At 36.8% G+C, this 72089-nt stretch overlaps 1 protein-coding gene, 5 non-coding genes and 1 pseudogene across 7 annotated transcripts; all 7 read left to right on the top strand.

Annotated features, from left to right (window-relative positions):
• The first annotated feature begins 40948 nt into the window (after nt 1-40948).
• LOC111884717 (U1 spliceosomal RNA) lies at nt 40949-41109 on the top strand. Its single transcript, XR_002847874.1, has one exon. It is a non-coding gene; the product is annotated as a U1 spliceosomal RNA (small nuclear RNA).
• Nucleotides 41110-42735: 1626 nt separating this feature from the next.
• On the top strand, nt 42736-42896 carry LOC111884718 (U1 spliceosomal RNA). Its single transcript, XR_002847875.1, has one exon. It is a non-coding gene; the product is annotated as a U1 spliceosomal RNA (small nuclear RNA).
• Nucleotides 42897-45686: 2790 nt separating this feature from the next.
• Nucleotides 45687-48953, top strand: LOC111884706 (mitochondrial fission protein ELM1). Of its 2 annotated transcripts, none has more exons than XM_023881028.3 (11): nt 45687-45907; nt 46180-46327; nt 46482-46539; nt 46647-46743; nt 47005-47148; nt 47256-47382; nt 47448-47560; nt 47659-47722; nt 47820-47913; nt 48498-48606; nt 48709-48953. In XM_023881028.3, exons 1-11 carry the CDS (start codon nt 45794-45796, stop codon nt 48808-48810), a joined length of 1170 nt encoding a protein of 389 aa, XP_023736796.1. In that variant the 5' UTR covers nt 45687-45793; the 3' UTR covers nt 48811-48953. The 2 variants fall into 2 exon arrangements, with proteins under 2 accessions (XP_023736796.1, XP_023736794.1); XM_023881026.3 differs by having other exon boundaries at nt 45689-45907; nt 46473-46539.
• Nucleotides 48954-51976: 3023 nt separating this feature from the next.
• LOC111884708 (U1 spliceosomal RNA) lies at nt 51977-52137 on the top strand. Its single transcript, XR_002847867.1, has one exon. It is a non-coding gene; the product is annotated as a U1 spliceosomal RNA (small nuclear RNA).
• Nucleotides 52138-55284: 3147 nt separating this feature from the next.
• On the top strand, nt 55285-61477 carry LOC111884694 (mitochondrial fission protein ELM1-like; annotated as a pseudogene).
• An 830-nt stretch (nt 61478-62307) lies between these two features.
• Nucleotides 62308-62468, top strand: LOC111884712 (U1 spliceosomal RNA). Its single transcript, XR_002847871.1, has one exon. It is a non-coding gene; the product is annotated as a U1 spliceosomal RNA (small nuclear RNA).
• A 4126-nt stretch (nt 62469-66594) lies between these two features.
• On the top strand, nt 66595-66755 carry LOC111884719 (U1 spliceosomal RNA). Its single transcript, XR_002847876.1, has one exon. It is a non-coding gene; the product is annotated as a U1 spliceosomal RNA (small nuclear RNA).
• The last annotated feature ends 5334 nt before the right edge of the window (nt 66756-72089 follow it).

Genomic DNA, 72089 nt, shown 5'->3' with positions numbered 1-72089 from the left:
ATTTGTTCGGATCTATGGTATGTTGCCGACCGGATCTAGAAACCTTATGTGTGTAGGATTCTAAGCGTACGTCTACGACATTAGAACTAGCATGTAAACGTTTCGGAGTGATAAGGATGATTTGAATATCTATCGTGATTGAGGATCTAATTTCACCTTATTCGGTGTGTAGATCAAAATGGTGAGAACAAGAAGTGGAGTTGGAAATGCTGACGAAAACAGGAATCAACCACCAGTGATTGAACAAATACCTGTCGTAGCAGCAGCACCTGAGCCAATAACCATGGCTGGTGTGCAAATGATGATTCAGACGATGTTGGATCGTCATATGGATGAAACTAGACGGTTGCTTCAACAGAATCGTGAAGAACTGTCAATTCGTGTGGAAGAGCCTGAATTAAATGAAGGGCACTCGGAAGGAGGAAACTTCAGTGGGTCTGTTGGTCAAGCCAACCCACCGATAGTTAGGCAAGACAACCGTGATGGAAGGAATGATGGAATGGGATGCAAGTACAAGGACTTTTTAACTTGCAAACCATCGACCTTCAATGGAAAGGAGGATCCGATTGGGGTTATAGATCGGATCTCCGAAATGGAGTTAGCCTTCATGACTTGTGGCTGCAGAGGTAAGTTGCAGACTATCTATGTCGTGCGTCAGTTTCGAGGTGGAGCCGTTCGTTGGTGGAACACTCTAGGGAAGACTTTAAGCCCTAATGAGCCACTGCAATTGTCATGGGCAGAGTTCTTGGTGCAATTCAAGCGCAAGTTCTGCTCGGCTCAAAATCTGTTGGAACTAGAGAACAAGTTTTTGACATTGACCAAGGGCAGCATGTCAGTTGATGAATACACCAATAACTTCACCGATAAGATGGAGTTTGCCTTGCGTATCGTTCCAGATGAGCTGAAAAAGGTGGACCGGTATGCGAAGGGAATCCCATGGGAGTACGAGGTGCCAGTACGTCAGTCACATACTCTAGAGGCAGCTATTTGGGCTGTCAAGTCTGTTGAGAACATGATTAAGGGAAGAACCACCGACAAGGTTGACGTTGGTGAGAAAAGAAAGTTTGAGGGAACATCTGGTTCTGGTAAGAAAGGCAAATTTCGAAATCTGATTCGAAAAAGTTTGGAGGAAAAGGAGGCGAAGCAAAGTGGTGTGATAAGTGTAAGAAAAAGCACTTTGGAAAATGTAGCGAGGATGTAACCTGCTACAAGTGTGGAAAGGTTGGACATTTTGCCAATGAATGTCCGAACAACAAAAGGATGTGTTTTGGTTGCAATGAAGAGGGGCACATTTTGAAAGACTGTCCGAAGAAGAAGGAGGCAGCTAGGCCCAACATTCCACCAAAGCCGAAGGCGAGAGCCTTCCAGATGACACTTGAGGCTGCGAAAGATGAAGCTGATGTCGCTTCATGTACCTTTCTCGTTTAACGAATTACCTGCTCAAATTTTGTTTGATTTTGGAGCCAACTACTCCTTTATTTCGCATGAGTTTGGTAGAAAGCTAGCTTTGCCTGTTGATAGACTAGATAATGCTTTATTAGTCGAAGTTGCTAGTGGCAAGTTTGTACCTGTTAGCCATCGTATGAAAAACATCTTAATCGACCTTAATGGGAATAAGTTTCACGAGGAATTATTGCCCATCAATCTTAATGGTTTCGACATCGTTTTGGGAATGGATTGGCTTAGCGCCAATGATGCCGAAATATTATGCAAGAAGAAGATAGTTAAAGTAAACCCACCTGGAAAAGATTCGTTTATGGTGTATGAGGACAAACGCAGAGTGAATTCTGGAATCATTTCCCTAATGAAAGCTAGAAAGTGTTTGACCAAGGGATGTACATCATATTTAGCATTCGTGATTGATGCTAAGAAGGAAAAGAAGGTGATGCAGAGTATTTTAGTGGTGTGTGATTATCCGGAAGTATTTCCCGAAGATCTTCCTGGATTACCACCTGATAGAAAAGTGGAGTTTAGAATTGACTTGTTACTAGGAACCATGCCCGTAGCAAAAGCACCTTATCGATTAGCACCGACGGAGATGAAGGAGCTGATGATGCAACTTCAGGAGTTATTGGACAAATGTTTCATTAGACCTAGTTCATCGCCCTGGGGAGCTCCGGTGTTATTTGTGAAGAAGAAAGATGGAAGTATGAGAATGTGCATCGATTATAGAGAGCTGAACAAGGCAACAATAAAGAATAGATATCCGTTGCCGAGGATTGATGACCTATTTGATCAATTGCAAGGTTCGAGCTATTTCTCGAAGATCGATCTAAGGTCAGGATATCATCAGCTAAAAGTAAGAGAGCAAGATATTGAGAAGACTGCATTCAGAACTAGATATGGACACTATGAGTTCTTGGTTATGTCGTTTGGACTAACCAATGCTCCGGCAACATTCATGGATTTAATGAATAGGGTTTGTAATCCTTTCCTTGATAAATCCTTGATAGTGTTCATAGACGACATTCTGATTTACTCGAAAAGCCAGAAGGAGCATGGCAGACACTTGCGAGAAGTGTTATAAGTTTTGAAGAAGGAGAAGCTGTATGCGAAGTTCTCCAAATGTGATTTTTGGATTCGTGAAGTCCAAATCTTGGGTCACGTGGTCAACCAAGAATGGATAATGGTTGATCCAGCTAAGATTGAAGTTGTAATGAAGTGGGAACAACCAAAAAGTCTCACGGAGATTCGAAGCTTTTTAGGATTAGCCGGATATTACCGAAGGTTTATCCAAGGCTTTTCTTCGATTGCTACTCCATTGACAGCTTTGACCCACAAAGGAGCTACTTATGCTTGGAGTGATAAGCATAAAGAAGCATTCGAGAAGCTAAAGGAGAAGCTATGCGAGGCACCGATACTTTCTCTACCCGATGGAGTTGAAGACTTCGTTGTTTATAGCGATGCGTCTGGTGTTGGATTGGGTTGTGTTTTGACCCAAAGAGAAAAGGTGATAGCATATGCATCTCGACAGCTGAAGGAGCATGAAAAGAATTACCCGACTCATGATTTGAGTTGGCAGCGGTAGTTTTCGCTCTGAAAATATGGAGGCATTACCTCTATGGCACGAAGTGCAAACTTTTTACTGATCATAAGAGTCTCCAATATATCTTTAATCAGAAGGAATTGAATATGAGGCAACGACGCTGGCTAGAATTACTTAAAGACTACGACTGCGAGATACTTTACCACCCCGATAAAGCTAATGTTGTTGCTGATGCTCTTAGTCGGAAAGTCAATCTTGAAAGGAAAAGGCCAAGAGCGTTGAGAATTGAAGTTGTCTCGACCATTATGGAAAGTATAAAGAAAGCTCAAGAGGAAGCTTCTGAGAAAAATGACTGAAAGGAGGAACGTTTGGGTAAAACGTTGGTGTTTGGTACAAACGGTCATGGACTGAAGGTATTCCAAGATCGTATTTGGGTACCTAAATCAGGAGGAATTAGGGATCTTCTGATGGAAGAAGCTCACAAGACCATGTACTCAATTCATCCTGGTAGCACTAAAATGTATAGGGACCTGAAACCCTACTACTGGTGGCCGACGATGAAGTTTGATGTTGCAAAGTATGTGGCTGAGTGTGTGACTTGTGCGAGAGTCAAGACACAACATCAGAAACCTTATGGGAGTTTAGAACCATTGCCTGTGCCTATGGGTAAGTGGGAAGACATTGCTATAGATTTTGTCACTAAACTGCCCAGAACAAAGAATGGTCACGACATGCTTTGGGTGGTCGTTGATCGATTCACTAAGAGTGCGCATTTCATAGCAGCCAAGGAGAAATGATCTATGGAGAAGCTTGTGAATTCTTACGTGAAGGAAATTGTGAGGCTTCACGGTGTTCCGTTAACGATTGTATCGGATCGTGATGGACGTTTCACCTCAAGGTTTTGGAAATGTCTACAAGAGGAAATGGGTACCAAGTTATGTTTAAACACAGCTTACCATCCGCAGACTAATGGTCAGAGTGAAAGAACAATACAAACACTTGAAGATATGCTGAGAGCATGTACCTTGAAATTCCTAGGTAATTGGGATGAACATTTACCATTGGTAGAATTTTCCTATAATAATAGTTTTCACTCGAGCATTAAGATGGCACCTTATCAAGCTTTGTATGGACAGAAGTGTCGTACGCCGTCTTGTTGGCTTGAGGCTGGGGAAAAGCAGTTTATGGGACCGGAGATGGTTCATCAAACTGCTGAAAAGTTGAAAATAATTAGGGAAAGAATGTTAGCAGCTCAAGATCGTCAAAAGAGCTATGCTGACAAGAAGCGAAGACCGATGGTTTTTGAGGTTGGAGATTCGGTTTTGCTTAAAGTCTCGCCGTGGAAGGGACTTATAAGATTTGGTAAAAGGGGAAAGTTGAGTCCAAGGTTTATTGGACCGTTTAAAGTTCTTCAGAGGATTGGGAACCAAGCTTACAAGCTCGAATTACCCGAAGAACTGAATGGAATTCACAACACTTTTCATGTGTGTTATTTGAGGAAGTTCACGGGAGAAGTTCCTGACATAATTCCAATTTCTGAATTGAGAATTGATGAGAACAAAAGGTTGATTGAAGAACCAGAGGCAATTGTTGACCGAAAGACTAAGAAGTTACAACGCAAAATGGTTGGGTTAGTGCTTGTCCGATGGAAACACACGAATGGGCCGAATCTCACCTGGGAGACGGAGAGTGACATGTTGAGTCGCTATCCCCATTTGTTTGTTGATGTGTGATTCCGGGGACGGAATCATTCTAAGGTGGAGAGAATTGTAACGCCTGTGTTTCCGGGCTTGCCAGTTTTAGCAATGTAATAGTCTAGGTTAACCTTTGTAACCCGTTTTGAAATAATAAGATTGTATTATTTAAGTATTGTGTGTTTTGTGCTTAATTGCTTAATTATGTGGTTTGATTAACTAAGAATAGAAATAAGCATCAAAATTTAAGTGTAAAATAAACTTAATATCTTTGAATAATGTTGTAGTAGTTGAAACGAGGTTTCCGAATATATATAGAACGCCCAAATCTGACTTTGTATGAGGAAGTTATGATTTATCGAAGTTTCGGCTTAGCGGTATGCAGCCTGAAATACTCGATTTGAGATCGAGCGGTTTTTAGCCGAAACAATCTAAATGAGAATCGAAGATCTCATTGTTGGTATCGAAGCGATAAAAAGTTAGGCGAGAACAGACGTCAAACGAAGAAGTTATCAATTTATAACGAAAGTTTCTATCCCGGCCTATTAAAAATAAATAATAAAAATAAAGTCAAAATTAGCCAACGAAGTCTAAACGAAAGTTGTAGAGCGTAGTCTCACCTTCGCGTGGATATAAAGAACGCTGAAAACGGAGTTCGTATGAAGAAGATATGAATTTCCGAAGTTTATTAAATATTTTGTATTTAAATTTAATTGAAAAAATCCGGTATTATCCGAGGACGAGTCATCGGACTCATCCGAAGTACGCCCCGCGTACTCCGAAGGTGTCGACACTCGTAGCAAGTGGCTTCGGATGACGCATGCAGTGACGAATTCGGACGCATACGCCCCGCGTACTCCGAGGCTCCAGCCTCCTATAAATAGGATGCGAGGGGTCCGGGCATAATTGCTCATTTCTCCTCGTTTTTGTGCCGAAGCTCTGCGCGTAAACCCCGAAGCCATCCCGAAGCCCCGGTAATATTCCCGAGCCCCGAAGCAAGTCCCGAGGTCCCGAAGATCCCGAGAAGTGCGGTTCCCGAGCCGAAGCTCTGCTCGCGAGAAGTTCGATTTTTGTAGAGATCTTCCAGATCTGCTGTGGATTACTACTTTTGCAAGCCGTAGTGCTGTCCGATCATCTTCTGATCAATTGAGTGTATACAAGTATGGTTTGAGTGTATTAAGTATATTGTTGTTTATATGTGTGAGTGTATTAAGTATATTGTTGCTTATATGTGTGAGTGTGTAGTTACTTTCTTCTAACGCATAATTTTGAAGTATTTTATACGGAATACGTATTATGTGTATAATTTTGTGGTTATGTGTGTGAATGTGTATTCACTTTCTTCTAACTCATAGATATGATTTATTCTCTATGAGATAAGTGTTATGTGTGTGTGCCTCATCTGTTATGTGAAATATGTGTTGATTAAAGAATGCTATACAGGTTTTTAAACTATGTATACAAATGTATATTTTTATCTACTATTATGTTGGGTAGAACATGGGTAGATAGTTGGTGTGTAATAAACAGATGAGAGGCCTCGTTGTTGTTTGATTTAGTCATCTAGCGGAGTTTAGATGACGACCACGGGCTAATCTAGACAGTCTTGTGGAACATTATCAGGTTCGCCACCTGTAGGTGTTAATGAACTTGGGTGTTCATTCGCTGTACTCCATCCCCCTCATGCTTACCTTATTTGACTTATATTGCTGAGGTACCCCCGAAGCATGTGTTGTCGCCTCGATTAAATATTCTTAAACTATGTCCCTTATGTTAGTTGTCTTAGGGACATTAAAGTGAGAATAACGGGAATGGGTAATTAGGTTATTGTTGGTTGGTGAAAATTAAATATGATTATTTATTGTGGGTCGAAAACCCTATATGCTCACCAGGCTCCCAAGCCTGACCCACTCAGTTTATTTGTATTACAGGAAGTGGCGCAAGGGCATGAGATGGATGAACCATCGATTGTTTTGTTTACAAGTCTGTATATGTTTATATTTGTTGAAAGACTTGTAATGTTATCGTTTATGCTTATTGGTCTGTATCGGAACATGACACCCCGAGTTTTGATTACAATGAAAATACATTTCTTTTATGAAATGCTTTGGTAAACATTGTTTTATCATGTTTTGTTTTTGGGAACAAATTCCGCAACTCTTTCAAATTAAAAGGATTTACTCTGAAAATATTTTAAAAGCATAAATAAAAATCGGTCTTTTCTGGCCGAGATTTTGGGGATGTCACACCTTTTCATTTCCTTTCTTTTATAAAAATAACAATTTAAGTCCTTTAAATAAAAGAATTTCATTTTTAGTCCTTAAAACAATTTCTTCACACTTTTGCATCATAAATTTGTTGTGATGGTAGTTTTTAACCCAAAATTTATTTTGTTAACAAATTCAGCCCTTTTAAAATGGTATTCCTCGGTAAAGACCCTATTTTTCGCAACTTTTACAGTTTTGGCCCAAAATCCAAAAAGTTTACATTTTTTATCCTTTTTGGAATTGAAAAGCATTTTTGACCTTTGAAATAGTTTTATTACACTTCTTATCCCCTGTTTTGCAGAAAGTTTCATTTCAACCCCTTTAAACTTCATTTTTCTCAATTTTGGGCTTATTGGGCCAAAAAGCCCAAATTTAGCCCATTAAGCTAAAAATTTGCATTTCAAGTCCTTTGAAAATTCTAATATTCATAAAAATGATTATAGAAACTATTTTGACCCTTTTTACCCTCAAGAAACCGTGGCTTGACATTTTTAACCCAAGTTTTTGTATTTTTGACAATTTAAGCCCTAAAATGGGTTTTATGTTAGAATATGTTCCTCATAACCTTATAAGCTATTTTTCTTGACTTGTTTAGTGTAAAATAACTTAGATTATGTTTGTTTCCTTTTGCATGTCATATATCTCGAGTTAACACCCCTTTTGGTTACATATTTATCACAAAAACACATAAAATCACACACATACATGCATAGGATCACACATAGCATACACATACACATAAATCTACACATTTTCTTGTATTTGATGGGTTTTGAGCATTATAACACTTCCTAAGTGTACATGCAACCCTAATAAAACCTTGGATCTATGTTTGTCTTACAGTAATAGTTGATTGCTTGGAGTTTTAGAGCCTAGCACCAATAGTGTGGATGCCTCAAATGGAAATCACAAATCACCACAAACTTGGAAATTTGAGAGAATAGTCACTACTATCTTGAAATCGTCCCTCACCTCAACAAGTGTCAACTAGTGTGATTTCAAGAACCAAAGTCTCCTTTATATAGTGTGGTGGATTAGGGTTACATCCATGTAAACCCTAATACCCATGTCTCTTCATTTCCATGAGATCCATGGGTTAAAGCTCCATGGAGTATCCATGGACTTTTCCATGCAAGCCTATCCCATTCCGAATAAGCATTAGCCCACACTATATAAATATAGAAGCCCATATTTAATTAGTAATATCTTTAATCTCTAAATTAATCCTAGATTAATTATAGATCAATACTAATTAAATAATATGATCTTATATTAATATATTAGAACTTATAATATATTAATAAATCATAACTTGTACTATTCTCAAATATTATCCATAAATTGTTCGGGTGAAGTGCAACCCAAATTGACCATGTCGGGTCGGGTCAAGTACATACCAAATATAGTTATGAACTTAGACACTATATCCAACAGTATTCTCCCCCATAAAACATATGAAAACCGAAAAGAGAGGGGTATGAAGCTCACCTTGAGTTGTGGTTTCGGTTTTGAAGAGAGGAATGGAGAAAATTTCGATCCTAGTAAGCTCTCTTGGATGATCTCGAATTTAGAGGCTTCTAAGATGCAAGATCACAATATTTAATGGATTTCGAAGAGATTTTTGATGAAATGAAGTAGCTAGATCATGGATTAGTCATCAACTTACCTTAGATGATGAATTACTTGATGAAAATCCTTAGACTTCAAGCCAAATTTTCAAGATTTTGGAGGAAGAATAGTGGATGATTCTTGAGTGATTTAGAGAGAGTTTTGTGAGGTGTGTGTGTTTATTCTATTGCTCTCGGCCGAAGGAAAAAGAGAGAGGGGAGGGTGCATGGAAACATGAGTGAGGGCTTGGATGTATGATGAATAAATGGCCTAGTTATCCATAAAATAAAAATGAGGTGGCTAGCAAAAGTCAACCCTTCTTCTTGGGTTTGTAGTTTGGGCCGAGAGAGAGGAGAAAAGAGAAAGAAATTTTGGGCTTTTTGCCCTTAAGCCCACATTATAGATAATTTAGATGATGCTTGGCCCAAATAAATCAAGGTATAATTTTTATGACCTATTAGGGTTAAATTAAGTTGGTTGTGACCCATTAAGGCCAAAATTATTATGTTTCATGTATATGGGTCCAATTAGGGCCCATTAGAGAGTTCTAGGTTCAAGATGGATAAATTGGAAACTTATTAGTCCATTAGGCCCAATAAGGAAATCCTAGTCCAAAATGGACTTAAACCGGGATTTCAAAGGTTTCCAATTCTTTGTTGACCATTTGTAGTGCTAGAATGAAGTATTTGATGAAGTTTTGTTGTTATAGAATAAGCATCATGCATGTTTTCATGTTATTGATTCATAGTTGTTATAGGTATTGTAGTTACAAGGCACCAAAATTCCTAGTTGTGACATCATCCCCCCGTTAGAGGGAATTTCGTCCCGAAATTCTTTTGAAAGCTAGATTTGAGAATGCGAGAATAGATGAGGGTACTTCAACTTCATTTGATCTTCGCGTTCCCATGTGAATTCTGGTCCGCGTCTCGCGTTCCATCGAAGTTTCAAAATTGGAATGCGGCTCTGCTTGGTACGCTTCACCTCTTGGTCCATGATTTCAACTGGCTCCTCGATGAACAGAAGGTTCTCATTGATTTCGATTTCCTCTAATGGAATGACGAGAGTCTCGTCGGATAAGCACTTTTTCAAGTTGGAAACATGGAACACAGGGTGTACACTACTAAGCTCAGCGGGTAGTTGCAGTTTATAAGCTACTGGACCGATTCGGGCAAGAATCTCGAAGGGTCCAATGTATCGAGGGTTCAGTTTTCCCCACTTCCCAAAACGAATCACTCCTTTCCAAGGAGAGACTTTTAGTAACACCCTATCTCCGACTTCGAAGTCCAAGGGCTTTCGTCGTTTATCGGTGTAGCTCTTTTGTCTGTCTCGTGACGATTGCAGTCATGCTCTGATCTGAATTATCTTCTCGGTCATCTCGCGTATGATTTCCGGTCCCGTTAAGGCGTTGTTCGGTGTTTGCTCTCTCGCTAGTTGGGTGTCTCCTACCTCAGCCCAGCACAATGGCGATCTACATTTACGCCCGTATAATGCTTCGTAAGGAGCAACTTTGATACTCGAGTGATAATTGTTGTTATATGAGAACTCGATCAAAGGCAAGTGGGTATCCCATGATTTTCCAAAGTCTATTACACACGCTCGGAACATATCTTCTAGTGTTTGAATGGTTCGCTCACTTTGACCATCCGTTTGTGGGTGGTAGGCAGTGCTCATGTCAAGTTGTGTTCCCATAGCTTTCTGAAGCGATTGCCAAAAGCGTGAAGTAAATCTACTATCTCTATCTGAGATGATAGATACCGGTACTCCGTGGAGTCTCCAGATTTCTTTGATGTAGATTCTTGTCAGGCGCTCCATCTTGTACAATTCTTTTATTGGTAGGAAATGGGCGGATTTCGTTAATCTATCAACTATTACCCAGATCGTGTCCAAATCGTCCGTCGACTTGGGTAGTTTGGTCACAAAATCCATGGTAATCCTTTCCCATTTCCACTCGGGAATTACTGGCTGCTGTAGTAATCCAGAGGGCTTCTGATATTCCACCTTTACTTTAGCACAAGTGAGGCACTTGCTCACGTAAGTAGCAATCTCTGCCTTCATAATTGGCCACCAATAATGTTGCTTAACATTCAAGTACATTTTGTTTGAACCCGGATGGATGAAGTATCGCGTCTTGTGGGCTTCGTTCATGACTACCTCTCTGAATCCCCCAAGTTTAGGGACCCATATGTGGTTCATGAAGTAATATGTTCCATCTTCCTTCACCTCCAAGTTCTCCATTCCACGCAACACTTCACTTGTTTTGTTTTCCGCCTTCATTGCACCTGATTGGGTTGTCCTGATTTGCGAGGTCAGGTGAGATTGGATGGTTATTGGGAGAGTTTTCACACGACGATTTGAGTATTCTTTTCGACTCAAGGCATCGGCTACCACGTTAGCCTTGCCTGGATGGTACTTGATTTCACATTCGTAGTCGTTTAGCAGTTCATCCCATCTTCGTTGCCTCATGTTTAGCTCCTTTTGATTCGAGATGTGTTGGAGACTCTTATGGTCAGTGAAGATAGTGCACTTGGTACCGTAAAGGTAGTGTCTCCAAATCTTCAAGGTGAAGACCACTGCTCCCAGCTCCAGATCGTGGGTCGTGTAATTCACTTCGTGAGTCTTTAGTTGTCGGGACGCGTAAGCTATCACCTTTCCACGCTGCATGAGTACACAGCCTAAACCCTGATTTGACGCATCGCAGTAAACTATAAAATCTTCCGTTCCTTCGGGTAGCAATAGCACTGGCGCACTGTAGAGTCCTGTCTTCAGAGATCGAAACGTGGCTTCGTGCTTGTCCGTCCATATGAAGGGTACGCCCTTTTGTGTAAGCATGGTAAGCGGTTTGGCTGTTTTAGAGAAGTTCTAGATGAATCTCCTGTAATAGCCTGCGAGACCCAAAAATTGGCGAATTTATGTGGATGTTGTTGGAATTGCCCATCCTTCGATGGCTTGGATTTTAGAAGGATCCACATGAATTCCTTCCTGACTAACAACATGGCCCAAAAAGTTCACACTTTCGGAGCCAAAACTCGCACTTAAAGAGTTTTGCGTATAACTTTTCGGTTCGCAGGGTTTCCAGGATTTGTCGAAGATGTTGGCCGTGTTCTTCTTCGTTTTGGGAATATACAAGGATATCATCAATGAAAACGATAACGAAGTTATCAAGAACAGGTCAGCAGATTCGATTCATTAGATCCATGAATGCGACAGGAGCATTCGTTAGACTGAAGGGCATTACAACAAATTCGTAATGACTATAACGAGTTCAGAAGGTGGATTTTGGAATATCCTCCTCCCGGACCTTGAGTTGGTGGTATCCAGATCGCAGATCTATTTTTGAGAAGTGACTAGCTCCTTGGAGCTGGTCAAATAGGTCGTCGATTCATGGAAGTGGATATCGGTTTTTGACAGTGAGCTTGTTAAGTTCTCTATAGTCGATACACATCCTGAAGGTACCGTCTTTCTTCTTAACGAAGAGAACCGGAGCTCCCCAAGGTGAGAAGTTGGGTCGGATGAATCCTTTGTCCAAAAGCTAGTTGAGTTGACTGGACAACTCTTGCATCTCCACAGGAGCCAATCTGTAGGGCGATTTGGCGATGGGGATAGCTCCTGGTACAAGGTCAATTCGAAACTCGACTTGTCTTTCTGGGGGTATCCCTGGAAGTTCATCAGGAAAGAAATCAGGGAACTTACAAGCTACTGGAATGTCTTGAATGTTGACCTCTTTCTTGGATTTGTCTACTATGTGATCCAGGAACGTCAAGTCCCTCTTTCGTATGTACTTTTGCGGTTTAATGCACGAGATAAGACGAAGGTTCGTGCTGGTTTTGTCCCATAAATAACTAGGGTTTCATGATTTGGGAGATGAAGGCGAACGACCTTCTCGTGACACATAATTTCAGCATGGTGGGGGCTTAACCAATTCATGCCGATAATCACATCAAAGCTCCTAATGGAAACAGACATTAAGTTTATTTGAAAGACGTGGTGATTTAAGGCTAGGGTACATTCGATATAGATTTCCCCAGTAAATTATGTCTTCCTATTAGCCATTTCCACTGTGAAGGTTTTATTAAGCTTCTGGGGTTGTTGATTTAACAAGTGTTTGAATTTATTGCTCACAAAACTTCGTTCTGCTCCGGTATCAAATAGGATGCATGCATAAGTGTGGTTTAGGAGCAACATACCAGTAATAACAGCGGGATCCTGAACCGCTTCTCCCTGACCCATAGCTAGCACCCTTCCTGTTCCTGCGTTCTTAGGGTTGTTGGTGTTGGGGTAGTCCCGACGGATATGCCCTATCCTTCCACATCCGTAGCAAGTGGGGCTTGATCCTGTGTTATTGTTGTTGTTGGTGTTGTTGTTGTTGCGGTTGTTGTTGCTGTTGTTGTTTCCTTGTGGTTGATTCTAGGGAGGATAGGTCCTGCAATACTTTGACGTGTGACCTTTCCGATTGCAACTGGTGCAATGCATTTCTCTGCATTCTTCATTACGGTGGAGACCGCATTTGTTGCACTTTGGAAGAGTTCCCGAATACTGCCTAGGAGCACTTGGATTAGCTGAGGCTGGAGCATGTGGAGTGAAGGGTACTTGAGTGGTCGCAGCATTGACCGTCACTGTTTGTTGCTTCTTTGTTGATTCCGAGCCTTGTCGCCCTTTTCTCTTATTATTCTTTCCTTTCTTGTTGTCATTCTCTTTCTTGCCTTCAATTTCCGCTGGCTTCTCGCCCTTTTTGTTGTTGTGGTCGTACAGTTTCTTGGCCAATCTCTTGGCACTGTCGAACGTTTCAGGTTTTGCAGCAATCACATTTCCTTGAATTGGGGAGGTCAGTCCCCAGATGAATTGTTCGATTTTCTTCCCTTCAGACGTAATCATGCCAGGGCACAATAATGATAGCTCACTAAACTTTGATATGTATGCATCTATATCAGAGTTTCGGACGGTGAGATCCCACAACTCTTGCTCCATCTTCTGGATTTCGCCACGAGGGCAGTACTTAGCCATCATCATTTCCTTCAGCTCCGTCCATGGCATAGAGTTGGCTACATGGAGATTCATGGCCTCTATATGTCCATTCCACCAGGTGAGAGCCTGGTCGACAAAGGTGCACGCGGCAAACTTCACTTTCACTTCCTCGGTGCATTCACATATTTCGAACACTGATTCCACCTTCTCAATCCACCTTTTTAGGGCTATCACACCACCTGTGCCATTAAAGGTTCGCGGCTTGGCATTGGTGAAATCTTTGTAGGAGCATGTTTTGGTCGGTCCTTGATTGATCCCGTTATTCGAACTTCCTGCCCCTTGTCCGTTGACTCCTCCATTGTTCACTTGGTGAATCTGTGCCATTGCGGCGGTGTTGGTCAACTTCGGGAGGGGTTTGTCTAGTGTTACCGCGAGTTGGTCGTCGAGGCATCTTTCTGTCATGGAACGGAAAGATGTTGAGTGCCTATGGTTTTGTGAGACTGTGATCTTATAAACTAGGTGTGTGGCACGAACTTAAGCGATTTCATAACTTAGCATACAATCATGGATATATAACACATGGCAGATTACAACATCACATTAGAACACATAAAACCTTTCATTAATATTATCCGCATTTTTGATACATGAAAATTTTGCTCAAAAGAGCATACATAAGTGGTGCAAATTCGGCAGCATAACGACTCTATGAGTAGTGTAATCACTTAAACATAGAGTCGGGGTACAAAGCATAGATTCTAGTACTAGTAGGGTAAGTCTACTCCTAATACTCGATGGAGCGTCCTACGACTACAGCGAGGTCATATGTCGAAGTGTTGTGCCAACAACTGGGCCATCTCAGTTATATCCCCAATGACTTCGTCCCTCTCATGCTCAGCTTGCACTGCTCGTGCTTCCATAGCAAATAACTGTTGCCGCAGGGCGGCAATCTCAGCTTCTGGGGAGCGGTTCTCCCTTGCGGGATTTACTGGTGGGGCGGGATGGTTCGGCTACGCCTCGCTGACAGGTGTCGTGGCAGTGTCCTCGGCGGTGTCTTGTTCTTCCTCCATGTCGTCCTCAGCCTCATCGAACTTGTAGTCAGTGTCTGTATACTCATCAGGTCCCACGGCGTGTGCTTCCCCCTGATCTCCTTCCGGCTCATCTTCAATCATCCCGTGGGCTACTAGGACCTGGTGAAACTGAAGGCCCTGGTGTTCTCCTTCCATGTCGACTGAGAAGAGGCATGCGAATAGCTATCATTACTCCTATGACGCTTCTATTATTGTATAGACTAAGTTGCGGTTCTCTTTTCGGTATTAAAGGGGTATGTTTTTAGGTTTTCCTACCATCGCGATTTCCTCGGGACACGTGATAGTTGTACCTTGGGGTAAATGTAGTTGAACAGGCTACATCCTCTCCTTGATACAACCATGTACAGTCCCGGCTTACCCGAGATGATAGCATTATCTTGTTTGGTTTGGTATTATATTATGTTTCCTAATTCACACAGGCAAAGGTGTTTTATAGTTGTGTTTTTATTTGTTTTGTTTTGTTTAGAGTTGGGTTAGTCTCTCTTTGGTTTATAGTTGCATATCAATGTGTGGTTAGATATGCTAGTTCACAATAAACAATGCTCTGATACCAACCTGTCACACCCCCGAACCAGACGACGGAAACGTCCGAGGGCTCGCGTGACTTTAATTGAATATCATCACAATGAATATACATGAATCATAACATAAACGTCACCATGCATCAATATATTACAACTGGAATTTTTCACATCAAGTACGTTGTTTTAACATTACACATTCATAACATAAATTGTTTGAGTGCTTTTAACAACTTAACATCCTAACATTACTTCATATTACTCTTCCGCTTACCTGTTACCTAAGAATACAAGTTATTTTGGAAAAACGTCAACATATGAAATGTTGGTGAGTTCATAAGCAATGTTGTGATAAAATGATTTGTGAGGTTTGTAAAACCCAAAAAATCCGATATTTTCTGAAAAGACTTGTGTTTATCAAAGTGTGAAGATCCATAAGTTGATGCATGAATGATTTCAAAAACATATATGTGAAGGGTATTTTGTATTATAGTTATAAAATTTCGAGCGAGTACTATTGAATTCCCCGGAAAACCCGATGTTTTCCGAATGTTGAAATGTATTCGTGATTACTGATTTTTGTATTGTCTTAACAAATGAATATTGACTTCTCCATATTGTATATCGTCCTAATTTCGTCTACTTTGATTTCTCGTAAGCCTTAGCGAACAAAGAGAAAAGGAGCATTATGTCTCACTACTATCGTAAGTACCTTAGGCTGTCGTGGATGCGAAAGACACGATAGTCCAACTCGCATTTGATTACTGTGACCTTACTAACTTTTCTAACGGGACACTTTGGCCCACTAGCACATAAAAGCTATTGAAAGTCCTTTTATAAAATATTGGGTCATTGAAGGCCCAATAACATATAAGTGTTATCCCTTTGGGCCCAAAGATCATGTCGATGGGTTTGCAAGGCCCAACAAGCATGATTTGAAACTCATAAGCCCAAAGTTTGTAAGTTTACACATCGAAGGTATCGCATATCGTTTGGAAAGTTTGATTTTAACGTTAGTTATATTGTATCGATTCGAGACCGAATCGATTCGTGTATCACGATATTTGGAGTCAAACATGTATTCTTCTTTTGATTTGTCGGTAGTCGTAGTTTTGCATTTTGACTTAATGAAATAGTTTGTCTAAATATAAGTTTGACCTTTTCATTTCCTTTCTTTTATAAAAATAACAATTTAAGTCCTTTAAATAAAAGAATTTCATTTTTAGTCCTTAAAACAATTTCTTGACACTTTTGCATCATAAATTTGTTGCGATGGTAGTTTTTAACCCAAAATTTATTTTGTTAACAGATTCAGCCCTTTTAAAATGGTATTTCTCGGTAAAGACCCTATTTTTCGCAACTTTTACAGTTTTGGCCCAAAATCCAAAAAGTTTACATTTTTTATCCTTTTTGGAATTGAAAAGCATTTTTGACCTTTGAAATAGTTTTATTACACTTCTTATCCCCTGTTTTGCAGAAAGTTTCATTTCAACCCCTTTAAACTTCATTTTTCTCAATTTTGGGCTTATTGGGCCAAAAAGCCCAAATTTAGCCCATTAAGCTAAAAATTTGCATTTCAAGTCCTTTGAAAATTCTAATATTCAGAAAAATGATTATAGAAACTGTTTTGACCCTTTTTACCCTCAAGAAACCGTGACTTGACATTTTTAACCGAAGTTTTTGTATTTTTGACAATTTAAGCCCTAAAACGGGTTTTATGTTAGAATATGTTCCTCATAACCTTATAAGCTATTTTTCTTGACTTTTTTAGTGTAAAATAACTTAGATTATGTTTGTTTCCTTTCGCATGTCATATATCTCGAGTTAACACCCCTTTTGGTTACATATTTATCACAAAAACACATAAAATCACACACATACATGCATAAAATCACACATAGCATACACATACACATAGATCTACACATTTTCTTGTATTCTCCCCCATAAAACATATGAAAACCGAAAAGAGAGGGGTATGAAGCTCGCCTTGAGTTGTGGTTTCGGTTTTGAAGAGAGGAGTGGAGAAAATTTCGATCCTAGTAAGCTCTCTTGGATGATCTCGAATTTAGAGGCTTCTAAGATGCAAGATCACAAGATTTAATGGATTTAGAAGAGATTTTTGATGAAATGAAGTAGTTAGATCATGGATTAGTCATCAACTTACCTTAGATGATGAATTACTTGATGAAAATCCTTAGACTTCAAGCCTAATTTTTGAGATTTTGGATGAAGAATAGTGGATGATTCTTGAGTGATTTAGAGAGAGTTTTGTGAGGTGTGTGTGTTTATTCTATTGCTCTTGGCCGAAGGAAAAAGAGAGAGGGGAGGGTGCATGGAAACATGAGTGAGGGCTTGGATGTATGATGAATAAATGGCCTAGTTATCCATAAAATAAAAATGAGGTGGCTAGCAAAAGTCAACCCTTCTTCTTGGGTTTGTAGTTTGGGCCGAGAGAGAGGAGAAAAGAGAAAAAAAATTTGGGCTTTTTGCTCTTAAGCCCACATTATAGATAATTTAGATGATGCTTGGCCCAAATAAATCAAGGTATAATTTTTATGACCTATTAGGGTTAAATTAAGTTGGTTGTGACCCATTAAGGCCAAAATTATTATGTTTCATGTATATGGGTCCAATTAGGGCCCATTAGAGAGTTCTAGGTTCAAGATGGATAAATTGGAAACTTATTAGTCCATTAGGCCCAATAAGGAAATCCTAGTCCAAAATGGACTTAAACCAGGATTTCAAAGGTTTTCAATTCTTTGTTGACCATTTGTAGTGCTAGAATGAAGTATTTGATGAAGTTTTGTTGTTATAGAATAAGCATCATGCATGTTTTCATGTTATTGATTCATAGTTGTTATAGGTGTTGTAGTTACAAGGCACCAAAATTCCTAGTTGTGACACCAAACCAACATGTCAACATATGAAACAAACAAACATGAACACGAAACCAACATATACAAATAATCATACAAATCTAACGGGTCATAACATAAGAACATCAGAACATCATATAGTAACCAAAATATCAATCCAATGGGTCGGCCTTGGTGGCTTCGACCTGTAAGTACAGTAAGGAAAATTCACCTCACAGTTTGACAAATATCTGATCAACATTATGCTCCTAAATATTGGCTCAACCCAAATCCTAAATGTCAAAACATTTCCATTCTAAATTAAAAACATTTCCCCACAAATACCCCTAGTCAAAACTAGTCAACCGAGTCAACTCAGCCGAGTTGACTCGGGCTTCGTACGAGGGGCGTACAAGCACGCACAAGGTATCAGGTCCAGATATGTGTAGGCGCAACGTACCTTGCGGTATGCCAACCGTACGCAACAACCCTCCTCTTAGCTTATTAAGCACGTATTTCTTTGACTTAATATTTCCAATTGCATATCCAAGGCTAAAATACCATCACGAGTCATAAAGTTTCCTACTTTATGACTTTGCATGTTCAATAAGTGCTTAAAACATAAAATATCAACATCTTAATGCATTAAGACCTTCTATAGCATGCATGGAGTAAAACCAACCGTAAAGAATACATTTTTATGACTTAAGACCCCCCATAAGGTCTGAAAGGGTGACCTTTTTGATCAAGAACATGCCATGTTCAAGAATCACCATATTTGGGACCAAAAAGTGGCATAAAGGAAGAAATGGCTAGATCTACATGATGAAGCGATCAAGTTGTGAACTTTTTACCTTCAAGAGGTTGCTAACAAGAGGATAATCTAAGATCCAAAGTGCTTCCAAGCTCCAAGATCTTCTTGTTGGATAAGGTGTCTAAGTCCATAACTATTTCGGGCTTGTACTTGACCCGACCCGGCATGGTCCATTTGGGTTGCATGGTACCATGCAATTGGTTAGACTAAATGAGAGGAATAACACTTGGATATTATTAATATATTATAAGTTCTAATATATTAATAATATTATTTGATTAGTTTGATCAAGAATTAATTTGGAATTAATTAAGTGATCAAAGGATAACTAATTAAATATATGGGTTGATTATGTAAATCATCCATATCTTGTATAGTGGGCTAAGAGGCTCCATGGATTATCAAGTTGGGTTCTACCCATAGGATGCTCCATGGATGCTCCATGGGAGTTACAAACCCATGGGTCATGGAAATGAAGAGTCATGACACATTAGGGTTTACATGGTGTAACCCTAGATGTGTCAACACTATATAAGAAGCATATTCTCCACCAAAATCGGCTACACTTATAGACACTAAGGAAACTAGAGGGCTTGGCCGATTTTGAGAAGTGTGTATTATCTCAAGAGTCTTTCCAAGAGCATTTGGTGTTGTGTGAAGCATTTGAGGCATCACACTTGGGGTGCTAGGCTCACAAGGTTTCAAGGAACACAAGCAACAACAAGGTAAGTTATTCTATCTATTATTCAAGTTAAAAATTGTTCCCCATGTATGCTAGATAGGAATATAACCTTGGAATTCAACTTTGCATGATAATTAAACAAACATAGATCCAAGGTTATTAGGGTTGCATGTACACTTAGGAAGTGTTAGAATGCTCAAAACCCATCAGTGGTATCAGAGCCTAGGCTTGTTTGTTTGTTATTTGTGCTTAAAAGTTGAAGAAAGTCGAAAATCTTGCTGTCTGACTGATGGACTCGGCGAGTCCATGGGGAGGACTCGTCGAGTTCATGTGTATCTTCAACCTACTCGGCGAGTAGGTTTATGCACTCGGCGAGTAGGGTCGACAGAGTGCACAATTTCGACTTCAGTTGCTGGAAATGGATTAGAAACATTACCCTAAACTGTTTTGGTACTTGAAAACTTGTTTTAGAAGGTGTAATGTCTTTTCTAACTCATTTACAACAACTAGTTATCAAAATTACAAAGATTAAATGTGATTTTGATTCTTGAATGTGTTCATATTCATATTCTTGTTCTTATGATGTTTAGATGATCATAGGAATTATTTGTAACCTATGTGGTAGATTAATTCATGATCATAATGTGTTTTAATGGAGTCCATAACTTGTCCTCAAGTTATGGAAAACCAAAAGTCTCTTGGATTAAAAAAAACCATTAAAAGAACACAAGAGTTAGAAAAATGAAAAGTCCTCATTTTATTACTCTATTAAACTCATAAGTTACAAGATATGAAAAGTTTTGAAAGTTTACAAAACTTGCCCTCAAGTTTTGGAACAAGTAAAGTTAAGTTAAAACTTTAGTTCCAACCCTTAGAATTTTAAAAGTTAAAATTCAACCCTTATACTTATATTATTATGATTTAATAATTATATATATATATGTATAAGAACAAAGTCGTCTTACCGCTAGTACGCCTCATTCACGAAGCCGGTCTATAAGGTGGGTATAAGGTTGTTGCCTATAAAATGGTGACTTAATGGGTGTCCACTCTCACCCACCGCTTGCTTGATCGGTGGAGGGTCGTTAGCCGAACGGGTAAGACAAGGACTTATTAATTCTCATTCAAAGTATGATGAATATTATAAAGTAACTAAATGTTTTATTAAATTCCCAATCTTAGTTACTTTAGGAAAAATGTGAATAAGGTGCTATTCCATGAAATACACTTTACACTTTGATTAAGTCGTTGGTGGAGCGTGTGTGGTTAACCGGCACACTAACTTGGACTTAACAAGGTAGGTAAAGGGTGACTTAGGGTTTATTATAGTATCGATGGAGCGTGTGTGGTTTACCGGCACATCGATTGAGTGATAAACTTTAAGGGTACCAAGTGATTTGCATGGTTACTTCACACCTCGTTTTGTGATCCTCGGTATCCCAGTCACAAAACTTGGAGGGCACACTCGAGATTGAAACATGCCTTTGAAAAGTTCATTGAATCTCAAAGAATCTAGGAATTTCTAAGAACCATTCAAAAACCTAATACTAAAATATTGCGGTTTTCGTGGTGGAAATTGGTGAATCGTCATTCACCTACCTTTCAAATATGATATAGCTTAGATTACGGCATACCTCTTCTAAGTTATATTATATTGTGATTGGATCCTAGCCTTAATATTACATTTGGGTGTTTTATTAAGGACTCTCTTATATCTAAACTAGTCTTGTTCTCTTTTCTTCAGATGTCTTTCAACAATGCTTCTGGCTCTAATCCTAATGGCTCCTTTACCCTTATGAACTTGTGTGGGAAAGTCACCTTTGATGGATCCAACTTCAATGAGTGGATCAGAAACATCAGGATGATTACCCGCTACGAGGACAAAGAATATGTCCTTGACAAGGAGCTTAAGGAGATTGATGAGACCACTGCAACTCCTCAGGAGATCGCTGAATTTCGGGCACATGAAAGGGATGCTACGAAAGTGGCTTGCATCATGATGGCCACGATGACAGCGGAACTCCAAAAGTCTTATGAGGATTTCTACCCTTATGAAATGCACCAAGATTTGATGGAAAGATACCATCAAAGTGCAAGACAAGAGAGGTATGAAATCATCTGCTCCATGATAACAACCATGATGAAGGACGGGGAATCCGTCACGAGCCACATGCAGAAAATGCAAAGGTATGTGGATCGTTTGCTGAAGCTTAATGTGAACTTCCCGGAGGATCTTGCAATAGATATTATTTTGCATTCCTTACCATCGTGCTATGATCAATTCCGCATGACATATCACATGAACAAGGAAGAAGTCACCCTCAGCAAACTTCAGGGACTTCTCAAGACCGCAAAATCAGGTCTTAAGGGGAAGTCGGTTGCTATCACTCCTACTCCAAAATCAACTCCGGTTTTGGCAATCGGGAAAAGTCGAGGGAGGAAGAGAAGGAGATCTTCGAAGGGTACCAAGGCTCGGACCCTTGATGGCTCTTCTTCAAGTGGAACCAAGAAAGGTTTCATTACTCCTTCTTCTGACCCAAAAGAGGCTGAATGCTTCTATTGCCATGAAAAATCTCATTGGAAGCGGAACTGCCCAAAATACCAGCAAGATGTGAAGGATGGGAAAGTCAAACCCAACCATGCAGGTATTTACACTATCATTTCTAATAACTCACCCCATTCTAATTCTTGGGTCCTTGATACCGGTTGTGGTATTCACATTTGTTGTGACTTGCAGAGACTAAGAAGAAGTGAGGATGTGGAGCAAGGAAGGATAAACTTGATCATGGGGAATAGGAAAGCTATACCTGTTACCAAGATTGGAGTTTATACTTTATCGCTAAGTAGTGGGTTTAATTTAGATTTGAATAAGTGTTGTTATTCACCAGGAATGGCAAGAAATATTATTTCCTTTCATGCTTTGTACAAACAAGGGTTTACCTTTTCATTTAATAATGAAGTTGGTTCTATAGATGTTTTCTATAATAATGTCTTTTATTTTAAAGCATTACCTTGTGATGGTGTGTATGAAGCTGTATCTGTTGTAGATAACTTGGGAAATAATGTTTTATGTATTGATTCTACTACTAATAATAACTTGGATAAAGCATCTTTATGGCATTGTCGTCTTGGACATATAAGCAAGAAGCGCATAGGCCAACTCCAAAAGGATGGAGTCTTGGAGTCGTTTGACCTAAAGTCAAATGATAGTTGCGAATCATGCTTACTTGGAAAAATGACAAAGTCACCCTTCACAGGTTCGTGTGAGAGGGGTGAAGGTTTGTTGGACCTTATACACACGGATGTGTGTGGACCATTCAAACATGCCACAAGGGATGCTAATCGTTATTATTTGACTTTTACTGATGATTACAGTAGATATGGATATGTCTACTTGATCAAGCATAAGTCAGAGACTTTCGAAAGGTTTAAGGAATTTAAACAGGAAGTCGAGAATCAATTGGGCAGGAACATTAAGATGCTTCGATCCGATCGAGGAGGTGAGTATCTTAGTTCAGAGTTCCTCGACTATCTTAGGGAATGTGGGATTGTCTCACAATTGACACCTCCCAGGACACCACAGTTGAATGGTGTGGCTGAGAGGCGTAATCGAACCTTGTTAGATATGGTTCGTTCCATGATGAGTCGAGCTACGCTACCAATCTCATTATGGGGGTATGCCTTAGAGACTGCCGCCCATATTCTTAATCTAGTCCCTACAAAGAAAGTTGCCAAAACTCCTCACGAGATGTGGACTGGTAAAGTACCTAAACTAGACCACATCAAGATTTGGGGTTGCGAGGCTTTCGTGAGACGCGAGACTCATGATAAGCTCGAACCTCGAAGCGAGAGGTGTATTTTCATCGGTTACCCACAGCATTCCTTTGGTTACCTCTTCTACAGACCTAGTGACAATGTGGTTTTTGTAGCAAGAAGAGGAGTCTTTCGAGAAAGAGAGTTTATAAGCCAAGGAGACAGTGGGAGGCAAATTGATCTTGAAGAAATTCAAGAATCAAGCGGTGAAGGAACTTCAAACTCTAGCCCTCAACTTGAGGAGGATACTCCTGTTGAGCCAATTGACAAATCTGTACCTCTAAGGCATTCCACGAGAGTTAGGAGTGCACCTGAGCATTACTATGGATTCCATATTACTGCAGAAGGTGAGACACTTATTAGTGATGAGACACTAGTAAGTCAAGATGACCCTAACAGCTACGAGGAAGCCATGGCAGGCCCCGAGTCTGCTAAATGGAAAGAGGCTATGGATAGCGAGATACAATCCATGTATGACAATCAAGTTTGGAACTTGGTTGAAAATGTACCAGGTCGTAAGACAGTAGGGTGCAAATGGGTCTTCAAGAAGAAGACCGACATGGATGGTAAAGTACACACTTATAAGGCTAGACTGGTTGCAAAGGGCTTCTCTCAAATTCCTGGAGTGGACTATGATGAGACCTTTTCTCCGATAGCCAAGATTAAGTCTATTCGGGTTCTGTTAGCCATAGCTGCATTTCATGACTATGAAATATGGCAGATGGATGTCAAAACCGCTTTCCTTAATGGAAAGTTGGCTGAAGATGTTTACATGAGTCAGCCAGAGGGTTTTGTCAGCAACGAGTACCCTAATAGAGTGTGTAAGCTTGAGAAATCCATCTATGGATTAAAGCAAGCACCTTGCAGATGGAATCTTTGCTTTGATGAGAAGGTCAAGGAATTTGGCTTTACTAGGAGTGAAGATGAATCTTGTGTGTATGTCAAGGCTAGTGGGAGTATAGTTAGCTTTTTGGTATTGTATGTGGATGACATACTACTCATATGAAACGACATTCCAACCCTGCAGGAAGTTAAGTCCTGGCTTGGGAAGTGTTTCGCTATGAAGGACCTTGGTGAAGCTGCCTATATTCTAGGGATAAGAATCTTGAGAGATCGGAGTAAAAGACTAATTGGACTTAGTCAGAGTACCTACTTGGATAAGGTGCTGAAGAGATTCAGCATGCAGGATTCCAAGAAAGGAGAGTTACCCATCCAGAGTAACACCAGATTGAGTAAGACACGAAGCCCTAGCACTGAGGCTGAGATAGCAGAAATGAGTCGAACACCTTATGCTTCGGCTGTAGGATCGATCATGTATGCTATGACGTGTACTCGACCCGATGTAGCTTTTGCCTTGAGCATGGTTAGCATGTATCAGGCGAACCCTGGCAAGGCACACTGGATTGCGGTAAAGAATATCCTCAAGTACCTACGGAGGACTAAGGACTGGGTTCTTACCCTCGGTGGGAGTGATGACTTGAGAGTTATAGGGTATAGTGATGCTAGCTTCCAGACTGATAGGGATAATTTCCGCTCTCAGTCGGGCTGGGTCTTTACCCTAAACGGAGGAGCAATTTCTTGGAAGAGTTCCAAGCAAGAGACAGTGGCAGATTCTACTTGTGAATCAAAGTATATTGCAGCTAGCGAGGCAGCAAAGGAGGCGATATGGCTGAAGAACTTCATTGGAGACCTTGGAGTTGTACCAGCTATTAAAGAGCCAATGGAAATTTTCTGTGATAGTGAAAGTGTTGTTGCCTTAGCCAAGGAACCAAGGGATCATGGGAGATCCAGACACATCGACAGAAAATACCATTTTATCTGACATCGAATTGAAGAAGGACTCCTCATGGCAAAGAGGGTATCATCGGATGAGAACCCGACAGATCCCCTCACGAAGGGACTGAGTAGGGTTAAGCATCTCCAGCATGCTCGGAGCATAGGGCTGAAGGATGATATAAGTTTTAGTAGTTAGATAACCCAGAAATTTGTAAAGTGTAATTGACATTAGATGATGAATAAAAGGAGTTTTATTTATGAGTAAAGTGTTGCTATCTCTTGTCGATCGTTTACTATATTTCTTTTGCATGTTTTGACTTCCAGAATAATTTTGTTTGGTATAACATATTATTCAAACCTCCACAGTCGGTCATATGTTGGAAGTAGATATGAATCAAGACTGTCATGTTTGGTTGTAGAGGTCTTGGACAAGGCTACAGCAATCATGAGTGCTCATAAGTTCTGAGCATTGGACTCAACCCACGCTCACTGGAATCACTTCATGGAATTCTATCTCGAGTGATCGTGAGACGGTAATATCGTATAAGTCTTCAAACCTAGAGATATGATTTGTTACTTACAAGTTGGTTATGCATTGACTGTACGAAAACACATTGGTAACTCGATGTTACTTATGAGTTGGTTATGCATTGATTATACGAAAACACATTGGTAACTCGATGTTATAAAACGTGCTCTTGTGTATAATTCAATGAGTGGTAGAACAAACATATGAGTCGAAGTTTATCTGTTCCTTCTTGGATTAGAAGCTGATATCTGGGCCCCTCGATGATTTTGTTTTGACCTATGTACCGGGCCCGGTCAGAACTAAGTTGATGTGTTCAATTAAGTTCTATGTCAAACAAATCGGAAATCGGGAAACAAATGCTGGACAATAAGCAAGACAATGTTCCATGTATTTGTCCGGATGATATCTAGAACAGAGGATTATATGATCACTTATCTTAAATGGCGTACCATCATCTTCTCAGTTCCGAGAAACCTTGAAAGAGCTACGATTGCCGGTCGGTTCCTGAAGTACTAGGAGATATAGTTATTAGACTTATCCAAGTGGGAGACTGTTGGATAAGGTGTCTAAGTCCATAACTATTTCGGGCTTGTACTTGACCCGACCCGGCATGGTCCATTTGGGTTGCATGGCACCATGCAATTGGTTAGACTAAATGAGAGGAATAACACTTGGAGATTATTAATATATTATAAGTTCTAATATATTAATAATATTATTTGATTAGTTTGATCAAGAATTAATTTGGAATTAATTAAGTGATCAAAGGATAACTAATTAAATATATGGGTTGATTATGTAAATCATCCATATCTTGTATAGTGGGCTAAGAGGCTCCATGGATTATCAAGTTGGGTTCTACCCATAGGATGCTCCATGGATGCTCCATGGGAGTTACAAACCCATGGGTCATGGAAATGAAGAGTCATGACACATTAGGGTTTACATGGTGTAACCCTAGATGTGTCAACACTATATAAGAAGCATATTCTCCACCAAAATCGGCTACACTTATAGACACTAAGGAAACTAGAGGGCTTGGCCGATTTTGAGAAGTGTGTATTATCTCAAGAGTCTTTCCAAGAGCATTTGGTGTTGTGTGAAGCATTTGAGGCATCACACTTGGGGTGCTAGGCTCACAAGGTTTCAAGGAACACAAGCAACAACAAGGTAAGTTATTCTATCTATTATTCAAGTTAAAAATTGTTCCCCATGTATGCTAGATAGGAATATAACCTTGGAATTCAACTTTGCATGATAATTAGACAAACATAGATCCAAGGTTATTAGGGTTGCATGTACACTTAGGAAGTGTTAGAATGCTCAAAACCCATCACTTCTCACTACCTTCTTCTTCTTCAATAACACTACCAAAGTACACCGATAGGCTCAAAATGCACACTTCTCACTTAGGGTTTGCTTGGTGTCGATTTTTCATAGAGGGAGGTTGGTGAGGTAATGAGAAATAAGAGATAATGATGTTTATATATGGACCAAACCCTAAAAATTAGGGTTTGCATTTTCTCTACATACGCCCCGCATACAAGATGTAATCCCACCTAGGGTATATATGCATTCCAACCATTTTGTACTCGGGGACCAAAATGCAATGTTTAATCATACATAGGGTTATAACTGAAAAAATACCTCAACATCGGGATGTTATAGATACTGAGTCGATTGATGAGTGGGTGTAGGAGTTCATCTCGTCGGAGATTATCCACGGTATTTTGGGGCAGACTCTTGTGATCTTTGGAATGGTTAAGTATGAGATTATGGAGATTTTGGATGAGCGTACGGGTGCATTCCGCACTGAGATTATGGCTATTGTGGGTGCTCACATTCTTTCTTTAAGAGAGTTTCGTGCTTGTGGAGCGCCCACATTCTTTGGGGAGAAAGACCCCATTGCTAGTAGGAGATTGTTGGTAGATATGGTGAACACTTTCCGGACGAGTTTCTGCATTGTGGGGTCGAAGGTCATATTTGCTTCTTATCTTCTGAAAAACAAAGCTCGAGATTGGTGAGAGGAGGTAGACTTCGCTTTGGGAGGCAAAGCCCTAAAGATGATGACTTGGGAAAAGTTTGTGACCTAGTTTATGGTAAAGTTTGCACCAACTATTGAGGTGCAACAGTTGGCGAGGGAGTTTCAAGAACTTCTCCAGATGACTAAGACTATGGCAGAAATCAGTGCCAACTTCTAGGAGCAGTCTCTGTTGGTTCCGCAGTTGCAGCGGACGAGGAGATAAATAAGGTAAGGTATCATGATATGTTGAGGGATGACATCAGGGATTTTGTGAGTTTGTTGGAGTGCGAGACCCTAGATAATATGATTTATAGGGCCTAAGAGTGGGATATCGATTTGGAGTACCTCAGGAAAAGGAAGTTAGAGCAATTTTAAATCGCAGCGGGCCACGAAAAGAGGCCCAAGACTCGGGATTCACGTTTAGGAGGCCATCAGGGGCGGGGACGCTGTTCTAAGTGTAGTAGGACCCATGAGAGAGGATGTTGGGAGATGAGTCACGGATGTTTCAGTTGTGGTCAGATGGGTCGTTCCAGTAGGGATTGCCCCATGGACCGGTTCCGAGGTGTTTACAGTGCAACCAGGTGGGCCACAAGAAGGTCGATTGTCCATGTTGAGGGGTGGAGTAGTGAGTGCACCTGCTCTGGTTACCTTGAGGATCACTAATGGTCATGAGGGTAAGGTATAAGCCCCAACAATGAGGATTTGAGCATTGTAGCTTTAGTCATGGGAGACCATAGTTCCATCAGATGCTATCGCATATACGTTATCTTTTGTTTTCTTCATACCTTATTATCTGTATAAATTTGCTTATGAATCATGTACTTGTATGTGTAAGGTGTTATCTTTGGTTTAATTCTCTGCTAATGCATAGTTTTTATTATCAAGTATTGTTATATGACATTTTCATGCTGAGAGTTATGAGTGGGATACGTCTTGTTGAGCTGGATTTTGATGGTCAGGTAGTTGTTGGGTGCCAATGGTGGAATCAATTTAGGGGTATCACTTGGAAGATCAGTGGACAGATTAGCAAGATTAGTTCAAAAACGAAGTCAAAGTTAAAAAAATGTTAGCGTTGCTCAGTAGGAATGACAGTTGTTAAGGGGTTTGAAGCATAACCCCTGATTGTATGATGAAGGCTTCGGGGTTCGAAGCATGACCCGAACACCTGATTGGGACATAGAAACTTAGGTTCAAATCATGATGATTATGGTTGACAGGCGGTATGGAAGTGTTGTAAGACTATGGGGCAGCCGTAGCATTCACAGGGTTGTCAGGAAGTTGTGGGAGTGTTGCAAGAATACGGGGTAGTCGTAACATACACAAGGATGATAGGCTGTCAAGGAAGTGTTGTAAGTCTGTGATGGACTCGCAGTATTCATCAGATTGAGGTAGGCAATTGTTGGAATGGTCGTGAGGTTGAAAGAGGATCATCACATGCCTTGATCGAGGCCGACAATATTGTCAGAGGATTTTTCTTTGTTGGTACAAGGATCGTTGGGTCTAAGTCAATGTTAGGGCCGCTCAATACTCGATTGGGTGAGTTCCTGTTGGATTAATGTCTAAGTCCATAACTATAATCGGTGAGACTTGACCCGACCCGGCATGGTCCATTTGGGTTGCATGGCATCATGCATTTGGATAGACTATAATGAGAGAAATAACACTTAAAGTTTGTTAATATATTATAAGTTCTAATATATTAATAAGGTTATTTAATTAGTATTGATCAAGAATCAATTTGGAATTAATTAAGTGATCAAAACGAGACTAATTAAATATATGGGTTGATTGTGTAAATCATTCATTCTTATATATGTGGGATTGTGATCCAAGATTCCTTATGTTGGACTAAGTCCATGGGGTGACCCATGGATACTCCATGGAGGTTAAAATCCATGGAGCATAAGGAATGGGTAAAGTTATGAGTTACATGGTGTAACCCTAATAGCCACCATATAAAAGAATCCCATGGCTCAAGAAATCGGTCACTATGTGTGAGAATGAAGGGCTAGCCGATTTCATGAAGTGTGTATGTTCTCTCAATCTATTCCAAGTGTATTTGGTGTTGTATGAACCATTTGGGGCACTAGGCACTCAAGCTTCATGAAGATAATCTACATCAAAGAGGTATATAATTCTAACTTTATATATTCATTTGAATCAATGTTATTATGCTAGTTAGGATGAATACCTTGGAAAGTTCATATTTGCATGTATAATAGAGAAAACATAGATCCAAGGTATTTAGGGTTGCATGTACACTTAGGAGTGTTAGAATGCTCAAAACCTAACAGCGGTATCAGAGCCTAGGCTTGTTTTCAATTATACTTGATGCAAATTGCTGAAAAATGCTGAAAAAATCGATTTTCTAGCTTTCTGGGCACTGGACTCGCCGAGTCCACTGATGAACTTGCCGATTCCACTGATGAACTCGCCGAGTCCATGAAGAAAATCATCCTACTCGTTGAGTAGGTTGATACACTCGACGAGTAGGAGCCTCAAACATCATATTTTCGAGTTTTTTTTGCTAGAAATGGATTAGGAACATTACCCTAAGCTGTTTTTGGACTTATAAACTTATTTTTGATGTAGTAATGTTCATACTAATCCAGTTTCAAAGATAATTGTCAATAGATTCATGTTTTGTATTAGTTTAAAAGTTATGCTAATTACATGAAAAAGTTTGATTATGTGTATTTAATCCATTTTAATCTAAGAGTTGATTCTAAAATGTGTTTTTGTAACTTGTCCTCAAGTTATATGAAAAGTCACATTTAAGTTTCATAAAACTCATAAAAGTTGGCAATGGTTACAAAAATGAAGAGTCTTGTCCTCAAGTTATGGAGGTTCAAGAGTCACTTCATTAAGTAACAAAATGTGTAACCTTAATTAATTCCATAAGTTACAAAATAAAGAAAAGTTACATTCTTTTATTAGTTTAAAGTCTTCCATAACTTGTCCTCAAGTTATGGAACTTGAAGAGTCTTTTAATTAAAACTACTTTAAACTCATAAGTTATGGAATTAATTAGTTTTGAATAGTTTCAAAACTTGCCCTCAAGTTTTGGAATTTGAAAAGTTTTCACTTATGAATACTTTAATTCCAAATTAGCCCTTAGAATTTTTAAAAAGTTAAAATTCAACCCTTATACTTTATAATATTATAAGTTAATAATACTTATATTTATAAGAGTAAAGTCAGTCTTACCGTTAGTAGGCCTCATTCACGAAGCCGGTCTATAAGGGGGGTATAAGGTTATCGCCTATAAAATGACAGTTTAATAGGTGTCCACTCTCACCCACCGCTTCCTTGACTGGTGGAGGGTCATTAGCCGAACGGGTAGGACAAAGACTATAATTCTCCATTCATTAAAAGTATTAATGATAAATACTAAGTAACTAAACCATTTATAAATACCCAATCTTAGTTACTTAGGAAAAAGTGAATAAGGTGCTAACTCATGAAATTACACTTTGCACTTTGCTTGGAGCGTGTGTGGTTAACCGGCACACTAACCTGGACTTAACAAGGTAGGTAAAGGGTAACTTAATATTTATCATAGTATCGGTGGAGCGTGTGTGGTTAACCGACACATCGATTAAGGGGTAAATATTAAGGGTACCAATTATATTTGCATGGTTACTTCACACCTTGTTTTGTGATCCTCGGCATCCCAGTCACAAAACCTAAAGGGCATACTCGAGATTGAAACATGCCATTGAACAGTTCAATGAATCTCAAAAGATCTAGGAGTTTCAAATCCAATTAAAACATAATAATACATTTCGTTTATCTTGGTGGAAATTGGTGAATCGTCATTCACCTACCTTCAAATATTTTATAGCTTGGATTACGGCATCCCTCTTCCAAGTTATAAAATTATTGTGTTGGGTCCTAGCCTTAATATTTCATATTGGGTGTTATATTAAGGACTTTAAATCAACTATCTTGAATATCTCCCAAAAGATGTCTGGTGTAGACATTTATGATCTTCCCAAAATCTCTTGAAACAAGCTTTCCTAAATGAAGATGATGTCCCATGGAAATCATACTTCTTTCACCTCCTCTTATTATTCTCCCTAACCCACAAGTTCAAGGTCACTCAAGCCCTATTGGCAAGGCAAGGTCTAGGTGTGATCACATCTTGGAGATGAAGTCACATATTGACAAGCCGGGAGAGTTGGGTGTCAAAGTCTTAAGAAAGTTGGTGGTTCAATCACTTTCTAAGTCACGTAGTGAGTTCCTTTGGGACTCCTATGAAACAGACTATGACAGAACCCTTAATGATCTTATTTATTAGCTAAGATCAACTTCCTAAAACTTGTGGACACTGACAATAATGACATTGGATATCCAGTAAAGCTCTCTCTTCCTAATGGAAAGGGATCGGCCATAGTCAACCCGGTTGACCAAATGGTAAAGAGAAAGGCTAAGTCTGTGATAGTCTCATGTTCCATTACCAAAGCGTCCATATGTTAAATTGCCAAAGGAAGGGGCATTGGTTGTGAAGCTGCCAATTTACCTAAGGGTGTTAAAGTTAATAAATTTGACTATACTTCAGGTAAAGTCCACTATCTAACTCTGCTAAGTTTTCTACCATGAGATTCTTGATACATGATGTGACTAGGTCACATGGTGATGTTTTAAGAATCAAAGAAAAGTGAAGACACTTAAAGAAAGAATATGTTGAATCTGATCGCGTAGATGGATTTCTATCGCATAGTTTGAAGATCGGATTCTTGAGCTACTTCTTAGGAGTTATGAGATATTGCTTAGGAATAGATAACAACAAGTTTTCATATGGATTGTAAGGATAAGTTTTTCCGCAAAGTTTTTAAAAATAAAAGGAAATTTTTGATTTTATTTATTTTATGTATCCTTACAGTGGCGTTTGTGAAAAAATTGTTTCTTATATGATTCCATTAATAGCAAGAGTGGAAATATGAAATTGATTCTTTCATTTGTGGTAATGTCTAAATTTACCAAATAAGGAAAGATCCTCATCACCCAAGTTTTAATTGGACCGGAACTTGGGATCATGCAAGTTATATAGCATGATAAATGAGAACTTTCAAGCACTGGAAAAAATTAAGACTAACTACCTGTTCACATGGATGTGTGACTCAAGTAACGGACTAAGGGATCGAGTACACATTATTGTGCACTGGTCAAGTCCACCACAAAAGATCGATAAGATTATTCGTCATAATTTACTAAAGCTTAATAAATATGGTTATACTTACAAGTTTAAGTATAATTCTGAAACATTGGAAAAGTTCCAATGTAAGGCAGAACGAATAAGAAGAGTCAGATTAGGCAGAAATATAAAAGTTTCTCAAATCTGAAAAGATGGGAGAGTACTTTAGTATTAGTTTTTGTGATCATCTTAATGATTAAGAAACCATAGCACAATTAGTTCTCTAAGGAAATCTTAGTGCATTCTTATGACTAAGAAGATGAATTTTGAATTGTTGAAATGGTTAAATCAAGAAGATGAGTCATACTTCGTTCCAATACAAGTCTTAGAGTCATACTCCAAGATTGTAACTTGAGTGACATGTCTTAGAGAAGGTTTAAAACATATGTCAAATGTAAGAGTAAAACTTTTCTACTCTTGTACATTTGAAATTGGTAAGTTGTGATGTTTTAGATAAAACAAAGACCAACTAAGGCCAATTGTGTGAAGTGTTTGTCTTGATTAGAATCCACACTATCTCTTGAATATCTGACAAGAAAGTCTTATATGTCAAGAGGACAGTGGGAGTCTTTAAGGTCTTGAAAGTCTCAAGAACTAATCAAGAATAAAAACTGAAGTTCTTCACTGGCACACGACGTGAGGTTTATAACCTATCGTGTTGACATATTTCTATTTCTGTGCCCATTGCAATTAAAGTTGGCTTTGCATATGATTTCTTAGAATTCTCAATTGGTTGCACAACAACTTGGAAGCAATGGCAGACCCTTAAGATGCCAGGTAGCAAGAAATTAAGGTTGAGTTCAGTCCATATGAGTTTGGATTTGTCATTATCCTTGTCTTGTGACTATGGTTTTGATAATTCACATGGATAAGAACACATACACCATTAAATCTAAGTGTCATAAGGTTTCTCTCTGATTCATGAAAATGATGGTGAGGAAACACTTTCACTAAGTAGTATTTAGCTAGATAGCAATTGTGATATTTGCATTCTCAAAGTCTTTAGTGGAGCGTGTGTGGTTAACCGACACACTAACATGGACTTGTGAGAAGTGACAAAGGTCTAAACAATCGAGACTATGATTACGACATCCCTTTTCATAGTTCGTAAAATTGTTTAGACACACCTGTGAGCTATCTAAGATAAGGTGTATGATATTGATAAAGTTTTATCAAAGCAATCTAGTATCAGAAATCTAAACTTTGGTAAGAAAGTCAATAAAGTATTGATTTTTGTAAGTCCAGTTGATTTCTGAGTACATGTCAAAGCTAGTGGGAGCATAAGTGTTATGCTAATAATCATCATGTTAGTGAGAGCATCATAATTATGATAAAGGTTGCAAGTTAGCAATGTTAATTATAAAAAACAAAAAGTTTCAATTGGGAAATAGTTGTTTTGCTATAATTGAGGGAGAGGAAATTATACTTCATCTCAAATCTAAAAGCTTAGATTGAGGTCTTAATCGTATCTAGTCAAGTATATATATATATATATATATATATATATATATATATATATATATATATATATATATATATATATATATATGAATGTTATGTTGGAATGGCTCAACATAAGAAAATTATATATATGGATCCATTATTTGCGTTCTAAAATTCGATTATGATTACGGCATCCCTTTTCATAACCTGAATTATGAGAACTTGGCAAATAGAAATGGATATGTTATAACAAAAGACTGGTTTAGTCTTTATGTGAGACATCATGAAATCGTGTCCCATATGCTTCAGATATAGGATCGATTACATGTGCTATATTCATCTTTTCTAAAATTTTCCAAATGTTTGGGGCATTAAGAGGGGAAAAGGTCTAGAATTGGATATGACTAAAAGGCTTAAACAATTATCGAGGATAATCTAAGGTTTACCAAAGATTGGTTGCTCAAGGACAGTTGGAAGTATAGTGATAATTCTGGAAGGACCATATTGACATAATCTGTAAAGAGGCAACTCTTGTTCAGAAGTGATAGTTAAAATGGAATATGGAAATGTTTCAAAGTTATAAATTATTAAATCTATGTAAGATTAGGAAACTTAATGCAAGAAGGATGTTTCCAAGGAGTTGATATCCTTTGGAATGCTCTGTAATGGTTGTGGTCAAGTCTTTCTGACTTTGTGCATAATCATTACAAGAGGATCAATGCATATAAGTTTAGAATCTAACAAATTTCAGTAAATGGCATGAATTTGGAATTCTTGCATTTGTAGTAAGGATTTGGGACTGTGAAAAGAGGATCATTGGAGTTATGTTCAATTGATCTATTTCACAAAGTAAAGATCATAGACAAACATAGTATGCATACTTGGTGTATGACATGACTAGTGTTTAGAAAACATAATGTACATGCTTGGAGCATGGGACAGCTATTGTTTTAAATTCAAGAATAAAGTTGATAGCTGAAACAGTATACAATGAATAATGTTTAATCATATGTTGATAAATAAAAGGTGTTTTATTTATGTTCATAGGTTTTGATACCATATTGGATTCAATTATTATTGTGTTTCACTTTGCATGTTTTAACTTCCAGAATAACTAGGTCATTGTTCTGGATGACTAAGTTATTCAAACCATCCACAGTCGGTCATATGTTGGAAGTATATATGAATTAAGACTGTCATGGGCTGGCTTGTAGAGGTCTAAGATGTTGGACAAAGAGCTACAACACTCATGAGTGTTCATAAGTTATGAGTATTGGATTCAACCCGCGCTCATTGGAATCACTTCATGGATTTTATCACAAGTGATCATGAGACGATAATATCTTATATTCTTCAAACCTAGAGATATGAGTTGTTACTATGAGTTGGTTGTACATTGATTGCACGAAACGCATTCGGTAACTCGATGTTATAAAACGTGCCTTTATGTATGATTCAACAAGTAGTAGAACAAGCCATATGAGTCGAAGTTTATCCATTCCTTTTACCTTCGGGATAAAAGCGATATCTGTGGGCCCCTCGATGATTTGATGATGACAAATGTAAGTGCTCAGCCGGGCCTGGACTGATTTGATTTGTTCAATTAGTCAGTCGTCATAAATCGGAAATCGGGAAACAACAAATGGACAGAGAGAATGATTATAATCCATGTCTCAGTCCATATGATATCTAGAATGGAGGAATATATGATCCCTTATCTAATGGACAAGTCATTGACAAAGGTCAAAGTTCATCGACAAGGTCAGAGTTCGACATAAGCTTTTGAGAGCTACGATTGCCAGTCGGTTCTTGAAGTCATACGCAATAATAGTTTTAGACTTATCCAAGTGGGAGACTGTTGGATTAATGTATAAGTCTATAACTATAATTGGTGAGACTTGACCCGACTCGTCATGGTCCATTTGGGTTGCATGGCATCATGCATTTGGATAGACTATAATGAGAGAAATAACACTTAAGGTTTGTTAATATACTATAAGTTCTAATATATTAGTAAGGTTATTTAATTAGTATTGATCAATAATTAATTTGGAATTAATTAAGTGATCAAAAAGAGACTAATTAAATATATGGGTTGATTGTGTAAATCATTCATTCTTATATATGTGGGATTGTGATCCAAGATTCCTTATGTTGGACTAAGTCCATGGGGTGACCCATGGATACTCCATGGAGGTTAAAATCCATGGATCATAAGGAATGGGTAAAGTTATGAGTTACATGGTGTAACCCTAATAGCTCAAGAAATCACCCACTATGTGTGAGAATGAAGGGCTAGCCGATTTCATGAAGTGTGTATGTTCTCTCAATTTATTCCAATTGTATTTGGTGTTATGTGAACCATTTGAGGTGTCACACTTAGGGCACTAGGCACTCAAGCTTCATGAAGATAATCTACATCAAAGAGGTATGTAATTCTAACTTGATATATTCATTTGAATCAATGTTATTATGCTAGTTAGGATGAATACCTTGGAAAGTTCATATTTGCATGTATAATAGAGAAAACATAGATCCAAGGTATTTAGGGTTGCATGTACACTTAGGAGTGTTAGAATGCTTAAAACCTAACAGTTCCGTGGTCGAGGCCCGTTCGATTGTGCAGTATGGGTAAGACCCGTGGGCAAGGCCCATATGGTTATGATAGTATGGGTAAGACCCGATGAAGATTGGTTGGAGCAAGGTATTGGATGACATTTAGAGTATGATGAATATGTGGTTAGTGGTTGGTATCCATGTGATGTATATGTTAGGGTAGCTTTATCAGTCAGACTCTCAGTAGGAGACGGGTGGTTGGACCAAGGTGAGACTGTTAGTCTCCACGGTGGATTGAGGATTTTATATCTTAGTTTAGTGGAAGGTCGTTGTGGAATCAGAATATTTCGGTCAAAATGCAAGTGTAAATATTTGGATTTTGGGATGTGAGTTATGTACCGGGTTGACAAATGAACGAGACTCACGTTGGGAGTTGTCCTTGTATATACAAAAGATATTTTCATCAACAAGCTATGGTTGAGGAATCTACCTGCCAAGGGTGCCAGTTGGATAATTCAAGATCAAAATGATGTTTTCAGTTCAGATTAAGTAAGAGGACCTAGTGCTTGTGTTTCGGGATGGTCCTACATGTGTGGAGGTCAGACAAGGTTTTGGGGGTTTAGGAATTATAGCAGTAAGGTGTTTGTTTGTATGATAAGGGATCAGTGAGTTGTTCATCATTGGGAGTGTAAGTTATGATAAGGTTGGGTTTCGATAGGGGTGGCAAAACGGGCTATCGTGTCGTGTTTTTGGCTGACATGACACGACACGACAAGGTATTATGTAACACGAACACAACACGACACGATCTCGTGTTTTTTTTAACTAACACGAAAACAAACCGATTAAAAAAAGACAAACACGACACTACACGACAAAGATAACATGAAATAAAAATTAATGTATTTAATTAATATTTATTCATACATAACATGCAAGACACGACAAACACGAAAAACACGACAAAAAATGTTAAATCGTGTCAATTTCGTGTCAAATTTTGAATAAGAACACGACACGACATGACGTCGTGTTTTTTACACCTGGCACGAACACGAATTCAATTTTCAATTTTGTCTCAATTTCGTTTCGTTTCGTGTATTTTTTTCGTGTCGTGTCATCAATTGCCACCCCTAGGTTTTGATGGTAGCTTTGGAGGGTCGCCGAGAGTATGAGTCAACCTTTCCGGTGTTTCGGGGAATCAAGAGGTATTGTTCGGAGCGTTTAGTTGTCAAGAGGGTGGTAAGGAGTGATTTCGAGGACAAACTATAATTTAAGTGGGGGAGAGTTGTAACACCCTGTTTCGAATCGTTTCCCAATTCGGGGTTATAACCTGAAGATCAGTTATCATAAGGCTTGGGGCCTTGGGGAAATAGAGATTTAGACCCCTTTGGATGTGGATAATGTAGATTATGAGATCCGAGAGTTTGGTTTGTGTTTTAGAGCCCATGGGTATAATTGTAAAGTGATAATTTAAGTATTTTATGAATTTTGGATTTAAGTTCGAAAAGTTTTAAGGCAAATGAGAGTTGATAGGATTGTAGATATTATCATTACCTTTCCGTAGATATAAGGATCGTCAAAATTAGACTTAGATAGAAGAAGTTATGACTTTCGGAAGTTAGGAGGTTTTTGGGCTAAGCCCAGTATGCTGGGTGTACAGGGTATACGCCAGGCATACTATCTCAAATGGATCATGCATGGCCTTGTAGTACGTTACGCAAGGCATACTCCAGTTAGGTGCAGACCCTAATTTAGGGTATTGGACCATATTTAAAGTCCTTAACTTATGTCAAACCCTATTATCTCCAGCCTCCATCAACCTTAACCCTAAATTCGAACCCCTAGCCTTAATTTGAGCATTCTTGAGGCTTTTGAGTGATTTGGTATGATTTTGGTGTGCCTTGGAGAAGGAGGAGATCTTGTTGGAATCATTGCTTGGCTTGGAGCTTGTGGATCCAAGCTCTAATAATCTTTATCAACTTCCAGGAGGTATAAAGCTTCTAACTTGACGACTCTATGTGTTATATTTAGTATAAGGCATGTTTTGGGTTTATTTTGGTCCATATAGTCATTCTTGTGAGTATGAGCTATTCCAGGAGCTTAGAATGTTAGATCTTAGCATTTTCTGAGGTTGTGGGTGCATAAAAATGTCATCTGGATGGGGTTGGTTGAATCATGCATAAGCTGGGGTTCATATTATGGGTTTAGATGGATAAAAACGGGTTTTGGGTCCCCATTAAGGCATGCAAGGGAGTAAAGTTGGCAACTTTATGGATTAAGACCTTATTTAGAGGTTAGATCGAAGTTTAGACGTTTTGGTATTAAGCATTAAGTGCTTAATGAAGGATTTAGTCACCTGGTAAGTACGTTGGTCGTACATACGCGTACGCTCAGTGTAGAGCATGGTGTCCCCGTCCTTAGGCTTGGTGAGTAATACATTGTGCATCGGAAAACAGTACATGGGGCGTACGAGTTCAATACGTAGGGTGTACTCCTGAGATGCTCATTTCGGGCCTTGGGTCTTTTGGAGTTTAGGCCATAGGTTGTGGGGTCGGTTATGAGAGGGGTAAAATGGTCTTTTACCCATTGGAAGGATTATATATGGCTTGGACCTTGGATTTTGGGAAAATACCTTAAATATTGATTATGGATAATTTGGTTGTGTTCAGCGTGAGGATTCCGGTGGCAACAACTCGTGTATTTGGTTATCTTGGATCAAGGCGAGTCTCCTCATTGTACCCGTGGGTTGAAGGCACCAATGCCGGCCCACTACGATCTCTTATGCTAGTTGTCTTTGTGACTCTTGCATTGTATGTTAGGCTAGACCCACTATATGACGAGCTAGGCCCATTTGTGTGTTGGGCTAGGCCCATGGATCAGGAAGGGCTAGGCCTAATGTATGTTATGTAGGATGCTAGCTATTTTTGGAAACTCACTAAACTTTGTGCTTACGGTTTTTATGGTTATGGTTTCAAGTACTTCAGGTTCGAAAGGGAAGTGCCCGACTTGATCGGAATGTATCCACTCATGTTTCTACAACTTTATGATCTCGGGATTGTACTCTGATAACAGTTTTTATTTTGAAATACTTTTGACTAACTAGAAAAAAGATAATCGATGTTTCCGGTTGAATTAAAAATGAAAATTTACCTTATAATTTTGGGTCGTTACATTAGTTGAAATATGATGTGTATTTGACTAAAAAAAACGTATTCAGAAGGTATCCAACCGTCCCATTCATTTTCGAAAAAAGTAATCAAAAAGTATCTAATCGTGCGATTCATTTTCGTTATATTTCTTTATATGTAAGCATTATTTTTTTTTTCAAAGTGCAATTTAGTTTTTACTCTTTACTTTATAAATAATAAATCCATGTCGTATTTGGTTCAAACTAGAAGGAACAATAACTACATAAATTAATAAATCCATATGGATCAATAAGTTAAGAATATTAGGTGTTTTTTTAATCGAGTATCCGGTATACCCAATTTTTTTTTAAACATACATGATACCCGACTTATTTAAATATCGGGTTACCCAATTACCGAATTTATGAATCTGATACTTGTTTACCCGACCCGATCTACTCGAATTCAAAATGGGTTGGGATGACTAGGTAATCAGGTATCAGTTATTTTCAACGGATCTAGTTGCGGTGCCATATGACAATATGATTCAACTACATATATACTATGTCAAATATCAAAGAGTTTATGATATAAGTTTTGCTTCATAATCCATACACATTTAGTACAATATACGAGATAGAATACACTACAAGTTCAGCGTATTTTTTTGTTTTTTTATTTTTTAAATTCTAATGATACATAGGAATCAAAGTCCGATCATGATTACATTTTTTGTTGATTAATCATTAACATACACGTAAATGTATATCTTCTTTTTTGGCTTTTGTTTTAGTTGTAGTTTATATATAAGCCTTGATTGAAAAGAAAATGCATATGCGTTAGTTTTGAATTTTGATGTTCACATGAGAAGGAAGAGGAAAAAGAAACGAGACTAGAATAGTGAACATGAATTTTTTTATGTGATCCCACATCGGCAGAGGATAGAAAGTAATAGAGAGATGAGGTGTATAAAATGGAAACGAGGACATTGGAATACTTACTTACCTGGATGGGGTCAATGGTTGGTCAAGATGGACCATGGCCTAGGTTAGTGACCTCCATTGCACTGAGGAGGGGTGCTAGCCTAAGGTCGGCCCAAGTGGTCGAGCCTACATCATAATTTGTGCCAGTGGGGGCTTGCGTTCGCGCAGCCTCTGCCAAATTCATCAGTTCAAGTTTTCTTGTAAAGCCTACTCCTGTGATGAGCTAATTGTTGACTTAATTTTTTTCATATATTTATGACGTTTAGATCTTCAAAACAAACAGTAATATTTTATTATTACGGTTTTTTCAAAATTTTATTTTTCCTATTTGAAAACGTAAAGCTGAATACAGTTTCCACTTGTTTTCTTGTATGATGATGACTTTTCACGGCTTTAATAATAGAATGATTACCGAATGAGGCTTGCCCTATTGTGTCTCGAACCTTTTTAATATCTTGGCATTAACAATTTTAATTTATAATAATGCATCTCAAATATTTTATTCAACATCACTTGACAAAAATGATAAAATGATCATTTACTTCTATTTAGATTAAATTCAGACGGTCGGCCCAAAAAGAAACAATCTTTTACGTTGTTGACATAAGGGTAAAATATCATTACTCTTATTTAGCAGCACTTGTAGAGACAGAAGGGTAAAAAGGTAGTTTCTTCTTTGGTCCAAAGATAAAATCATTTTTAAATATATCACCACTTGCAAAGAGAAGGGTAAAGTGGTAATTTACTCTAATTCAACATGATATACACCATACAGAAAAGAGTAAAACAGTCATTTACCATGTTTTTTTTTTCCTTTATTACTTTTTTTAGAAACCTATAGCTTATGTGATTGGAGCGAAGAAGTGTATATGGATGTTTGCATACTTTTATAAATGCCTACAAGAGTAAAGGGAATGTAAGTGTACAAACAAACACGATTTAAAACCACCCTAAAACTTCGATAGCAACGGAAAAAGACACTAATACCCCCGACAAATTGTATTTAATTTCCAATTGTATGTTTGTTGTGTTATTGTTTACAAATAAGTGAAACATGGATGCATCCTCCATTACAGGACACAACTGAGGTAGCCGAGCATTGATGGAAATCACATCCATGATGTTATCTATTTAGGCTAGAGAAAAATACATAAAAACACAACATACTTTCACCATTTTATCAATCAGGGTTTTCATTTTTTTTAGTGATTAAACCTTTGCATTTCATTTGTCTTTTGTCTTTTTCAAAAGTATTTGACATTCTTGTGTTATTAGTAAACTCAAATGGTTCAATGTGTTTTAGCTGTAATCACAATCTCTTGTTGATAAATTATCAAAGTTCAAGGAATCTGATACAAATTCAACATCTAGTTTTGATAAAGATAGAAGTTCAATGTGTGTGTGTGAGATAAGTTGAAATCAAATAGTGTTCATGTTTATGATTAGACGATTACTGCTTTTCCATAAAGTAAAATTCTCATTTAAAGAAAGTAAAAAATATGTATTATAGACATTTAAATGTATGTCTTTGTTTTCAGCTTGATGTATACTATGTATTTTTATTCTGGCTTATATAAGCCTGTATTAATTTAATCTTTTGTTTTGTTTCACACACATGATAATAATCATTTATTCATTCAACAAAAATGATGTCTTCAAAGTAAAAGGTGTGAAAGATTACGAGAGCTCAGAGTTGTATTTGGAATGGAATATGACTTTTAATGTAATCCCACATCGCCAGTAAGAAGAAAAAGAAAGAGAGAGTTAGCTGTATAAAGAAAACACGAGGCAAACGGATTACTTACTTACCTGGATGGGGTCAATGGTTGGTCAAGATGGACCATGGCCTAGGTTAGTGACTTTCATTGCACTGAGGAGGGGTGCTAGCCTAAGGTCGGCCCAAGTGGTCGAGCCTACATCATAATTTGTGCCAGTGGGGGCTTGCGTTCGCGCAGCCCCTGCCCAATATCGTAGTCCAAATGTTTTGTTCTTGGTAAAGGTTTATGTATGCCTTATACGCTTATTTAAATAGGTATGTTTTAATCCTCATACTACTATACATGCCAATTGAGCATGTTTCTACACCATCATTGTAACAAGAAGAATTTGTGGATAGTATGAGAATTTTAATAAAATTTTAAAAAGTACTAATTTGTTAAAAAGGGATATAATTTAGAAGTTTAAAAATGTTATAAATACATAGTCCACTGGAGTTTGATGCTGATAACAATTTTTTTTGATTGTTTGTGTTAATTATTAAATAAAACAAAAATATTTAAATACAAAGATTTTATCAATTTATTTTTTATTTTTTAATATTTATTGAATTACATAAATAGTATTTTATAAATCGTTTTATTCTAACATAATGAGAATGTTTTATGAGTTGCCTATTATAAATGGCCACTATTTTGACCATAAGGATAGTAACCTCCCTCTTTCATAATCAATGATAACACGATACGCATGCCAATTTATCATTTTCTCTGTAATATTTAGTTATTTTACATAGGTTTATTGTCTCATTTTCTTTGTAATATTTAGTTATTTTACATAGGTTTATTGTCGTTATAACCAACGAAGTTTTTAAAAAAAATTAAAAGATAATTGAATTGATTTCTGTGCATTTTCTTATGACATGTTTAATAAAAGGAAGAAAACCTTTTATTAATTTGTTACCATGTATAACCTAATGAAATATGAGGTGACATGCATATTTTATGTCAAACCACATAAATAACACATGTGAGATGATATGTCATTGAACACTTGAAGAACTATATACCACCACCATCATCGTCCATATATTCCAAGTCACCACCACCATCCACCGTCCAACTCCAGTAAATTTTCGTAACCTTTGTCTCCTTTCTTCCGACAACCGCCCTATTAGTATTTTTTTGGCAACCTTGTCCCACATCCATTTTTTCTTTCTTGAATAAACCCCAATTCAGAGCTATTATGAAATAATGAAAGCATCACCTTAATCATTTTCCCAACAACTACTTTATCAGTAAATTCCATCAACCTTTCACACATCCAATTTTCTTTCCTGAACAAACCAATTTTAGAGCAATTGTGGTAGGATTATTACAATACTCAAAACTCGTCAACATAATAGTTACATTACTAATACATAAGTTTAACAAAATCAATTTAGAGCAATTGTAATTTAACATATATGTAACTTATCAAGGTTAATATAATAAATTCATAGCAATTGTGATCGGATTCTTTCATTTGATTTCAACATCAATAAATACCCATGAACACTTCATGAACAATATTTTGACACTAAAATAACATACCACTAAAACTCATTCACCAGTAGGTAGGAGGATTCTTTCATTTACTCTCTTGGGACCATAATCCAATCAATTTGATTGACTTAATTCAGACAATCATACTCAAATTAAGACAATCACATTACTAATAGATGTACCAGCTTAACATAATCATTTCAAATCAAATACATTACTAATACATATCAAGCTTGAATTAATGGCGTTATTAACATATGATCTTTTAGTCCACACATAACTTATACAAATCCAATATAGAATAATCAAAATCAAGATAACTTATCAAAATCCAATCACATTAGCAAATTTCTATATAACTTGCTCTTTTAGTCCACATAAACTTATCAAGTTAAATAAAATCCAACCATTAGTAATAGCAAAATGTAAGCAATAACAAAAAACTATTTTTTGAAATAAGCCCAAATGTCATTGTCTCATTCTTGATGGAGCCTTAACATCTCCAAAGGGAGAAAAAACTTCAATCGGATGTTTGCAACCACGATATCTCCCCGGTAAAAAACCTAGTCATCATAATTTGTGGAGGAATTGATTTGATTTGGTTGACCAACACAAACTCTCGATGTGGTACACAACCACACTTCAGGAATAAGGTTTACAGGACAAGTTAGACATTGGTGAAAACGGGAGATGTTGTTTGCTTGGTAGTAAATTTCTTTGAAGCCTACTTCATTGCCCGATATATCAACTCTATTGCCAATTGGCTTCTCACGTATGATATTTTTAGACAAATTAGGGTTTGAGAAAGTGATTGATTAAGGTTCGTGCAAGGAAAGACAAAGTGATCGGTTAGGATTCTAGTTCAAGCTCTTATGTGTAATAGAAGACGAGAATACGAAGCATACACCTAAGCAAAACCTTTGACTTTCTCTAAGTCAGATTACATATATTCAAAGAAACCGATTTACGCCTTCACTTTCATAGGGTGATCTAAATGGCAAAATTGCATTGAGTTTATACCCTTATAATGCACAAAAATTAGTTCATGAACATTTTAGTTTTTTTGCAAAACTTCGTTTGGTTATAATAAGAGTAACCTTTTTATGTTGTATAATCAAAAAATTTCAAACACTAAAAATCAATTTATCACTTATTGTATACCGGTATCATATAAGCTAATTGAATCATTTTATATTTTCATTAACTCAATTTTACTATCGTGCATAACTTAATAAACATTTTTATAAAGAATAAAACATAATTATAAACGATATGTCATGTCAAATTATTTGAAAAAACCCGAACACGACCCACATAATAAATGGGTTGACGGAAAATTCAATCCAAACCTGTTTATATTCTAGTTGGATTCATGTCATGCTTAGTCCATAATTGATACCCCCTAAATATAATCAAAGCGTGATTAGTTATTTAGTATAATATAATTATACTATAAACTTTTGTACTAAATCCAAAAACCCACCCGACTCTAAAGGGTAGTATCCACACCCGGATCCGATCGTCCTCCCAAAGGAGGAACCTGCTGTAACTAAAACCCTAGCAAAACCTCAACTCCCTCCATTACATACACACTAAAACATGCACAGAACTGTTAGACGAGCTGTTATAATCGGAAATGGTTTCGCCGGAGCTGAGAATCAGTGTGTTGGATTGGTTCGAGCTTTGGGTCTATCTCATCGGCTTTCTTTGTATGTAAGCGTTTATCATTCGTATGCTTCATTACTTCTGTTTTGAGCCCCCAAAAAACGGAAAAAATTATCAATTTCTACTTCTCATGTTAAGACAAGCTTCTGCATCATCGAGATCATTACATTTGTCAAGCCATTTTTGTCGATATGCATTCGCATCAAATGAGTTTGAACATGTTAAACATCGAATTGGCACATTCCATAACCTATTTCTCGTTGTTATTACAAGAAATTGTTAACACTTTGTACGCCGATTTGTTCCCATTGTTTGAACAGCGTGTTCATAGGCCAAAAAATGGGATCAATAAGTGGCTCAATTTCCTCCCTGTTTCTACCCACAAAAGATTAGATCGATTGAAAAGCCAAATCTTTAATCCACAGTCAACTGTTTCTAGTCATGGGAAGAAATCAGTTGCAAGAACAGGTAGCACACTCTAGATTTTGTTATATGTCTATAAATTACAATAAATAACAGATTCATCAAATGGGAAATCATTTTCTTTCATATCAATAAGCTTCTATAGATGATATTTTAGGGAACCAATGTCTTATGATCCTAATGTTTATAGATCAATCAGAAATCTTGGAAGCTGATGCTGACCTAATTGCAACCAATGCTATAGAGACTTTTGAAAAGTATTCTTTCTTTCTTTCTTTCTTCTTTGAGATCATATCAAAATATATCATCATTATTAAATTTAAAACCATGTTTTTAACATCAAATTTGTTTCTTTTTTTGATAGAAATGGTCCATTGTTGGTTGTTGCATCTGGGCGTGATACAATCTCTGTTGCAACTTCAATTAAACGGTTAGCTCCAGACCATGTTTTCACTATACAGGTTTGATTGTGCATCTTTTATTTGTAAATTGTAAAGCAAATTACTTTTTTTTACAATTTTGGTCCATAATTTAGAATCTTGTAACGTTTTTGGTCCCTATTCCAAACAAAACGTATAGTTGGTTATGCAATTTTGCTCCCCACTTAAACAGGGACAAAATATGTTACAAAAACCTCAAATAAGGATCAAAATTGCAAGAGAGAAAATCTTTTGGGACCAAAATTGAAAAATACCACATCTATGATTCTATTATTGTTATAGATACAACACCCAAGATCAAATCTAAATAGATTTGATTTGATAATTACACCTCATCATGATTATTATCCACTCACTCCTGAAGGAAAGAAACACATTCCATGGTTTCTTCATGGATTATTTACTCCCAATCAAGGAAAAAATGTGGTGAGTAACATTTTTTCTTGAAATCCTCATCCTCACACATAATAAATAAATAATAAAACTTAAATTTTAATTCCAAATATTATATTCATATGCAAATGCAATCCTAGATGCTAACACTTGGAGCCCTTCATCAAGTTGATTCAGCTGCATTACAACATGCAGCCTCAACCTGGCATGATGAGCTGGCATTATTGTCCAGACCCTTGCTTGTAGTCAACATTGGAGGACCTATTCGTGAGTTTTAATCTTTTTATTTTTTGTAAAAAAAATAAAAAGATTATTTAATTGTTTTGTTACAGGTCATTGCAGATATGGTGGTGATCTTGCTAGAGAGTTAACAACATCATTAATGAATGTTCTTCCAAGTTGTGGGAGTGTTAGAATTTCATTTTCTAGAAGAACCCCACACCAGGTATATTTTTATGTATATATATTTTTTAATCGTATAATGTATACTAATTTTTTATTTTTTTATATATGTATGAATAATTTTATTTTACCAAATTACAGGTGTCTGAGATGTTGGTAAAGGAATTTTGTAACCATCCTAAGGTTTATATCTGGGATGGAAAAGGTGGGAGTGGGACAAGGACTTGCTCTTGAATCTTGATATTTTGTTTTGTGAAAAAGACGTGAATGCCCTTTTCATATGTTTTGTTGTGTTTGTGTAGATCCAAATCCACATATGGGACATTTAGCTTTGGCTGATGCTTTTCTCATCACTGCTGATTCAGTCAGCATGATAAGTGAGGCTTGCACTACCGGGTAAGTCTCTTAATTAAGGCAGAAGGGTAAAACGGTCATTTACTCTCATTCAGTCCAAAAATGTCAATTTACTTGTAGACATTATGGAAAACTGGTAATATACTTCTAAACAATATCACTTGTAGACAGAAGGGTAAAATGGTCATTTGCTCATCCAGTACAAAAATGTAATTTTTTTTATCCAGAATCAGTTGTAGACAGATGGGAAAACTGGTTATACACTTTTAAGCAATCACTTGTAGACATAAGGGTAAAATGGTCATTTACTCATGCAACATCACTTGTAGACATAAGGGTAAAATGGTAATTTACTCATGCAGCATCACTTGCGGGAAGAAGGGTAAAATGGTCATTTACTCTCACTCAGTACAAAAATGTAATTTTTTTTATCCAGCATTACTTGTAGACAGAAGGGTAAAATGGTCATTTACTCTCATTCAGTCCAAAAATGATTTTTTTTTTAATCCGTCATCACTTGTAGACATAAGGGAAAACTGGTAATACAATTACACTCCTAAGCAATAACACTTGTAGACAGAAGGGTAAAATGGTAATTTACTCATTTTTCTTCTTTTACATTCCAGGAAGCCTGTTTATGTAATTGGAGCCGAGAGGTGTACATGGAAGTTTGCATATTTTCATAAATGTCTGCAAGAAAGAGGGATGCTGAGACCATTCACTGGTAAAGAGAACGTAAGTTGAAACACAATATGATCACTTAAATAGCAAAGGGCAAAAAGACATCTATACCCTCAATCAAATTGTATTTTATTTTCATGGTGTTACTATTTACAGATAACTGAAACATGGATCTATCCTCCATTAAGAGACACATCAGAAGCAGCTGAGCATGTGATAAAAGCACTTGCTGAACGTGGCTGGAAATTGCATCCATAATGGAGCCAAAATTTTATATATTTTTATCGATTACATGTTATCAAATTATGTATAGCATAAATCATCAATAACAATTATAAAGGCTTACATTATTTGTTCTCTTGATTCAAGTTAATAATATATGTTAACTAATTTGATTAGAATACTTTGAAACTTCCTTTGGAGTGCTTAATTCTAAGTTGATTAAACACTAAACCATTTTGGTTTATGGTTTTACTCGAAAGGATAATAAATTCATTAACATATTGTATCAAACTCTTATTGAAATTCATCAATCATGATTGAGCTAAAGAACTCGTTGAATCACAATGAGTTAATGCTTGTCACCATATGATTACTGCTCTTTGTCAAACAAAAAAAAAAAAAAAATAATATATATTCGATAAGAAGTTAAAATTACATTACTGTCAATATTTCACATGTAAAAATATATTTCTTTGTTTTGTGTTTGATTTGTTATGTTTTCTGGCTTATAACGATAATCATAAAAGAAAATTTATGTTTGTTAGAGATGAACAACTTTTTTAAGTTTTTTTAAAGGAACCAATATGTGAAATATTTAAAAAAATTGTCAATGCATTTCGATTGATGTTTTGAATTCTCATTGAATCCCGTTATTATGGTAAGGATATAAATAGTTGATAGACTGATTTATAAAATATTTAATTAACTTTTGTGGGTTGAGATCCGGTTTGATTCGATATCCTCTATATACTTCCATTTATCATATTATGATATATATCCATCTATATATACATGTGATGAGGAGCAGATGAAAATATATGTAATACATGCATACAATTCATGTGTAATGTTAGAGAGTATTCTTGAGATCAACTGAAAAACTTATCATGTTCTTCAGATTTGAAAATCACAACGAACACATGTTCTTCGGATTTGGAAATCACAATGAACACAAATATGTAATCAATCTTTTCTTGTTTAAGTTTTCTTTTATCAGATTCGAAAACCAATATCTAAAGTTCATGCTTCTGCAATTTATGTTTTGGTTATTATAATAACCAACACCAAGTAGAAAGATCCAAATCACACATCGAGCTTCCACCATGGGTTCATGCTTTTGTGGTCGTTGTTGGTTTAGTCATCATGCTAAGTGAGGCTTGCACTACTAGGTAAGTTTATTGAGCCTCTTCAATATTCGGACATCATATATTCAATATATAACAGTTTCTATACAAACAATCATTCCTTATTCAACATCATTTGTAGACATAATATTAAAATGGTCATTAACTATCATCTAAGAAAAATTTGTAACCTTTATTTTGCATCACTTTGGCCTGTTTGGGGTTGTTTCCTTCCTTTTTCCTGTAAGGATAAAGTAGCTTTAGGGGAAATGACGTATGTTGAGATAAAGTGTCCTATATGCAAGATTTGTTTTGTTTGTCTAGATAAAGTGTCATGTACATAAGGTTTCTTTATTTTAAGAACTAAACAGAGTATATGAATAAATCTAAATAAACATTTACCATTACATTCCAATAAAAACGAAATTTCACAATATTCATCAATTTTTACACGAGAAGTTAAGAGAAGAAAAAGAAAAACTAGGTAAAGGGTTTGTATCTTAATACATTAAGCATATTTTTTCGCTTAACCCATTAAGTTATTATATCCATATTAAGTAAAAATAAACAACCATATATAATTGTTTTGTATTAACCCATTAAGTTCATTAATTAAAAAAAAGAAACAAATTGTTATTCTCATTTTGGTCCAAAAAGAAACTCAGTATTTTTATTCAACATCACTTGTAAATAGAATGATAAATGGTAATTTACTCTATTGTATACAATATACATCAATGTGAAATTGTCATTTACTTTTATTATTATTATTTTTTTACTCTTTTGTCTTCTTGGAAGCTAATTTATGCAATTGGAGCATAGAGGTCTACACGGAAGTCGACATACTTATATAGATGTATTCAAGAAAGAGGGATGGTGTGATCATTCTCTGGCAAAGAGAATGTAAGCTTGCAACTATTTATGCATAAAGAAACACAATATGATAACTTAAGACAAACATATCACTTCAATAGCAAACTCAAAAGACATAAGTATCCTCCATAAATTGTATATAATTTTCCAATTATGTTTGACAGCGTTAATGTTTACATCTAAGTGAAACATGGATGTATCCTCTGTTACGGGACATAGTTTTATGGAAATTAAAAATTATGACTTATAAGAAACAACTTCTAGTTTACACACAATAAAAACCATTTATACCCGTACTAAACCTACTAAGTTAATCCAAACATTTTTTTAGTTTATGATTTATTAACCGAATTTTTTTTAATCCAAATGAGGCAATCCAAACACTTTTTAACTTATAGTATTTTGTAACTATAAAGCAAATAATCACTTTTATCAAAAAGTGCGTATTAAGTTAAATAAGCAATCTCAAACACCACCTTACCCTTGCACTTTATTTGTCTTATTTAAATTTGTTGAATTACTTGTGCTTTTTTATAAAACTCAAATGGTAAGTGTATTACAATGTGTATGTGAGCCTTTATAATTTTTGTGATGAAAAATGGTTGTAAAAAAAACTACTTATTCACACAATTTTTGAAAACTAGGCTAAAGTCTTAATTTTCATATCGTGTTAACTAAATATACACTCATCAAAGATCAAAGAGTCTATGCTACAAGTTCATGTCTCGTTCCATACTCATCTCATAGTACTTCAATGTCTCGATCCATACTCATCTCATAGTAGTTCATTGTTTCCTTTTGTATGGTTCCAATGATGTGTTGAAATTAGACTATGTTCATGCTTATCACAAGACGATTACTGACCTCTCCAAATGAAAAAAAAAATAGAAAAAAGATTATTGTTTCAAGAAAAACTTAAAATTATAGTCCCTAACTAAGATACACACAATCTATCTTTATTTTGGCTTATATTACATTTTATAAAGAAACCATTGTCACGCTAATCAAAGATAATAAACTTCTTATTGAATGAAAAAAATATAAAGTATCATGGTTTGAAGTATTAATGCATTTCGGCAAGCTAATTGTAAATAAAGGTGTATGAAGGCAGAGTGGTGCACTTTGGTGTGATCCCACATCGCCAGAAAGAAGAAATAGAAAGAGCGAGTTAACTGTATAAAAAGGGAATGAGGCTAATGGATCATATACTTACCTGGATGGGGTCAATGGTTGGTCAAGATGGACCATGGCCTAGAGTAGTGACTTTCATTGCACTTTGAAGGGGCGCTGTTTTAAGGTCGGCCCAAGTGGTCGAGCCTACATCATAATTTGTGTCAGTGGGGGCTTGCGTTCGCGCAGCCCCTCCCCAATATATTAGTTCAAAATTTTGCTTAACAATTACTTGTTTTTACTTTTGATTTTTGCTTCTTTTGTTATTCTGTAATTGCTTACTTAATCTAACAGTTCATTATGCTTTCCCTGTTATTCTAATTCAAGTTGATACTAACTTGAATATGCATACACTGCAAAAAATCTTTCAGAACGACTCTTTTTATCTGTCTATGCTTAGTGTAAAATACAAAAAATACTTCTATTACTTTCTTAATCAGTATTGACTATTTGTGATTTTAAGTGGACAAGTTTGGACTCATGTAGCAAAAATGTTCTATATAACCCATCAACATACTTTTTTTTTATTAGATAGGAGGGTTGTGGCCTAAAATGTACTTTTAAGTGTCTTATAGATAAAATATCGATTACATGAAAAAGAAATAATGGTAATGAACTGAATTGTAGTTTGTTCGTTTAGTAGTTCGAACCTAGAACAAATATGAAGAATGTAATGATTCTTCATTCTCTTTTGAGTTGTTTTGTTGGAGAGATTGTTGATGATATACCTTAAGGCAGACATAGATCCCCACCTAATTGTCGATCTAAAAAGCCTTCTCGTACGATGTTTGTCCGCTTGAGATGACACTTGTTGTCGTGTTCAGACTAAATTCTCCTTCAAAGTTACAAGGATTTAGGAATGGGTGTGCAAGGTGTCGTCGATAGATGCAACCGGTGATGACCCGAGCGTGTAGGCAGGTAGACTCAGCGAAGGGCAGGAGTAAAGCGCATGAAATGGTGTCATTCGAGTAGTTGTGTGATATGAAGAATTGCACCAAAACTTAGCAAGGTGTGAATAACGACTCCAAGTCTTTAGTTCATCATTTATGAATCAATGAAGACAAAACTTGACCGAACAGTTGAAGCACCTCAGTTAGACCATCAGGTTGTTGACGATACGTACGCACCAGATTAGAAGAGTGTCGTGTCGAGTTTTTTTTTTTTTTTTTTTTTTTTTTTTTTTAATAAACTCGTTCTAGAATCGAGTCTAGATCCGAAATAATTGAACAATGCAACCCATAAAGTTGATAGATGTTAGAGAGGAACATGTGAACAAGCATTGATGCCATGTAATTGGGTTTCGAGATCGATGAAGTCACTAAATTAATTTAGTTAGACGATCAACAATGACCCACATTTGATCGAGGATGGGAAGAGGTTCTAGAGGGTCATAGGTTTTCTTGGATGAATATTTGACTTGTTGACACGTGGTAAATGCTTGAATGAAATTTGCAACATTAGACCGCATGCTCACCAGTAAAATGATGCAACTAAGGGGGTGTTTCGCTTAGCTTTTCATATGCCAAAATAACTTTTAGTAAAAGATCAAAGCCAAAAGATGTTTGGCAAAAGACTTTTAAAACCAACTTTTGGATTTTGAATAGAAGAAAAATCAACTTTTTGGAAAATTCAGGAAAACCTGATTTTTTGTAACTTTTTGGAATGACTTTTGGCCTCTAAAAAGCTAATCCAAACACCCCCTAAGAGTTATATAGTAGCATTGACTCTCGAGTGGCCCTCAGTTGGGGTAGTATGATGCTTAATGACGATGCGATGGCGTAAGTCGTTCAGGGGCGGAGAAACAAGGTGATTTTGGTAGTAAACCATGTCGCTATGCCCCAGTCAGCTCCTTTGTGGAATAATAAGAATGAACGTTATCTAACCATGAGAAAGTGGGATAAGTAATGGTCATATAGTGGTAATGGAGTCGACTAAGGGTTTCGGTGACACGTTCCGAAGCCATACTTGGTGGGATTGTCTTTGATTCCTTTCGTTTTGTTCCTTGGGTGTTCACGTCTTTTCAAGAAGATTAGGTTGCGTTTGGTTGTGGAAAATTTTCCAAGAAAAACGGAAATTTTGAAAACGCGTTTGTTTCGTTAAGTTTTTCAAAGTTTTCTAAGAAAATGAAAATTTCCAGTTGAAATTGAATGTAAACTAGAAAAGTGATTTTATAGGTTTTCCAAAATTTTACAATTTCTAAGATGGAAAATGAAAACTAGATCTACTGGTTCCAACCAAACGTTTTTTCTAAAATTTTTATTAAAAACTGAAATTGAAAACTCAATTCTATTCTCTGAAAACATTTTCTTAGAAAATGAAAACAGTTTTTCACAACCAAACGCACCCTTAGTATCCCAAATCTCTAACCTCGTATTTTGTTTTGATGTCATAGTAGTTGGTATCATGTGTGTGATGTCGGTCAATGCACATGTTAAGATGTTTGGTTGCGTTTTTGGAGTTATAGAGTAATCCCCATGTTCTTAATCGGTCCAACATGTTAAGGTAGTTTTAGTAGTTGAAATCTCCCCAATGTGAGAGTAGAACTGGTATGGATTAATGGAAGTCGAAAAATCCTGATGTTTTATAACTATCACTAAATCGCAACGCTCATCTCTATATGTGCAACGCCTCGATGGTTTTTTGACGTTTACAATAAACGAGACCATTGACTTTGAGTTTTTGGCAGTGGACCTTGGACCGTGCTGGTTGAGGCCGGTGGTCCAGGTCCGGGTTTTCCGGTTCTTGTACTCGTTGGATCAGTACAACTTTAAGTGCATATGATACAACTTGTTGAATCCCTACCAAAAGTTAGTTTATCTATTATGACATAAGGTTGAGTATTTTGAACCGGACTGGACCATAACGGACTTTGCAGAAATTGGTGGACCTTAGACCAGAGTTGTTGAGGCCAAACCAGGTCCGGTTCCGGTCCGGTCCTGTCAGGAGGTCCAAATGCTCATCCCTAGGGTAGCGTGTTCCATTATGTGTGTCGCGCCTAATCAATAATTTTGTTAGTTGGTGTCGTTTTTCTTATCGAGATGTTTTGTTCTGGTTTAAGGTGCGTGATTTAGTTGACGGGGTGTTTATTTTCCTCTGCTCATTGCCTATATCACTTAGATCACAGGTGAGTAAATCCTTTTTCCAACTTTGGTACATTGTTAAGAACTACAACTTTTTACAACAAATCGAATGATTCGAATTAGTCTTTTATGTTAGCTAGTGAATCTTTATGCTACTGTTTATGTGCTAGAAATACGTTATCTTGCTGTGATATGAGCTTTAGGTTGTCATGCATGCTAGATGATATTTATGAAGATGTGTTATGATATGTGATATTGGATTCATGCTAGACAATTTGGTGGTTTCACCTCATCATGATTATTATCTACTCACTCCTGAAGGAAAGAGACATATTATTCCATGGTTTCTTTATGGATTAATTACTCCCAATCAACCTCCTGCGTAAAAATGTGGTCAGTAACATTTTTTCTTGAAATCCTTATCCTCGCTCATAATAAATAATAACTTAAATTTTAATTCAAAATATTTTTTTATACAGAATCCCCGATTCTAACACTTGGAGCCCTTCCTTCATCAAGTTGATTCTGTTGGTTCAAAACAAATGAACAATGCAAAATGCTGAAAAGCTCTCGATTATTATTCAGTGAAAAACAAAGAATAGAAGGCTGCAATATATAGCAGCACTTACAACTAAAAAAGTAAATGCTGGAAACATGAAAAGACTAAAAGTAAAAGCAGGAAATATGAAAGACTTCAACGGTTATGAAGACACACACGAGAGCACTTATTTCACTTTATTTCACTGACTTTGAATTAGTCTTCAACACCCCCCTTTGATTCAAAGCTTCCAATGCCAACACAAGCTCGGAGACGCTGAAAACGTGCAGGCGGAAGAGCCTTAGTGAACATGTCGGCCAATTGTTCTTCAGTAGGACAGAACTCCACCCATATTACACCTGCTGCCACCAAGTCTCGAATGTAGTGGTGCTTAATTTCAATATGCTTGGTACGCCCATGCATAACTGGGTTTCTTGTCATGGCAACTGTCGATTGACTGTCATAGTAAATCACAGTTGGTTCCCTTTGTTCCTGCATAAGATCACCCATAAGTTTTCGTAACCACACAGCTTGACACACGGTAATTGTGACCGCCACATATTCCGCCTCAGTTGATGATAAAGCTACCGTTGCTTGCTTCTTTGACTGCCATGAAATTATTCCAGACCCAGTACTGAATCAATTCCCTGTTGTACTCTTCCTGTCTTCTTGTGATCCTGCCCAATCACTGTCATTGTATCCTTTTAGCACAAACCTTTTTGAGTTCAAATACCAGATACCATAGTGCTTGGTACTAGCTAAGTAACGAATAATTCTTTTGACAGCTCCATAGTGTTGTTTTCTGGGTTTGTGCATGAATCTTGAGACTACTCCCACTGCAAACTTATGTCTGGTCTTGTGTGAGTGAGGTAGATTAACCTCCCAACTATGCTCCTGTAATTTTGAGGATCTGTCATTCCTGTGCCATCTTCACATGTTAGCTTTTCATTGATGTTCATAGGAGTTGTGACTGGTTCAATATTCTCCATGTTGAGACCCTTTAGCATGTCTGATACATATTTTTCTTGAGCAATAAAAATACCGGTTTTTGTTTGCTTTATTTCGATCCCAAGAAAATAATGTAGCTTTCCAAGGTCTGTCATTTCAAACGTTTTCATCATCTCAATTTTAAATTGATAAATGAGCTCTTTAGACGACCCTGTGTAGATCATGTCATCAACATAGAGACTGACTAACATGATCCCTGCATCACCTTGCTTCCTGAAATACATGGTGGGTTCACTAGGACTTTTCTGAAAACCGTTGAAGCGAAAGAAGTTGTCAATCTTGCTATACCATGCACGCGGAGCTTGTTTAAGCCCATATAATGCCTTCTTCAACCTATATATCTTCCCTTCTTGCCCAGGAACAATAAATCCTTCGGGTTGTTGAACAAAAACTTCTTCTTTTAGGTCCCCGTTTAAGAATGCCGACTTAACATCGAACTGGTAAACTTCCCATTGTTGTTGTGCAGCTAATGCAAGAATTAACCTTATTGTCTCAATTCTTGCCACCGGTGAGAATGTTTCGTTGAAATCTACACCCTGTTCTTGTCGAAAACCACGAGCAACTAATCTTGCTTTATGTTTTTGGAGACTACCATCCGCATTGAACTTTTTTTTTAAAAACCCATTTCAAAGGAATTGGATGCTTACCAGCTTGAGGTTCCACCAGATCCCATGTCTCGTTCTTTTCGATCGCCATAATTTCTTCCTCCATTGCTTTCTTCCAGTTAACATCTTGAAGTGCCACATCTGCTGAGACTGGATCACCAGCGAATAGGGCTAGAGTGCTATCATAAATGTCATTCAAGTTCCTATATCTGAGTGGTGGAGTATCTGGAGACGACACATCGGAAGAGCCAGGTGTGGTCCTCGAGGGCGTAGCAGAAGATGATTTACAGTGAGTAGAGCTCGGTGTCGGACTTGATGGAGGAGACATGGGTGTAATGATCGGATGATCATGCACTTTATCTTCTACATTTTCAAATGAATTTGGCTGTGGCATTAAGTTTGTGTGAACCGATGTATCCACATAACTTGAATATTCTTCAAAAATCACATCACGGCTGATAACAATATTCTTATTTATAGGAACGAATAACCTGTAGGCCTTTGACATTGTACAATAGCCCACAAAGATGTATTTCTTGGACTTCTCTTCTAGCTTGTGCCTATTTGTGGTGACCAATGCATAGCATAAACAACCAAAAACACGCAAATGATCAACAGTGGGCTTGAACTCATACCAGGCTTCGAAAGGTGTTTTATTCCATACTGCTTTGGTGGGTGATAGATTGAGGAGATACACAGCTGTGGCTACCGCTTCTGCCCAAAATGAGTCAGACAACTTACTTGTTTTTAGCATTGATCGAGCCATCTCCACAATAGTCCTGTTCTTCCTCTCTGTGATTCCGTTTTGCTCAGGTGTATAAGGAGCTGTCAATTCTCTTCTTATTCCTTCTTCTTCACATAATGTAGTGAATTCCTTTGACATGAATTCACCGCCTCTATCAGTTCTTAGAATCTTGATTACATTGCTTCCTTGTTTTTCGACAAGGGCTTTGAATTTTTTGAAGTGCTCAAAAGCTTTAGATTTCGCTTTGATGAAGTAGACCCAACACATATGAGTGAAATCATCAATAAAAAGCAAGAAGTACTTACTCCCCGAGTGTGATTCTGTCCTCATTGGACCACATATATCTGCACATACTATCTCCAGTTTTTCTGTTGCTCGTCTTGCTTGCCCCTTCGGAAAGGATCTTCGTGTTTGCTTACCCAAGACACACCCTTCACACACATGGGTAGAATCTTTTATGTTTGGCAGCCCGTTCACCATTTGTTTACTTGTTAATAGTTGTAGACCTTTTACATACAAATGACCATATCGATAGTGCCATAATCTTGACTCATCATCCTTGCTACTCATCATCATGTATCCTTCTTTTCGTGAAAAATCTACTGGAAACATCCTATTTCCAGCCATTTTTGAGTATAATAGAACTTCACCATTTTGTTTCTTTACCACACAAGCATCATTTTCAAATTCTACCTTCAATCCATTTTCAATTAACTGGCCTACACTTATCAGATTGTGGGCCAGACCTATCAGATTGTGGGCCAGACCTGGTGCAAAATGAACATCATTGATGAGTTTATCCTTTCCATCGATGCAAACCGTCACAACTCCTATTCCTTCTATCGCAACTGGTTGGCCATTGCCGAGACGGACACGTGATTTTCCTGTCGTGTTCAGGCTTTTGAACTTGTCACGTACACCGGTTATATGATTAGAACATGCACTGTCTATATACCATATCTCCTTTGTAACATCAACCGGATGAATGTGGGTCATGAACAAGTAATCTTCCTTCTCTTCAAATTCCTCTTCAGTGTACTTTGCTTGGTTTTGCTTTGTCCAACAATCTTCTTCTTTATGACCAAACTTCTTACAATGATCACATTGAACTAGTGACCCTTGTGATCTCCCTCGACCACGACCACGAGATGATGCTCTGCCTCTTCCTCGACCAAAGGAATATCTACCTTGTTCTCCTTGGATCCGAAATGCACGTTCTCCATCTTGAGTATGAGATCTGTTGATTCTTGCTTCATGTGCTTGTAGTGAGCCCATCAGTTCATCAAAGGAAAATGTTGTAAGATCCTTTGACTCTTCAATAGCCGCCACAACATGGTCGAATTTAGAAGGTAGACTCATCAGTACTTTTGCAACAACAACTTCATCAGAGATTTTATCTCCATAAGCACGCATCTGAATCACAATCGAAGATGCTTTTGCAAGATACTCTTGAATGGTTTCACTTGGTTTCATGTTTAAGGTCTCGAACTGCCTTCTTAGGGATTGGAGTTTAACTGTGATCACCTTTGCTGATCCTTGATATTCAGTTTTGAGAATGTCCCAGGCATCTCGTGATATGTTTGCTGCAGCAATTCTGGGAAAGATTGTTTCATCAACAGCTTGTTGGATGAAAAACAAGGCTTTTGCATCTTTCTTTTGATTTTCTTTCTGACGTGTCTCATCTGTGCTTGCTTTTGCATACCCATTTTCAACAAGATCCCACAAATCTTGTGACTTGAACAAAGTCTTCATTTTGGTACTCCAGAACTCGTAGGAGTCTCCCTTAAAGATTGGAATTTGAGGGTGAGACATGCTAATAGTGTTGAGGTTCTGTGCCATCAAAACAAACCAGAGAGACTTAGGATTGCAACCTAAGCTCTGATACCACAATGTTGGTTCAAAACAAATGAACAATGCAAAATGCTGAAAAACTCTCGTGTATTATTCAGTGAAAAACAAAGAACAGAAGGCTGCAATATATAGCAGCACTTACAACTGAAAAAGTAAATGCTGGAAACATGAAAAGACTAAAAGTAAAAGCAGGAAATATGAAAGACTTCAACGGTTATGAAGACACACACGAGAGCACTTATTTCACTTTATTTCACTGACTTTGAATCAGTCTTCAACAGATTCATCTGCATTACAACATGCAGCCTCAACTCTGGCATGATGACATGGCTTTATTGTCCAGACCCTTGCTTGTGGTCAACGTTGGAGGACCTATTCGTGAGTTTATTTTTCAAATTTCATTTTTAATCTTTTTATTTTTTGTAAAAAAATAAAAATATTAATTAATTGTTTTATTATAGGTTACTGCAGATATGGTGGCGACCTTGCTAGGGAGTCAACAACATCATTAATGAACGTTCTTCCAAGTTGTGGGAGTGTTAGAATTTCATTTTCTAGAAGAACCCCACACCAGGTATATTTTTATATATTTCTTTTAATTATAATATTCTATTTTTTTAATATAAATAATATTTGACAAAATTACAGGTGTCTGAGATGTTAGTAAAGGAATTCCGTAAACGTCCTAAGGTTTATATCTGGGATGTAAAAGGTACCCCACTCCACTCCACTATCTATCTATAGGCCCCACTTGTTAAACATGACATAATATAACATAACATGTTTTACTTATTTTGTGTTTGATATGTGTTGGACTCGGACTGAGACGGGAAATGGGATTGATGTCAGTAGGATAAAAATAGTAACTTTTGATCCGGTCCCACACAAAAAGGTGGGAGTGGGACAAGGACTCTTGAATCTTGATGTTTGTTTTGTGAAAAAGACGTAAATGCCATTTTCATATATTGTTTGTGTTTGTGTAGATCCAAATCCACACATGGGACATTTAGCTATGGCTGATGCTTTTCTCATCACTGCTGATTCAGTCAGCATGATAAGTGAGGCCTGCACTGCCGGGTAAGTCTCTTAATTAAGGCAGAAGGGTAAAATGGTCATTTACTCTCATTCAGTCCAAAAATGAGTTTTTTTTAATCCGTCATCACTTGTAGACATAAGGGAAAACTGGTAATACAATTACACTCCTAAGCAATAACACTTGTAGACAGAAGGGTAAAATGGTAATTTACTCATTTTTCTTCTTTTACATTCCAGGAAGCCTGTTTATGTAATTGGAGCCGAGAGGTGTACATGGAAGTTTGCATATTTTCATAAATGTCTGCAAGAAAGAGGGATGCTGAGACCATTCACTGGTAAAGAGAACGTAAGTTGAAACACAATATGATCACTTAAATAGCAAAGGGCAAAAAGACATCTATACCCTCAATCAAATTGTATTTTATTTTCATGGTGTTACTATTTACAGATAACTGAAACATGGATCTATCCTCCATTAAGAGACACATCAGAAGCAGCTGAGCATGTGATAAAAGCACTTGCTGAACGTGGCTGGAAATTGCATCCATAATGGAGCCAAAATTTTATATATTTTTATCGATTACATGTTATCAGATTATCTATAGCATAAATCATCGATAACAATTATAAAGGCTTACATTATTTGTTCTCTTGATTCAAGTTAATAATATATGTTAACTAATTTGATTAGAATAGTGATGTATAATTATGAATTTATAACTAGATTACATTGTTTTTTTTTAATTGAACTTGTAACAAAAATAATTTTAAACTCTTACATTTCATTTATCTTATTCAAAAGTAGTTAAATTGTTGGGTTTTTAGCACCCTCAAATGATTGGAATGTGGAATGTGGATCTTTATGTCCGATCTCATGTATATATATATATTTTAGTCGTAATAACAAATTCATGATGATAAATGCTTGTATGAGAATAACTCTTTAATCTTTATAATTCACACAAGTGTCTCTAATTGGGTACCAACATGTTATGGATTTGTATTGATTTTCTTGAATATAAGCAAATGGATATAATTAAATCGAAAGTTAAAAGAGTGTAATCAAAGTGTATTTATGTTTATCTCTATTTGATTACTGCTCTTTGTCAAACGGAAAAAATAAAATAAAATATATCTAAAAATAAGAAGTTAAAATGACATTACAGTCAAATAGTTGACAGGTAAAAATATTATTTTGTTTTGAGTTTTATTTGTTGTGTTCTCTGGCTTATAACAATAATTATTAAAGAAGATTTTGCCTGTTTATTAGAGATGAATAATTTTTTTTAAAGGAACCAATATGTGAAATCTTTAAAAAATTTGTCAATGCATTTCGATTGATGCTTTCATCTTAAAAGCAAAGAGTTTCTGCAAAGGTGTTGAAGGAAAAGCGTTTCTGTGGAAATATCAAATATGCAAGTCTAATGTGATCCCACATCGCCAGAAAGAAGAAATAGAAAGGTAGGGGAAGTATTATAAAAACGAAACGAGGTAATTGGATTACTTACTTACCTGGATAGGGTCAATGGTTGGTCAAGATGGACCATGGCCTAGGTTAGTGACCTCCATTGCACTGAGCAGGGGTGCTAGCCTAAGGTCGGCCCAAGTGGTCGAGCCTACATCATAATTTGTGCCAGTGGGGGCTTGCGTTCGCGCAGCCCCTGCCCAATATCTTAGTTTGAAGTTTTTGCTTAACAACTACTGTTTTTTTTTTACATTTTGTGGTTTGAAACGGAACAAATATGAGGAACGCAATGACTCTTCATTCTCTTTTGAGTTGTTTTGTTGGACAAATTGTTGATGATATACCTAAAGGCGGACATAGATCCCCCCCACCTTGTTGTCGATCTAAAAAACCTTCTCCTAAGATGTTGGTCCGCTTGAGATGACAATTGTTGTCGGACTAAATTCTCCTTCAAAGTTACAAGGATTTAGGAATGGGTGCGCAAGGTGTCGTCGATAGATGCGACCAGTGATACCGCCAGGTAGGCTCAACGAAAGGCGGGCGTAAAGGGCATGAAATGGTGTCATTTGAGTAGTTGTGTGATATGGAGAATTGCACCAAACTTAGCAAGGTGTGAATAACGACTACAAGTCTTTGGTTCATCATTTATGAATCAATGAAGACAAGACTTGACACAACAGTTGAAGCACGTCAGTGTTGTTGGTGATACGTATGCACCAGATTAGAAGAGTGTCGTGTCAAGGTTCTTGAAATGAGTCTAGACCCGAAACAATTGAACAATGCAACCCATAAAGTTGATAGATGTTGGAGAGGAACATGTGAACAAGCATCAATGCCATGTAATTGGTTGAAGTGACTAAATTTATTTAGATGATGAACAATGACCCATATGGTTGTCTTCCTATGGGAGACGATGAAGTCCATAGTAATGTCCTTCTATACTTCTGATACCTTCAATTTCAATAACTTGCTGATGTATAACAAAAATAGTAAAGTAAATTGTGAAAAACATATAAAGGCAAACCTAAGAATCCCAACTTTTTTAAAAACAAATTTCCACAAAAATCAAGCAAATAGTTGTAATCTCTTAAAAAAATGAAAGTTTAAAAAACCTAGTATTAGTCATATATTTGCAACCAGATATTTTTAAAAATGGTTTGATATTTTGTCAAAAACATGTCACTCAAATGAACATGGAAATATCAACGGTTATCATTTTGAACATTTTTCCTTCATCCAATTGTTAAAAAATAAAGATAAATAAGTGAAATTGGAAATAATAGGCACTAACTTTGATTCCTATGTCCTTTTCAATCTCAATAAAAATTTAAATTTTTTAAAAATATAAGTTCAAACTTTTATAACAATGAAAAAAAATGTCATGAAAAAAAAAAAAACTCAATTTTCATCCTACAATGGAGTTAGAGCTACATAGAACCCTTCAAATGTATAAAATACTTTTTTATTTTTAACTAAAATAATATGTCTATATTTTCAAAGTCAACATTATCTAAGTGCAAAGTTTTTGTTTTCAAATTTTTATAGATTATTTTTGTAGCAACATAAATAAGATGGTAAGATTATATTGGATTGCATAAATTCAAAGGCTAATTTTTCATAGAGTATTTTGGGAATTTAACATTGAAAACTTATGGACTTAGAAAATACCATGTGGCAATACTTAAGGACTGTTTGTTTTTTGTGTGAAGATCTACGCAACCACTTTTGTCAGCGCCACGCATACAACGCACAGACATATGCCCTCTGTAACAACGTAAATTTTCAAACAAAATTTTCATTTCAAATTAAAGTATTTTCATTCAAAACAAGGCATAAACATTCCAAGTGTCATGTCAGAATACAAATCATATAAATCCCAAGATCAGAAAAACATCTATCAGTGTGTACAAATCACGCCGGCGCCTTCCCACGGTCCTTGCTAGTACCTGAAACACATACACAATGACTGTAAGCATAAATGCTTAGTGAGTTCCCCAAAATACAACTTACGCACATACGCCTTTCCAGGCCCTGACCTTCCGGTCCATGTGTATTAGGGGACTTCCGTCCCTGCTGGGTAAACCTTCCGGTCCTATCCACGCCAACCTTACGATCCACATTACACGCCTTCCGGCCCATATTATAATGCCTTCCGGCCCACATAAACATACATAGTACGCATAACAATTAACTTATCACATATAACACATATATCACATATCATATCCGACCTTCCGGCCACACAGTCAAACCCTTCCGGGTACGGTATAGTGAGAAGACTCACCTCGCGAATATCGAAAGCTAGCAAATCCCAAAGTCACTCGTGCTCGATCCGCCGAGCTACAATCTCCCTATAACATCATACATCTCTTATTAACACTTTTATCTTCTAAGCTTGACTATCCCTAAGAAGTCAAACATAGGTCAACTCTGGTCAACGGTCAACGGTCAACTTGACCGGACTCGGCGAGTGCTAGGGCAACTTGGCGAGTCTAGACGTCCTCACCAATTCTCTAAGATTCCCTTTCTACACGTCGAGTATCCCCCTTGACTCGACGAGTTCCTCCTGGAAGAATCGCGGGGCCACCCCGACTCAACTCGCCGAGTCTGAAGAACAACTCGGCGAGTCCCAGTTAATCTTCAAGCTACTCGCCGAGTCTGTTCATCGGACTCGGCGAGTCCATGCCATGCAACCGCTCAAACTGCTTTCTAAGGTCAGATCTGCTCCGACAATTCATAGGTCTGGCCTTCCTAGACTGATTCCTCACGTAAAGTCCTCATTTTGGTGCTCATAATACACCCCATGACTCCTAATTTACGTTTTGACCTAAGGCATAAGGATTCCAATCCAAAACCTCCATTGATTCCCGAAATGCTCAGGCATGGGACACTTTGGACTTCCAAAGGTCCCAATGAAAGGTTCCAATCGCTTGGGGGACTAAGGAGACACTCAATCTAGCCACAAAAGGGTTCAATAACCCTAAATCCATATACACATCAAACTAGAAGGGATCAATTCGAAATATTACCTGAATAACGTTGTTCTGTGTCCCCAACCCTCAGAATATGGCTTCTCCTGTTGTTCCCTTAACCAAGCCTCCTCCTTTTTGCAAAATAACACTTCCAAGATCAATAATGGCCTTCTACCTTGCTCCAGATGCTCTCAATCGAATTAGGGTTTCACTCACAAGACTAGGGTGAACAATGACGGCCATAAGGTCCCCTTATATATGTCCCAAACCTGGACGGTTAGGGTTTCGCTAAACAGCGCGAACTCGCCGAGTCCATATCCTGACTCGTCAAGTCCAGTCGCGAACCCGCGATCCTACTCGGCGAGTCTGAGCTCCAACTCGCCGAGTCCCCTCTTAAAACACCCAAAATCATAAATATAACGATACCTGAAATTCCGGGCTGTTACACCCTCACAGATTGTTTGTTTTTTGGAAGTGCGCAGATCAGAAAACGTTTGCGCGAGGTCTTCCTGGCGCAGATATGAGCCACTGTCTTCAAAGGTCTTCAGACCTCATTTTAACCTAAACAAAAAAAAACATGGGCCACCGTGCAGTTTTTTTTTTTTTTTTTTTTTTTTTTTTTTTTTTTTTTTTAAATGCATTTTTAATGTTTATACCATGAAATTAAGTTTAAAAATTCAATTTATTTTAACAGCTGCAAACGTTAAAAACAACAGTCTTCTTATTGCAGACTGCATACATTTGGTCCATCTCTTCTGCCGCAGAGGCTTGTGGATGTGGTCCACAGACAGACATATTGACTTCAAAAAAATAAACAACACCTTATTTTTTTTATTATATAGGGAGACCGGTGATAATTTAGGAAGCGAGAAGCAACATACTTTTTACTTTTAAACTATATCTTGAATGTAACGAGCTATTTGGTAATCTCTAAATGAAATCATTCCAACATTCAACATATTTACCAAACTTGTAAATATGGTTTTAAGGCATTTGATCCAACACCTCGTCTATAAAGAAAGGGTTTATGTCCAATCTCATATTTTTTTTAGATGTAATAACAAATTCATGATGATAAAAGGTTGTAGGGTAACAACTCTTTAGTCTTATCATTGACACAACCTTGTCACCAATTAGGTACTAACACAATATGAATTTTTATTAATTTTTTTTACTATAAGCAACTGAATATACATTCATCAAAAGTTAAAGAGTGCATCAAAGTGTATTTATGTTTATCACTATACGAGTACTGAAGAATGTTTTGATGCAATAATGGGATCCCACATCGCTTCAAAGAAAAAACTAAAGGCAGGGGAAGTATTATAAAATGGGAGCTAGGCCAACGGGTTAATTACTTACCTGGATGGGGTCAATGAGTGGTCAAGATGGCTCATGGCCTAGAGTAGTGACCTTCATTGCACTTTGAAGGGGTGCTGCTTTAAGGTCGGCCCAAGTGGTCGAACCTACATCATAATTTGTGCCAGTGGGGGCTTGCGTTCGCGCAGCCCCTACCCAATTCATCACTTTAGGTTTTCGTGTAAAGCTACTCCTGTGATAATTATATTTATGACGTTTAGATCTTCAAAACAAACCGTAATATATATATTTTTATTACGGGTTTTTAATATAATATTTTTTCTTTCTGAAAACGTAAACAGTTGTCACTTGTTTTTTTTTGTATGACGATGACTTTTCACGGCTTTAATAATGGAATAATTACTGAATGACGTTTGCGCTAGTGTCTCGAACCTTTTCAATATCTTGGCATTAACAATTTTAATTTATAATAATGCATCTCAAATAAGCGACAATATTTTATTCAACATCGCTTGACAAAAATTGTGAAAATTCGAAGTGCAAAGAGTGTGTAAAAACTTGTCACACCATTGATGGGTGTTTCGAGAAAATCCGTTATACAGAGTGGTGGGATACGCGTCAACGGAAGACAACAGGAGATCAACGTAAGCAAGTTAAACCAAAACCAAAGGCGACAAACTTTGAATTCAATGCTAGTCCAATATCGGGGCTAAGTTTGGAGCAAAACACTAAGTTGATAAAGCAGCTAACTGACACACAAAAACTATAGATAAACATGGTTGGTAAGTACATTTTCAATACTCCTTGGGTAATTGATTAAGGAGCTAATGAACATGTTGCTTGTAATAATGATGCATTTTTTAATTTAAGAAATTCAAATGATGATGTGCTAGTTAGAATACCAAATGACAATAATGTCATGTATCAAAGAGTTGGGAATGCGAATCTTCCAAATAACATCAAAATATATGATCAGGGCCTTGTGTAAACAACAAATTTATAAAAGGCAAATAAGTTTCTTTTCCAATTTACCGATTTGGCCTTGTGTAAAAAATGAAAATGATCAGGGCATGACAACTTTGTACGAATTGTAGAAACTATAGAAATAGTGTCCTATTTTTCATTTTTTTTATCCAAAATAGCATTGTACATAACAATGCACTTTACCCTTAATAAAAGGACCAAAATGCCCTTTTTCCAGAATTCCCTTGTTAAGAATTATAGTCGGTTGTCATTATGGGTTAAAAATGTTTTAAAAACATATAAGTATTAAATCAATACAATTTTAGCAACCAACTTTTATTTCGTTTAATACTATTTTTAAAACATATAACTAAGATGATATAAGTGACATATTTTGAAAAAATAAAAATAAATAAACAACAAAATTAGAATAAGTGAAACAAGAAAGCACAGTTCATGTACAGATCTACTATTAATTTTAGCAATTCCGACAAAAAAAATTATCTATCTAAATTCTCTGCACCCCATAAGCCTCTAAAATGAATGCACTTTTATTCCTGATAATATAGAACTGAAATAAATGCTATGGGGAAGCAACTTTTTTAAATCTGTGCTCCAAAATGATGTTCAAAATCTTTTCGGGGATGTAAAACCTTTTCTTGATGGTTTTGCTCTCGAGATATTTTGATGGTTTCTGGTCAAGAGAAGCCACTTTGAAGGTTTCATCTTCTTTAACAATACCGTTCATCAAAATTACCAAGAAGTTATTACTATGCACATGTAATAAAAAAAAAAAATAAATAAAAATAAAAAAAAACTTGTTTAATTTGTGAGAAACATAAGTTAACTGGAAGACACCTTGACTATCACGAACATTGTCCATGAGAAAAATTAATCATTTTCCTTTATACAATGCTGCAACTTCATGGTGTATTAATATTGTCTTGAAATAATCAATATGGTCATGAGTATAATCCATAACAACATTACCTTGGCATCTCCACTTTCAAAGTATTTAATTAAAAACGATGTGTATTTGAGCTTTGGTCAAAGTGAGTGAAAAAAAGGAGTCAGTTTTATTCAAATGATCATAAAAAAAAAATTACAACTTAAACATGAAGAATAAAAAAGATTAAATAAATGTGTACCAAAATATCTTACAAAACAAAAAGTTAATCATAATAAAATTAGATTAAACAGTTTTGAACAACAATATAGATTTTACATTGTTCACAATAACTTTCGTCACCACGAGTAAAATAATCACCTAAAACCAAAATCATGTTAGAACTTGATTAAATCTGGACTAAACACCATCCTGATTTCACTGATCTCAAATGGACCTTCTCATGCTGGTCCTTATTCTAATCTAAGAGTCATGTTATCTTATTTTATCTACTATTAAGTATATCAATTCTCATAGACATTTTATCAAACACGTAATATCAAAAACTCTTAAACAACATAATTCAGAGCATATCAATTCTTAAAACAAAATGATCAAAAAATAAAAATAAAATGAAACAACACACTTACCACTTGTAGACATCCCGGTTTAGCAACTTCCAAATGTACCGGAAAAACCTCCAAGTCGATGCAGAGTGAAAAAAGAGAAGAGCTTATTTTGGTTAAAACCAACACTCCATAATCGAATAGTATACACATAGAGATTAAATAATCTCGGTGATTTTGGAATTGATTTAGTGAGATTACCTTCACAATTTATGTCGATTCCTTGCTAATTAACTGAAAAATCTCGAATATTAAGGTGAAGATTTCTCGCATATTAAGTTTACTAAAATCATAAAATATCTATTCAAAATGATATCTCGGTTGATGACATGTGGCAAAAATCTACTTATTTATTGGGAAACGGGATTCAGATGCAACCTCTTGTCAGCGGCGTAGGTACAGAGATACAAACAGTGAGCCTTGGCCCACCCTACATAAACTTAGCTTGTAACATCAAAATAGGTGATGTTCTTTATATATATATATATATATATATATATATATATATATATATATATATATATATATATATATATATATATATATATATATATATATATATATATATATATATATATATATATATATATATATATATATATATATATATATAGGGAAAATGACTCTTGAGGTTAATTAACTTTTGTGTTTGTACTCATTTGGTCCCTTTCCTTTTTTTTTTGTATTCAATATACCATCGAACTTGTTGTTTGTGTTCACCATAACCCTTTTGACCGACTTTTGACCTGTGATAGCCGGTCAAAGGGTTACGGTAAACACAAACAACAAGTTCGATGGTATATTGAGTACAAAAAAAAGGAAAGGGACCAAATGAAAACAAATGCAACAGTTGGTTACCCTCCTGATTCATTTTTCCTTTTCTCATTTACAGCAAATCCCACGTCATCTCCTACTGATATTAATGACTTTACGAGATTCATTCTTGCTTCTCTTCAAAACATAACTCACGAAAGAACATTATTCATACATGTACAACTTTGTAATGCACTTGAATATTTATTAGGGGAATCTTGACTAAGCAGACGCATTTCATGACTACATTTATATTTCCAATCAAATGATTTATCGTATCATGGATTCTAGACAAGTCTACAAACGAGTGGAATCACAAGTGCTGTGATTTTTTAGTTTACTTAACTTAATTTAAGATCGAACTCATGGGATAAGATACAACATCAATATGTACAATATCATGCTGCTTTTGTAGAAACATCACCATAATATTGTACATATTGATGTTGTATCTTATCCTATGAGTTCAATCTTAAAGCTAAGCAAACTCAAAAATCACAGCACTTATGATTCCACTCGTTTGTAGACTTGTCTAAAATCCATGATATGATAAATCATTTGATTGGAAATGTAAATGTAGTCATGAAATGCGTCTGCTTAGTCAAGATTCCCCTAATAAATATTCAAGTGCATTACAAAGTTGTACATGTATGAATAATGTCCTTTCGTAAGTTATGTTTTGAAGAGAAGCAAGAATGAATCTCATAATATTGGTAGGAGATGACGTGAGATTTGCTGTAAATAAGTAAAGAAAAAATGAATCAGGAGGGTAACCAACTGTTGCATTTGTTCTCATTTGGCCCCTTTCGTTTTTTTTGTACTCAATATACCATCGAACTTGTTGTTTGTGTTCACCATAACCCTTTGACCGGCTATCACAGGTCAAAAGCCGGTCAAAAGGGTTATGGTGAACACAAACAACAAGTTCGATGGTATATTGAATTAAAGAAAAAGGAAAGAGACCAAATGAGTACAAACGCAAAAGTTAATTACCCTCAAGACTCATTTTCCCTAATATATATGTCTATTTAATAAAAGGAAATTTAGGGCTGCTATAGTGAATTCTATATTCATCTAACACGTTCTTTTTATTAAATTAATTACAATTCTATATTCATAATGTTCTTATTTTTTTATTTCCATAATTACAATTATTTGTTTTATTTATATCTTATATAAATTTTAAGTGACTTAGTTCATACAAATTTAGCATTAAGCGTTGATTTTACACTTTTATCGTATATTTGTATATATTTTGTAAATTATGCTGCTAATTTTCGTTAAGAATTTTAGTTAAGACTTCATTTTAGATTATTTTAATAATGTAAGAGAGTGTCGTGTGCAACTTAAATTAATAATTTACTTTTAAAATGCATATATTGTTACATTTTGTTATCATTTGAAGTATTTTGCTACTCGTATATATTTTGTAAATTGTTTGGTCTATCTTAAAACAAAATTTTGGCTACGTCACTGTCTGTGAGTTAGTAAGATTACTAAGAGTCTTAATTGTTTTATGATATTAGTTCCCGATTTTTGTTTCATTCAATACTTACCTATTAGGAAGTTGATTGGCATGGGTAGATGTTAGAATCATCTATACAACATGGAAGATATGGATAAGAGGGTTGCAATCATGACGGTTAGAGTTGAATCTGAAATATAGCACAAACGTCTTAGTCATTCTTCTAAATTACATCAAATCGAGTCTATTCGTAGTGAAGTTAACGTAGAAAATTGTGATTCTTGTGTACCGATCAAATTATATGAATTTAAACACAATTAATCCAACAAACTCTTCGATTAAAAGGAAAATAGCTCAAAACCTTTTGTGTTACAATCTGAATAACCCTAACACGGCTAAACAAATTATATAGACAATGATACCAACTTGTACAGATGAATTAGTAGCGGCTATGGCTATGAGAAACGGATGGTTTCGATTCGAGCTACCAGAGCAAATACTTATTGAAAGTCAATACTTATTGAAAGTCTATACCAGGTTGTTGCACATATCCTTCAACAACCAACCTTGCCTTGTATTTATTAATGGTGTCGTCTGCATTTTTCTTCAATTTGAACACCCATTTGAGTCCGATTGACTTCACCCCCATAGGCTTATTCACGAGAGTCCAAGTATTATTCTTGTTTATCGATTTGATTTCCGCATTCATGGCTTTGACCCACTCCGGTTCTTTCTTCGTCTCTTCAACCGATACCGGCTCATCATTGGTCTCGAGG

This window comes from Lactuca sativa, chromosome 2 (assembly GCF_002870075.4).
Source record: "Lactuca sativa cultivar Salinas chromosome 2, Lsat_Salinas_v11, whole genome shotgun sequence".
Classification (NCBI taxonomy): domain Eukaryota; kingdom Viridiplantae; phylum Streptophyta; class Magnoliopsida; order Asterales; family Asteraceae; genus Lactuca; species Lactuca sativa.
Note: the sequence above shows the minus strand (reverse complement) of the source record. Positions and strands in the feature narration are given on the sequence as shown.

Coding starts and splice junctions, on each gene's coding strand:
- LOC111884706 (XM_023881026.3), top strand. CDS start 45,794: ATGCACAGAACTGTTAGACGAGCTGTTATAATCGGAAATGGTTTCGCC. Junction 45,908..46,179: donor CTCATCGGCTTTCTTTGTAT/GTAAGCGTTTAT, acceptor TTGTTTGAACAG/CGTGTTCATAGGCCAAAAAA. Junction 47,561..47,658: donor CTAGAAGAACCCCACACCAG/GTATATTTTTAT, acceptor ACCAAATTACAG/GTGTCTGAGATGTTGGTAAA.